At 50.3% G+C, this 70,938-nt stretch overlaps 1 protein-coding gene across 2 annotated transcripts; it reads left to right on the top strand.

Annotated features, from left to right (window-relative positions):
• Nucleotides 1-41,730: 41,730 nt before the first annotated feature.
• On the top strand, nucleotides 41,731-46,386 carry BOD1 (biorientation of chromosomes in cell division 1). Of its 2 annotated transcripts, none has more exons than XM_032197109.1 (4): nucleotides 41,731-41,964; nucleotides 42,710-42,834; nucleotides 44,646-44,846; nucleotides 46,138-46,386. In XM_032197109.1, exons 1-3 carry the CDS (start codon nucleotides 41,731-41,733, stop codon nucleotides 44,842-44,844), a joined length of 558 nt encoding a protein of 185 aa, XP_032053000.1. In that variant the 3' UTR covers nucleotides 44,845-44,846; nucleotides 46,138-46,386. The 2 variants fall into 2 exon arrangements, with proteins under 2 accessions (XP_032053000.1, XP_032052999.1); XM_032197108.1 differs by having other exon boundaries at nucleotides 46,054-46,386.
• The last annotated feature ends 24,552 nt before the right edge of the window (nucleotides 46,387-70,938 follow it).

Raw genomic sequence — 70,938 nt, 5'->3', positions numbered from 1 at the left:
CGAAACAAGAGGCTCAGCCCTCGCTCAGCACCAAATGCTGAATCCTAGCACCCAGACTGATCCAACTCAATCCAGACAGTGCTCCCTCAGCTCTTCTCTAATGACAATAGGGTGGGTGTTTTATTATTTTATTGTTGTTTTGTTTTTTAATTTTTTCTTTTGAGTTCAGTGTACAGAGCTGTGACAACAGCAGTTCTTCCCCCATCACATTCACTTTTTAAATCCATGAAAAATGAAGTGGAGAGATTATGGAGGGATACGCCGGCACAGAAACAGAGCAAATCTGTCCCTACAGTGTGGCTGGGAGGGGAGATCAGGCTACTGAGAGAGGATTAAAAAGAGATCCCAATCCTTTGGGAAGAGCCATGTGCCACCTGGCAGGGCCAGCTCTCCTCTTCACCCCCAGGCCCTGGAGATGTGCTGATGCCCCTGGCACATGCTTCCTTAGGATTTTTGCTCCAGGAAGGGCCACAGGTCAGAGATTCTGTGATTCTGTCCATGGGACGTGTAGCTCTTCCATGCAGGGACAAATATGGGGCACCCAAAAAAAGAGTCCTGGATGGGGGTGGCTGCAGCCCAGCGATGCTCTCCACAGTGCAGGAATGTCTTTACCTGCTCTGACGCCTTTTGCAGTAAATACTTTCTGCCTTAATGTGAATTCACTGCTCCAAAAATAACTGCAATTACCTAAGGAGCAGAGGAGCCTATTTACAAGATTTAAAGGGAAAGAGGAAAGAAAATCTCTCAGAAGAAGTCTTGCAACACCAGGGCCCCAAAGTACGAAACTGGACTGACAAAGGGCAATTCCCTCCTGCTTGTCTGGGGGGAAGGAGGGGAGCACCTCTTTGTTTGCACTTTGCCTATGCCAACCTACAGAAATTGCTCAAGTCAAATGGCAAAAAAAAAAATATTGCATGGAAACTGACTGCTCCTTCCTGAGCAATCTGTCTAAAGAGGGGAGGGGGCTCCGAAAATACCCACATCTGCAAAAGTTTAGAAGTCGCTGCTGAACACAAGGGTGGGGAGAAAAAAAAAAAAAAAAAAAAAAAAGGCATAAAAAGGTATGGGTGTGCAAACAAGAAAGCACCAGAAAATAATAATTTAAAATCATAAACTTGCTACAATACCAGCAAATGATTGCTGCCTATCCAAGTTGTGAATAATTCAGAAGTTTCCTGCTTCACTTAGTATCTCAGCGTATTTTCAGACCTGCCAGAATTTTCTGCTGGTAAATAATGCATCTGTGGTATTCGAACACACGTGATCCCCAATTAATACTAAAGGTTTAACACAATCTGTTTTGAAATAGGGGAAAGTCTGAGGAAGGAAAATTCCTATTGAGCTGCTGGAGCCTTCTGTCCTTCTTCACAACCACCTTCAGCTGGGTGCGAGAACTGCTGGCCTCTGGCAACAAGGGGCTGACACTGCTGGTTAACCCAGCACCAGCCTACAAAAACAATTCACAACAGGATTGCAGAAAAGGGAAAAAATGTCAACGAGCAGCATTTTGGGCTTTCAGTTGTGTGCTTGCAATTGCAAACAATTCCCAAAGCATGGCCACGGCTTCCATAGTGCAGCTCTCCAGCCAGCACTTATGAACTTTGGTCCTTTTTTTGTGTGTGTTGGTGAGCAAACAGAAGGACACGAGAGGCAAAACAGGAAACAAGTCAGCTAGAAGCAATACCAGCCACGTGTTTGCATTGAGACATTAAATCACGACGGCGTACGAGATGCGGGCCTGACAAGTAATAATAAAGATAACACACATCACGTGCAGAGGGGAAGCAAGCTGAAGGCTTGCCTTTGAATTACTGGATTTTGGTGCTTCAGAGAAAACGCCTCCTGAATCTCAAATGCCTGTGAATCCAGCCCCTGCTGTACCAAAACTCCTACCCAAAGCAGGGAGAGTTAACGTGCAGAGCTGCAGCCCACGAGTGACTTGGAGAAGCCTCTCCACACGTCCTCCTCCTGTTTCACTGACCGTTTCTATCCCTTCCCTAAATCTAGCTAAACACTGCTAGCTTTACAGCTATAAAAAGAGGAAGATAAGCTCTTCCTCTGGTTAATACGGTTTAATATGATTTCAGGAAATTTCCTCTGGAGCGGAGCCGCAGCCACCTCTCTGGAAAGCCAAGGAACAGAGAAAGGAGGCAAGAGCCCAGCCGAAGAGAGCGACCTAGAAACAAATCCATAAAGACAAAGAGAAGCCAGGTTTTTATGTAGGATCTGAATTCTTCTTGAATCCAGACCTTCCTAGGAATTTTATTGTGATAATAGAGGCTCACCACGGGGAGGGCACACAGTCCCTGCCTGCACACCCTGCAAACGCCAACAGCAGCACCCCACATTTCAGCCCACACCAGCAGAAGCAGGGGCAGTGCTCGTGTTCCTGGCATTAAACCAGCCTCAGTTAGGGATCAGGATGAGATCTCCACAGGGGAACAAGTCACCCTCTGCAGGTTCGGGTGCAGCCACTGCTGGGGACAGGCAGTGCAGGAGGGAGGATGCAGGACAGCTCTGCCCTGGCCCCGATGCTGCGGGTATCAGGTGCCTGTCCTCTCCTCGCCAGGCCTGGGGACACCAATGTCTGATTTCAGGGCACTTTGTCCAAATTTTCCAGCCTTGGACTCATTCCATATTTTGTTTATCGTGCTGCTGCGGTTTCTATTGTTCCTAAATTGTTTTTCTTATTAAATTGCAGAGGTTTCGAGTTGGAATAAACCCTCCTTTCCAAGTGCATCCACGAGCGATTGGCTGGCTGCAGGGGAAAGAGCGAGGGAGGGCGAGGGGGAGGGAAAGCAGAGGAGAATTACAAGGTTTCAGATTCCTGTAAACAGAGAAACACTTTTTCCAGTCATCAGCCCTGAGCCTAGTGGAAATAGGGCTTCAGTTTCCTCCAGCTAACGCCGGGGATCCGGTGGCGATGCCGTCGCCGCGCTCCCCCCTTTTCCCTCTGTCAGTTGCTCAGCCTGCAGCTCGGGCAGCCCTGGTGCTGGCAGGCAGCGCCGTGGTTTCCTTCCCCTCTCCTCCAAGCTGCCCTACTTGCAGCCCGGCAGCAGGTGCCTGCGCCAGGGGAGGGCCCCTCAAACACGCCTGCTTCCCTCCGCTCCTGGCTCCCGACAGCACCGAGGCCTTGGAGCAGCTCCGAAGCGGGTTTGAGGATCGCAGCTGAGCTGACTTGAATTAAGGGCAGCGTAAACTTCCCCAAAGCTTCCCCTTCTCCTCTCCCTTAACCCTGGCGTCTCCTCACTCAGCCCCAAGTTCTGTTTCCTGGCTTTGCTGTGCTGTGCACGAGGGTCTCGGTCAGGAAGCAGCCCCACTTCTGTACCAGGACGGTATATTTAATAACCACCGCAGCGCAAACACGCTAAGTCCTAGCTGGGCACCATCACCAAAGATTTACACGTCTTTTTCAATCAGTTAATGTCAATATTTTCCTAGCGTGCTCATGCAAACACTGCCCGTTTCAGAACATCCTCTAACCTGCCAGTGGTGATATCCGCAGTGGTTTCCCACCAAGCACTGAACCAACACCGTTCAGTTTTGCCTGCTAAGGTCGATCAACAGCGTGTGCACAGGAGAGAGTTTTCCAAATACATCACTGAATGCTGCACCAGGAGGGGCTGGGTAGAAAAGAAGACCAGAAATGACAAGGAGAGCAAAACCAACGTGCTGACACTCGCTTGGACGTGCAGTAATAAACCTGATTTATACCCTTTGCATAGCGCTAATGCCCGATGTTAGCGTCCATACACGCACCATTCAGAAATACTGCACATGCACAGGGCAAGGAGTTATAGCTCTGCATTCGCTGACAGTGCCAGCTGACACATTTAGCAGCACCGGGGGAGGCCGGGCTTATACTTGGCTGGGCTACAGCCCTGCTGTGTCACCTTGGTGAGATCACCTCACCCGGCTCCTTCAGCCATTCTGAGGCTCAGTCCAGACCCCTAAAGTCACCCCACTGCCATCAAAGGACCTCTGGAAGTGGCCTTGGATCTGTGCACACTAAATACACGTTCAGGTGCAGCACAAGGGGCTGGCTAGGAAGCAGTTGGTAGGACTTCAGCCTTCAAGTCACCTCTTAGGAACTTGTGTGTGTCTGGGGAGCTTTGTGCACTGCGGGACAAGATGTCCCCGCTGCCACAGAGCCCTAGATGTGCCCGGGGCAGGCAGCTCTCTCGCCGAAAGTATCCCTGATGCACCTGTCAAAGCTCACAACTAGCTTATGACTGTTTGATGGCTGATGCTAAATGAGTTTGGCTCCGGTCCAGTTTCCGTTGGGCGAGCGTCTGCAGCTCAGGAACACTGCGACATTTGGCACTTATTGTCACCTGCGCTGGCACTCCGACCCAGGGCCGTGTATGCGCCGTGGCAGAAGAAAAGGCTCGCTTTTCCATCCCAAATCTGCGTGGAGGTAGGATGGTGTGGAGGAGCCTTTTGTTGTTAATTGCATTTAGCTCCCCTCCTGGAGCCAGATGGAAGGGTTTGCTTAATGCAGCATCTCTCGCCAACGCCAAACTCCCTTCGTGCTCCGTCTGACAATCCTCGAACCAGTCTCCTCCGAACACAAGGTGTTTGTTCCCAAAGCCTGAGCTGCAAGCTCTCCCGTAACGCTTAGATTAGCACAATGCAATTCAGTAATTTCCTTTGTTGCAATCCCTCTCCCCCTGTCAGCACATTCGCTCGGCGTTGTTTTAAGCCTCGTCCTTGCGCGAGGTTACCGGCTCCGCGCCGAGCCGAACAAAACAAGCCTGACGCAGCCTTGTGCTGCTCCCCAGAGCCATGGCAACGCGGGTTTCAGATGGCCGCCTGCCTCCCAGCCTCCCCATCATGCTGGGGCTCCCTCCCAGACCAGCTTTGGGCCGACGGTGCTGCCCCGATGCCTGCAAGCCCCTGGGGATGGTGCTGCCCACGGGGCGCAGGGTGCAGGCAGGGTGCTGCGTGCTTTGTGCTGTGCCACTGCTGGGAGAGGGAGAGAGAAAAAGCGAGCATGGATGCACGTGTGTGCGGTGGTGGGGTTGCTCGGGAGGAGGAACAGGCAGGGGAAATGTATCTCTTCGGGGAAGTGAGATGTGAGGTTCCTGGCAGCACGTCTGGCCTGGCTGAGAGATGAAGCGGTGCGGAGGACGCCCGGCTCGCTGCGTGTGCGGTTTGTAGCAGGGTGTCTGCACAGCCAAGGTTTCACCCCAGAGCCTTTCCTCTCTGTAACGCTGCTGGTCCCAGCCCAGCAAGAAGGCCGTGGGTGTCCTACACCGGTCTGACAGCCCGCGTCCCACTGGGCCTCGAGTATTTACTGGAGAAGGAGGACACGAGTATCACTGCTCCATCTCGAGAGATACTCACACTAAGTGGATCAGGAGCAGCTCTGATCCAATTATTCCTGCCATACCTTGTGTGCTTCCACAGCCCTCAGTGAGGGCAGGAGGCACAGGGCTTCCTTCCTCAGCTCCAGCTGATCCAGAACTGGGGAAAACCACTCAGATCTGATATCCATGCAGGCCTGGGAGCTCAATCTTGGTTCCCATTCTTTTATATATGACCAAAACCCTGCTGCGAGGCACCTCAGTGAGCCCCCAGGGCTGCAGCAGGGCTGTGGAGAGTCCCCAGTCACCTGAAGGACGAGGATTTCACCTGTGATGCTTGTCAGAGCCCACGGGCACCCCCAGCACCCCCAGAGTAATGCCAGGCTCTCACCCTCTCAGACCCTGCCTCCTATGCAATTCCCAAATCCAAACCCTTCTGTGGGAACGTGTCAGCACCCAGCCAGCGGGAGGGAAATGCCAAATTTTTAGCAGATTGGAGTTTATTTTTAAGCAGTGTCAAAATAAAAGAAAACAAAGCAAGCCTTCCAACACGCACGCACACGGGGAGGAATGAAAGCAGCCTGTGGAAACAATGAGCCCCACACAACGGTGGGACCCGGGCACCGAAGGCTGGGCACGATCCCAGCCAGCCCAGCAACCTCCCCATCAAATTCCTCGTGGAGGAGTCCAGGGGAGAGGCCAGGGAGAGGCCTCCAGGTGCTGAGCACCCGCATTGGGAGCTTGGGAAAAGGGGAAAGACTATACCAGACTGTATTTTAAAGCAACATCCCCAATCTTTATAAAAGATAAATCTCCCTCATTGTTGAGTCCTAGCCATTATTCCCTGTATTCCCCTTTAAAGAGCAATGCATATGCACCCAGCTGTCAGAGATACATAAATTATCCAGTCCACGCCTTTAGGTTTTCTCCTCTTTGGTCACCCACTTTCCCTAGGAAACTCAGGACCTGCACAGGTGGAAAAGTGGTCACGAGCAGTGCTGCTGAAGAAGGCGAAGCTGTCCCCAAATTCTGTGGTGCTTGGCCAAACGAGGAGGATTTTTCCTCCAACAAACAACTCCGGTATTTGCCAAGGTCAACTCTGTCTGTGGACCTGCTGCAGTCAGTGCTGACTGCAGTAACACAGAGCCAGGTGTGCTGAACACCTGGAGGGATGAGGAGCTCCTGAAGCACGCTGCCCCTGTGCACAGCCAGCCCTGTGGCAAGGCTTTTCCTGCTGCTCTCATTCAAGCTTTTTGCTGGCGAGGAGGAGCTAAGCACCAACCAGGCCAAGCCCAGAGGCAAATGCCTGCAGCAGAGCAGGAGAAAGAAACGTGTCTGGAAGTGGCAAGGCAGAGGGTTCAGGCTGTGCCATGCCTGGCTGCCTCCTCATCCAGGGGGAAGCCCTCAGGGAGAGCTCAGAGCACACAGCACCGCTGGTGGTTTTGGCCCCAGCTTGGTTGTGAATCCACTGCACAGCTCAGCCCTTGTGTGAAACAGCACCCTGCACAGCACCCTGCACAGCACCCTGCACAGCACCCTTCTCCTCGGGTCACCTGGGGATAGCAGAGGGCTGAAGGACACGGGGACGTCTCCGTGGGCCCGCGGATACCTGCGGCAGCAAAGCCGGCCGAGCAGCCAGGACATGAATTACCTCCTCATTAAGCTCCTGCCTTGCGCTGCGGAGGCACATAAAGAGGCACCAACGTCACATCCCAGCCGCGTACAAAGCTGCATAAATCATGCATGGCCACATCATCTGGTTGGGATGCACAAAGCCGTAAGCACTAATTGCGCCAAGCAGCGTACCATTACCTGCGGGGTACGGCTGGGAGAGGCCGCAGTTAGCAACGCACACGCACATGGAGAGTGCTCCCAGATCTGGATATTACAGCCCTGCTTTTTGCCTCCTTGTAGTACGTGGTAGTTTGTACATCTGGAAGAGGGTGCTGGGGCTTTCCATGAAATTAAAACTGACCACTTCTGCTTTATCACTCTGGAAAGAAACCACAGCACCAAAAGAGCCTCTGCAAGAGCTCGGATGAGTAAGTCCCAGCTGTCTTGTTACACGCAGGATTTCATAGCCTGTTTCCAATTTGGAAAGTGACTTAGGAAGCTAAAATTGTACCCCATCTACTGATAATATGTGACATCTACTACCCAGGCACAGGATTGCTGCGAGATGACCAAAGCTTGCAGTTAATGGGCTCCTAAGGCATTATAAAATAAAGTTCAAGAGGCCCACGTAAGCACACAGGACAGAAGCCATGCTCTCCCTCCTGGGCAGCAGCACAAACACCAAGTGATGGGTGCAATGACAACAGTAGCAATGCGAATAGCAGTAGCTGGGGTCCAGCTTGAAGCCTACAAACCTATGTAAAAGCTGTGATACGTGGTAGCAAGGTCCCCTGCGGAGCTGTGTTCTCCCATATCTACCTGGAGGCACACACATGCTCTGCCTTTAAATAGCACAGAAAAAAAAAAAAAAAAAAAAAAAAATAATCTCAGGTTGGACTGCTTCCCCTTGCAGCAGAAATTGCTTTAGTGCTTGTCCCTGGCATCATTCACACTCTGCTGACACGGGTTTTCAGGCTGTGGGTAGTGCTTGTGCTGCGCGATGTACCGGGAGCCCTCTGCTCCCTCCTGGACTCGCATTCACCTGGAAAGTTCATTCCAAAGGCAAGCGATATAGCAGAGAGATCGCTGCCAGGTTCAAAGCCAAGAGCTCAGAGCAATCAGGAAAAAGGGAAGTTAGCTTTATACAGAAAAATCTGTCTGCTGTCCAGCTCCCCAGAGCACCTGAAGACATCTCATCTCTGCCACACCTAAAGCATGGAGCCCAACCCCGGCACCCACAGCACAGCACTTGGGCCTTGCGGGTGGCCAGGGCTGAGGTCCCAGGCTGAGACATCTCCCAGACGTTGTGCTCACATGGCACTCAGCCCCAGGGACTGCACTGATAAACACAAACCACTCAATCGCCAGCTCCCCCCCCTCGAACCTAAGAAATGACCCAGCTCCCTGCTTCTCTCCAGAGCTCTGCTGATCCTTTTCAGGTTGTTTAGCCCGGCTTTGCAGCTACCCATGGTTATTTCCTCCTCGCCCACCTACTCCAAGCACAATGCAAGAACGCAGAGGTCATCCTCCCCCAAAGCCCTAAGCAGAGCTATACGTCTCTGACGTCCATTTGTTGCTTCACGCTCATCCTCATTGCAGTGGCACATGAATTTCGGGAGAGTTAGGGGGGAAATCAGGTGCTCACTGTCTTCAGACATTTCCCAGAGTGCCCACCAAAAGGCCAGCACGTCTCTGCCACCGATATATCGCCTGGGAACTTTGAAAGCAGCATAAAAAATGAGTCTAGAGCATATTACCAGGAATAGAAGGGCAGGATGCATTTTATATGGATGTAGCTGAACAGCCTTCAGAGCTAATGGCTTGAAGTGGTTAGGGAAGCTGACAGAGTACAATAGATGTGGCTTTTTTCTTCCTGCTCTGTGGAGACAACATTGATTGACTGGGCTTGGAGCTCGCACAGAGCTGGAACTGGCACAGCAAATTGCCTGTTGTGCGGGGAGCCTGAATGCCCAACGAGCTCTGTGGTACGGATGCAATTTTAGCATGCTTAAAAATAGAAAATGAGCTCGAGAGCTGTGTGATAGGAGCAGTGACCCCTCGGAAATAAAGTGCAGGCTTCCCCATGGCCCCCGTGTGCCCAGAGGGGGAGCTCGGAGAGGTGCAACCGCAAAGCAGGGGCATTTCACCACCTCTGTGCTCTTGGAGCATCTCAGGGGGCCAGAAAAAAGGAGTGAGCTTTGAGATGTGCAAGCCCACAGCAGTTCCCTGGCTTAGCTGTGGGGAGCTGAGCACCACAAAGAGGGCTCAGGCAAGTCCCCAGGTGTGACCCCAGCTCTGTGCAAGGCCAACGCTTGCTCAGCAACATGGGGCTGGTTGGCACAATCCCCCACCTCGGCTATCCTGTACGTGAACTGGGGACACTGACAGCATTTCAGAGAAGTTCAAGAGATCAACGCAAAGCTTGTGCGAGTCATGGAGTCGTGGCACAGACCTTGCCAGCATCCTGTCTGCCCCGAACTCCACTCTTCCATCTTGTTTTGCATTTTACATCTGATGAGCATGAGTAAATGCAGCAAAATGCAAGGGAAGAAGGCAGGGTTTTGGCCGGCGCGCAGCCGTCCTTGGGCGTGCTGATTTATGAACCTCACCCTGCAGCTCCCTCTGAGGTTGGGGGCGGCGGGACGGACTCGCTTGATGACCTGCCTTCAGGGCCGAGCTAATGAGATTCATTAGGATATGCAAAAAGCCCAGAGCAAAGGAAGCCTATCTTTCTGCCTGAGCATCTGAGCTCTGCTGATCTGATAAGAGCTCATTGCTCCAACATGTCTGCAGAGGAAGATCTGAAGCTTCCTTCTTCCCATGCGTTCCCAGATCGGCATTGCCACTAGTAACAAATGGGTAGGAATAAATAACAGCCCTCTCATTTTCCCCCAGCAAGAGAGCCTGGATGGCTTAAGTCAAGCACTAGTAAGAACCAAGGCTGCTGTGACAAGATGTCCTGATGCACTGTAAAAAATATGAGGCATCTTTCCTCCAAACCTTTCACTGAAAGCTTGTCGTTACCCAGGCAGAGGAGACATCGTTAGCACAGAGACATAGCTTGAATGAAGGGACCCAAAAGGGAGTCACCAAGTTGCTGAATTGTCATATAAATTAATACGGAAGCATGTTTTGCCTAAGTTCAGCGCTCTCCTAGCAGCACAACAGGTGAGGTAAAAATACTGCACCTGGACGAGGATTGATCAGGCTGGAGGAAAGCCAGCCCATGCTCTCCTACGGTGCTGAAATCCAGCCCTGCAGCGGCACCGGGCGATGGAGAAGGAAGATTTGCGTCGGAGCGTGGGCTGATTTTCGGCTCCACGTGCCAGGCCACTTGATCTTGCGCTAGAAATGCTGTGCTCATCCCATGGAAATAGGGTGGCAAGGGCTCAGGGGGAAGAGGGAGAGTAAAACAAGCAGCAGGGAAACCTCCTGGTGTCTGCTCGCCGTGCCTAACCCAGCCCCAGCGCGAGCAGAGGCGCTGAAATACGGATCGTGGCTGCTCAGCATTTTGGGCACTGGGTTTGGCTTTTACCGGAGGCGTTCAGCAGGGAACAAAAGCTGGGACTGACCACATGTTACAAAAAGCAGCACGCTCCCTTCAACCAGGGCGGGGGAGAAAACAGGAGCTGGAACGTCTCCGGTTAGCAGCCAGCACTTGGGCTGCTCTCGTCGGGTGCTGCGCCCCAGCCCAGGGCGCAGCGCTGAAAAAAAAATTTGCTCCTCATTTGCTCCTACCCAGCAAAGGATTTTCAGTAGCAACCATCACCATGGCATCACCGTGCCGCTTCTCTTCAGCAATGTTGCCAGTCCCCGTGGGCTTGCTGAAATGCTGGTGACATTTTAGGTGTGGCGAAGGGGCAGGTGGGTGGGAGGGATGCTTCTCAAAGCGCCAGTTGCTGGATCAAGGGAGGGCAAATGCAGCTCTCCACCTTTTTCTTAAAGCAAGTGCAGAGCCCTCCCGGCTACAGGGCAAAGCTGGAAGCTCAGCAAGCCCAAAGTGCCCTGGTCTGGGAGGAGGGAGGAGGTTCTCCCTCTGGCCCCCTGATCTGGGGGGAAAGGAGAAGGGCTGAGGCACAAGGCTCAAGCCCCTGGCCCGGGCTGTAGGGAGGTGGTTTCATTTCCTGCCCCGACTGTTGCAATGTCCGGGCTGCAAACAGCAGGAGAGAGAGTAGTTTTAGCACAATTGCCATGTTGATTTATTTTTTTTTTTGCTACAAAACAGCCCGAGGCTGGCTCCCTCAACACCCACTCCTCCCGGGCCTCTTCTGTTCTTTGCATCTTCCCTGCTGCCCTGCACCCAGCGATGACAAACCGCGAAGCGTTTCCCAAGGGTGAGAAATCCTCACGAGCATCATCTGTCGTTAGCCCCGTCTGACAAAACCGTGTCAGAGCTTTGGGGACTTTCTCGCTATTTTTAATTGAGTCGATCTTTCCCTGGCATTTCCCCCTCCCGGTTCCCATATCCCTGCTCTGGCAGCAGAGCTGGGAGGGGAAGGGGTGCCCGCTGGGTGCAGGGGAGCTGCGGTTCCCACCTGAGCTGCGAGGATTTGCTGGACAAAAGATGCACGTGGGGCATCGCTGCTGCTGGGGCACAGGGCTCCCGCGCTACCGTCGCTCTTCCCATGCAATCAGCTTTTGTGATTTGGTCCCTTTCTTATCGTGGCCTTGCAGTATCGCATCTTGGCTTGGTATTTAGTCTTCCAGAGGCTTGAAAGGGTGGCTTCGCCTTGAATTTATCAGCTCCAGTGAGGGGCACCGCTTGGTGCCATGCCAGCGAGCTCCTGCAAGAGGGCTTTTATGCTTCGACCAAGTCAGCGAGCGTCTAATTAAAGAGGTGGTAACTCAAAAGGCTCCTCGTGGATGAAATCTGAGGGAGAAGAGGTGCCACCTGCCCGGCAGGGGAAGGGGGCTGGATTTGGTTTCCACCCGGAGCCCGGTGAGAGCCGGGGCTGTTGGGCAGAAGGGGAGGCAGCCGCGCTGCCAGCAGTAGCCTGGGAGCACAGAGCCACGGAGCACAAAATTAACACACTGGCTCATCAGGAAATGTTAATGCGGGCAAGACGGGGAATTGCTTCATATGGGCAAGCAATCTGTGCAGAACGGATAAGCGCGATCAAAACCTGGTGCAAAGCTGGGCGCGTTTTCTCCAGAATCTGCCCTCTACCCTCGCGCAGTTTGAGGTTCAGAGCAGAGAACACAAAGCCCTGGGCAAGGTGTTAAATGCTCGTGGCAAAGCGGCAGCACAACATTTTGCTGAAATGAAGCACAATGAAGGCATCAAGCAGGGCTTTTCTAGCCACAGCAGAGCGGCTGCCGTGCGGATCTCTGACCCAGGGGGGGAACATCGCCGTCTGGGAAAGTGGCTTTAGTTTGAACCTCCACGTTGATAGACAGCTGAAGAACTGAACTGGGCACAGACACTACCGTATTCCCCTTCATTTTTTGTTGTTAAATCCCCCAGCAACACCTCTCAGAGCGGGAGCACTCGGGTGCCTGGGCTTTCCCTGACCCTCCCTCCTTTGTCGGATTGTACCAGGCTGCTCCCTCCTCTGAAGAAAGCTGGACTCCCTCAGCCGTGCCACCGTCCCAAGGACCACAACGTGTTGGCAGAGGGACTCTGGGCTGCCTCTAACAGGGACACTGCCACAGGGCCACCAGGGCCAGGGCTGAAGCAGCAGCTCCTGCCCAAGGCGGGGCTGATGCCCTCTCTGTGTTGCAGGGGTGAAGATGACAGCTGCCCTTTTACTAAAATGATGACCACCAGGGCTGAGTACATTCCTAAAAGCCCTGGGACATTCCTCATTTTCATGAGCTGCGCATCCACCCCAAAATATTAAACATTTTTAAACAATTCAGTGCTTAAAGCAATACAGACTCATTACAAGACCTTCCTTCTCTTAGAACAGCCCTCCTAAACCCAAACACTGACTGCTAATGAACTCATTTCCACTACAAACACCTGCTCCCCTTTCCTCTGCTGCCCTCTCCCAAAATGTAACGAGGTGCTGGTTCTCCCTGACCTCTCTCCTCCTCTGTCTCTCCTCACCACCCCATACAGACCACACAGTGGAGAGCCAGGACCTGTTTCACATGGGCACCACCTCAGCACTACGCAGGGGCCGTTCCCCCTCTGCAGTGATGCTCTCGCTCCCTTTCCAAGGGACATCCCTCTGCTGCCCAGGGACCCGCTGGGGGACCGTGATGGGGTGGGATGTGAAGCCCTGAGATTCATCTGGATGTGGGGAATTGGGGTTTGGGGGGACATTGCTTCGCTCCTCAATTCAGTGTTGCTTCCAAAGCCAGCCCCAGCTCACTACAGGAGCCAGAGGAGTAAGCTCAGGGTGGTAAATTCTGGCAGTTGTACAGGAAAACAAGTGGCACCAGCAGACCTGGCCATCACCACTTCTCCTGGCCCTGCCAGCGTCTCCTAGAAATGCATCCAGGGGCTCCAGGCACAGGGCTTGGCACTCATTTACAATTCACTTAATGATAGAAGAGAGAGAGAGGAGCCAGAGAAGCCAACCCCACCCACATCACAAGCAGACCCTGGCTTTAGTCCCCTGGCACTCGCAGTCCCACCTGGGAGCAGCAGGAGCCGCAGTGCCGATGCCTTGCAGCCAGAGAGACCCCAATCCTGACACCCCAGCTGAGAAACTGCTTTAACCCTGCTCAAAGACCGCCTGGATAGGGCCACAGGCAGCATAATGCATGCAGCACTCTTCAGGAAAGAGGCCAAAAGAACATTAAAAAGAAATTGGAAGGCCTGGGGGACGAGGGGAGGAAGAGGAACGAGCTCAAAGAAACCAAGGAAAAAACCTGGGGCACGGCAGCGTGTGAGTGCACTTGTCCGAGCAGACATTAAAAAAAAAAAAAAAGAAAAAAAAAAAAAGGATTGTTTGGAAGAAAATGAGGAAACGGTCTCTGAAAGGATTCTTTGAGACGGTGGCGTTGGCAGGGGATGGTAGACGGCAGGCTACAGAGCGGGCACTTAAAGGGAGGGAGTTCAGCTGGAGGATATGTCTGCACAGCCACCACGGGGCCGCTTCCCCACTCCAGGCTGCACAAACCACCACCAGAAGAGGTTGAACTGATACATTGCCACCGCAAGAGTAGCCCTAAAAATATTAAGAGCACATCACAGTACTTGTTTTTAATAAACTAATGCTTCCTTTTCATCCAGAGAGGCTTCAGAATTACACAGCTGGTTAAAACATATCTATAGTGGAGGTAGTGATTTAGAAAGCTCTCTGGGGGAAAACAAGGTTTTAGGCTTTTTTTCTTTTTTAATGGCAACAGTCTGGATTTTAAGGTGGAGTGAGCTTATTTCTGCTGTGGCTGAGAAAGCTCCAGCACCCACAGAAAGCCCGCTGATGAGCTGGGTGAGCTGTCCCCAAACGCATCAGCCTCAAGAAAAGGTCCAAAGTGCAACCAGGGCTTGCATCTATTGCTCACCGGGCAGCCAAGGGACACAAAAACCGAGCAGGTTGGGTATAACCACAGCAGCACAACTCCAGGGGCTGCTGCCCTGCTCCAAACAGCTCTGCCAGGGGCAGGGCAGCCTCAGAGCAGCGCCGCATGGCAAGGAACCCACGCGCCCAGTGGCACTGGGTTTTGTCAGCTTGCTGGTGTGTCGTTCAGGTGAACGGGTGGTTACGTGGTCTGCCAGAGCTGATAACCCTTTGCCATGCTGTTAGAGAGGGTATAACATTTCCTGGAGATGGTGAAGGGGCTGTCGGCTGGCCATATGGTCCCTGCCGGCCCCTGCGCCGCGCCGAGGCTCGTGCTCTCATGTGACACGCCATTAGCGAGTCACACGCAGCAGACAGCGATTTTACGGCCAGATCCTGCCCCCGAGAAGCTACGAGGGCTAAACTGGCTAATCAAATCAGCAGACATTTGCAAACACCGTTTTGGCAGCTGTGGCCGTAAATACCGGCAGCGGAACGTGAATAATCCCCAGCACCCGAAGGGGTGAGTAATGGGTTCCCAATGGGCGCCGCAGCCAGCCGCCCGCTGCCTGGCAACTCGGAGGAGGGGGCGAGGGGGGGCTGGTGGTGATGAGCCTGCAGCAGCAGATGCAGTTATCACGACAAAGCAGCCAGAACACGCACACCAGGAAAAAGAAAAAGAAAGAAAATCATTTACTGAAACAAATAATCGCGGCGGATGACCCGTTCCGGCCCTGCTGCCTCGCAAGCACGGGCACGGGAGCGTGTCCCGTGTGTGCCCACCGAGGGATGTGTGAGGGCTTCAGCATTCCCAGAGTGGCTCATTTGGCATTTTGCAGGCACCCGCAGTAGCCTCCCCGCACACACGTACCGCTTTGTCAACAAGCCATAAAAATAATCAGCCGAGGCGAAATTCACCGAGAGCGCAGACACCGAGGCTAAATTTGGTTTTAATTTGTGCCAGCTTCTGCTAATGGGAGCCAGGGTGCAGGGCTCCCAGCGCTAACAAAGGAGGGTAAAAAAAGAAAGCTGCCGAAATGAACAGTCTGTGGCAGCCTCAACCTCCCCTCTGGTGAGGACTGGTCGCGCACGCGGTCCCAAAGCAGATGGAGCAGGCTGGAGTGGGCATGGCCAGAGCGCAAGGTCTACCCCAACCCCTCTGCCAGGGATCCCAGGGGAGATGAAGGCTGGAAACGCAGCCAGCTTCTCCTCTAGCAAAGCTCTTCGGGGAGGGAAGCAGCTTTTGTGGCTCAGAGAAATGGATATAGCCCCCTGCACCAGCCAGTGTGAACCTGGCTTGGCCATATATGCTTGGGAAAAAAAAATATGGGAAAAAGGACAGCTCTGATGTTTCAGCCCCAAAAGCTTTCGGAAGGCTGCTAAAAATGCTTGGCTATTATGGAAGATATCCTGGTCTGGTGACACCATGCTGTAGGACATGATCCTTTAATCAGAGCCTGGAGGACCAGAGAAACATTGCGTTGCACCTTGCACTGCATAAAGGTAACCCAGAGTGGAGGAAGGCATCAAAATCCAATGAAGAAAAAGCCTGTGTGGGTCTATCCATGTGGCAGTCACTGCAGCTGGTGCCGATAATACACCCTCACTAGTTTTTTAGACTGGTGGTTGATGAGCTGCAGTACTGCAGAAACCCAAGTGAACAAGGAGTGGGTAAATAACCTGCAGCCCTGATGGACAATGGACAGCTACAGCCTTACATTTGCTCCCCCCCACCTTGTGTAGCATGTTAAATAGCCCCCTTTATCCCAAAGGGCAGTTTCTTCCAGAGGTGTTTATCTAGTGAAGGAGTGAAGGTATCTGTTAGCCACCCACTGACCTGAAACGCTTTTGCATGACCACTACGTGCTGCTGGCATCAGGCGTGAAAAAAAAAGAAAGAAAAAAAAAAAAAAAAAACAAAAAAAAAAAAAAAAAAAAAAACAAAAAAAAAAAAAAAAAAAAAACACACAGCCCCACAGAAACTCCAGTTACTAAAGCCAGGATGGAGAATTACTGGCACAGCCCCTCCAGGCTCTGGCCCATGGCTAAAAGCCCTTTTTCAAGGCCCAGAAGATCCCAGCTCACTTCACCGCAGCCTCAGCCTGCACTGGGGCTGGGGCCAGGGCCGGGAGGTGCCAGCCTCTGCGACCGATTGTTCTTGCGCTATTCCTGGTTCAATCTGAAACCAAACGTCCTGGAAAATTTGGAAGAACATCTGGTCCCATCGAGCATCCAGCCCAAGCCTTCCAGGCCCACAAGCTCTGGATAATTCAATGAAGGAGCGAGGAAACGTCTCAATCTGTAAGGGCAGAACTTCGGGCAGGGCTTGCTGCTCTTTGCCGTGCACACACAAACCCTGTCCTCTGCGACCCTCTGCACACAATGAACTCGTTTTGGGGGCTTTCAGGGGAAGTATAAAAAAGCTGCCTTTCCCATATACATTTTTTCCTGAGAGATATTAAAATAAAGGACGTGTTCACCAATACGGAGAACACTTAAGCCTATTTTATTTTATTTTTTAACTTGGGGTGAGGAGGGATGGTTTTTACTTCTGATGTAGCAGTGCGTCCAGACCACCTTTTGGTCAGCAGCTGCTTCAGGCCCACATGACAAGATCCTACCCAGACCCCAGCCATGGGTTCAGGAGATAACGAAACCTCTCTTTGGCTCTCCATCCCTTCAGGCAGGGCACAGCTCGGAGCAAGGCCACCCCCAGCAAGCAGCAGGGCAGTGAGGACAAGCCCCGCGGCAGCACCATGCGGTAACTCCCCCTTTCCCTTGGGTTTTACCAGCAGACACCCAGGAACATCACCTGCCACATAAGCACATAACCAGGGGGATTCGTTTGGGATAAATCCCACTGCCAGAACGAGGATGGGAAGTGTCCTCGCACATCCCAATTACTGAGAAGTGCATGCAGCACAGTTATCTGTTTCGCACTCCCTATTTTTTTTTTTTCCCAGCAGCAGGAAAAAGGATTTCCTGTAGCGCATTAAATCATCGGTGTTTTCTTGCACGGCTGTTTCAAGCACAGCTTTATTAGCCCTCGTGCTAACTTCTGGAGGTACTTTTTTTTTTTTTTTTCAGAAGAGATGAAAAGAGTTTGAAGATCTGTGATTTTCTTCTGTCACCCACCCCGGATTTGTTTCATTTTATTCCTGATAGGGGAACCGGTGACATTTCAAAGCAGCACATTTGCTGTTTGCTCACTCAGAAGAAATTAAGGCCTTAGCTGTGCACTTTCCCTTAGAAAACCATCCCCGTGCTTGTGGCACTAAAAAAAAAATAACTTTAACAGAAGCACAGAAATTATTGCACAGCAAGGCCATGCCAGGTACAGCCTACCATTAAAAACGAGAGGTCAGAATCAGAAATCCCACCTCTGACTGAATTCATTCCCCAGCACGAGTTCTGTCCACCCAGGGCAAAGCCGCACACATCTCAGCCCAGGAATGAGAACTATGCAGCCAGAGGTTTCCTCCAGTCATTGTCTGGGGTTTGGGCCACAGCAAACTCTGTGTGGGAGCCCCAGCCTGGGCTCTCACCCCCCTACGACTCCTTCCCAGACCTTGTGGGACTGCTGGAGTTGTGGAGCAATCAGTGGAGATCGTGGGCATCCTCCTCCTTAGCTGCACGGCTCCACGCAAGCTGTGCCAGAGACCAGAGGTATGGGACGGCACTGTGCTCACCAATTCACTTCCCAGTGCTGCCACTGAGCAAAGAGAGATGTACTTCACTGGGGGGGAAAGGTGCCCCCATGCTCCTCAGTCCAGCTGCTGGCTCTCTCGGGGCAGACAGAAGAGGCTGAGGGATGAGTGGTTTTGTAACTGAGTTGATTCTGGTTCAAGCTGCCAGGAAAAGGGGCATTTCCACTTCGCCCCTACTCCTGTCCTTACTTTCTTCCTCCTGTTGGCACGAGCATCAGCCAAGGCCAGGAACTGATGCGTTGAGAAGCTACTTGTTTGCCTTTTCCCTTCCTGCTGGGTTAGTTTTCAGAGAGATCAGCTTCCTAACCTGGCAGATGACTGGAGAGCTGCTCTTGGCACGAGGGAGAGCACATGACCCAGCAGCACGGCCTCAGATCAGCTTAATCCACGCATAAACCTGCACACAGAGAACGCCCCCTGCTCGCCCTGTGACCATTCGTGCAAAGATCCTGTCTCTGCAGAAGGAAAGAGGATTTTTTTCTACAGTACGGTTCTGTTCTCAGAGGGAACAGGCGTGGTTTTGGGCAGCCACCTCTTGTCCCTACCTGCTCTGCTCAGTCGTGTCCGCTGGCACCGCTTTGCTGCCCCTTCTCAGCCCTGGGGCTCCCCCTCCTTCCCCTCAGATCACTATACCCCTCTTTAAACATCACCACACCACCCATCCAGGCACTTTCTGTCCTCATGGACACCCGTATAACCACCAGCAGCCACAGCCACGTGTAGGACATCCACCTGCATGCCCAGGGCAGGTGCACGCGAGCAGACCCAAAATTTCGCCGAAATATCCTGGCTCCCCCAGGCTGAAGAGATGGGCTGTATCGCCCCGAGCCGTTACTCCTAAGCACACAGTGTTTCTATGGCTACACCTTCCCCAGCTTCCTCACTCATGCGTTCAGCAACACGCCGGCTCTGCCTTGTGCTGTCTGTCTGTCTGCACCCCCCGCACGTGTGCGCGCGCACGACCGAGACACCTCCACCCCAAACACCGCCCCCGCTCTTCCTCCCGCTCACAGCCTAAAAACCCAGACCCAGCCGAAGAGGAGCCCACCAGAACTCATTTCACAGCTCAGGGACCCCACAGGCAGCCTCCCGAGCCTCCAACCCTATTTATTATTTAGGTGGACTTGGTGGTTTACAGGTCTTTCGTGTTATTTATGGTTGCATGTAAGCAAACGGCAGGCAGACCCCTTCGTCCCCCAGGATCCTCCAAGGGGCTGGAGATCAGGCGTGCCAAGTGATAATAAGGAAGCAAATATCTCCCCGGGATGCTCTAACAAGAAGCCTCATGCACAGGGGTCGGCAGCACCCTGGCCTCGAGGTGACTTGGTCGGCGGTGCCAAACGGAGGGAGCAGGCGGGGGAAACGCTGAGGGCCGGGAGCAGCTCGTGTCAGGCTGAACAAATCCCCCGCTCCCCGTTCTGCAGCACAATGGCACACGAATGACTAAGCAATCCTGATAACAATTCAATAGACAAATGTCAGCTTGCTTTGATTAAACATTACTTCCGGAGCTGGTTCGGGGCAGCTGAAACACAGCAGCTTGTCTCGCTTACTGCCGTCCTCCTGGCAACCCAGCCGGGGCAGAGAGACATTTATTTCACAACTGCTTTATTTTTTTCTTTTTTTCAAGGCAATTGGAACTCCTGTGATGTCTGAACTACGTCTAGATTTATGCAAGCACAGCTGGGGGGGAAAGAAAAAAAAAAAAGCAAAATAGACCCTGTCTATTTTAAGCCCTCGGTTCCACTGTCACTTCTCCCTTGCGACTGCAGAGATACCCTTTGCACAGCAATAACAGGCCAATTTAGAGACAGAGGTGGAACCGAGCCATCTCATTGCCACATTTCCACCTATTTTCTCATATGTTTGCAGCGCTGAAGTAACACTCCCCTAGCGCAGGGGTAGCCCAGACAAACAGCTCGATTTAGGACTGCAAAAAGCATCCAGCCAGTCTTTCATACAACGCAGAGCAAACCCACCCCTTAATTATGCCCGAATCCATGCTGCAGGTTGGTCCTTTGCAGATGGTAACAGGTGTTTTTAGCTTTGCAGAGAGCGTTTAAGCGAGCAGCTTGCCTTGCCAACCCCCAGCTCCGTTTTGGATGCTGCGAGGAACACCCTCACACACACACACACACCCCTGTGCTTATGCCCTTGCCTTCAGCCAGTTGTGAAATCGGCTGCTCCGCGCTGCATCCGTAATGGGCACTGCAGTGCAGATGGCAAAAGCACAGGCACAAACTCGCGCTGTGTCTCCGCCAGCAGAGGTGTACAATGCAGGCAGAGCAGCTCAAGGAAGCGTAACACACCGGCAGCAAGGAGGGATAGAGAGGCTGCTACTCCTGGAAGATTTTCACCTGTCTCTTTCTATCCACAGCGAAGGCTGGCTGGGGGAGCAGTTACACGGAGCAATGTCCGGAGGATCCTGAGCGAGCTGCTGTCTGCACTGCAGTGGGTGGGAATGAGGATTTCAGCCCAGGATCACTTTGAGGCTGTGTTTGAGTGATTCTCATTGCTTTGTAGCTGAGAATGCAGAGGGAAAAGAAAGCAAGAATCCTACACCTCCACCCTGCTAATCTGTTAGTCACCAGGATGGAAAAAATCATCCCTTGCACATGTCCACAGGCACCACCAGTCCCTGGGGCCTCACTGCTGCATTCAACCATGGTCTAGAACGACGAGTGATGCGTTATTTCCCTAATTCCACTCCCAAGAAAGCCCCTCGGCTGCTTTCCCCTTTCTCCTGGGCAGGTCGAGGGAGCATCAGCAGTGAAAATGGGCAGATGGGAACAGTCTGCTGCTGTGTGCACACAGCCCACCTGTACAGCCCAGGTCCCTGCTACCTGGGCTGTCGTGAGCTGAGGCTGTTCTTTAGATGCAGCGACTGGCAGATGCAGAGGTCTTCGAAGAGATGTCTACACTGAATACACACCAAAAATCCTTGGGGATGATGAAGCACGTTTGTGTTTATGTGCACGTATGTACACAAACACGCACAGCTATGAGACAGAGCGGTCCTGCTCGCCCCTAGCTGCAAACTGGAGCTCTCGGCTGCTCCCATCTGATCGCACAAAGCCGCTTTGCAAAATCACCAGGTCAGCCCTTACAGCTTTGTTGTTTTCAATATTCTTTGAGAGTTTCCTCTGATGCCTGATTTGCTTTATTAGAGAAACCCACTCAAAGGGATTTGTGTGCATGCTCAGCTTGATTTGTGAACTCCAACAGGAGGGGCAGCCAGTAAAATTAATGAGGTTCTGGGCAAATGATTGCACATGCAGACCCACAGACATAAAGCATTAGCTGACTGCCTAATTAACAAAGGCCACGTGCCCGATTAAGCATGCAAACGCTGCTGCTTATACACGCACACTGACAGACATTAGTGTCTCGGTGAAGATACATTTGCAAGTGTGGAACTATGATGAAGCACACAGCCTGTGTCCACAAACAATTTGCAGCATGCAGAAAATCTATACGTGAAATAATCTCCTGCCCGTTCCCATAACAAGCAACAATTCTTTGTGGAAGGAAAGCAGCACAGCACTTCCCCCAGCTCCTGCAAGCACTCCTTCAAATCCGCCACCTAGAACGGTGCCAGCGAAGGACAAAGAGGCCTTGGAAGCAAAGTTTTAGCTTGCTTTCAGTCTTCTCGTCATTGCAAGTCGAGTGCTGCTTTCATGTCACCACATTGTTGTACGAGGTGAGAAGAGGTCAGGGGCATGCGGCCCTGTTCCTAACTCAGCTCTGTTCTTGTCACACAGCACTCACCCTCTGGGTCTCCAGCTCTGTCCTAGTTTGAGGATGCTGCCTGCTGATTAAAGCTCAAGATGAGTTTTCTTTTTTTTTCTTTTTTTTTCTTTTCCTTTTTTTTTTTTTTAATTCACTGCCATAAAATTAAAAAAAAAAAAAAAGGAGAAGAAGAAGAAGAAAAAATATATATATGTAACACCCAACAAACAAGAGCTAGAAACAGCAGCGTCTCTCCCTGCCGAGGTGCTTGCAGCACAGGATACCTGCTCTCTGTCAGCTCCGTTAACCCAATTAGCCGTGCTGCCAGACCACGTCATTTTGGGACATAGCTACGATCGCTCAGCTGGGGCGGCCAGGAAGGCAAAATCCTGGAAAGCTGGGAGCAATCCCAGGCTGCCAGAGAGGAAATTTGGGGCAGCAGCCGCAGCCCCATGCCCGCAGCTCAGAAGGGTCAGCACGGTGCAGGCTGGCAGCTGGCTGCAGCCAGGACTCCCAGGGGTGCTGCAGTGGTCTGGGGCTACAGAAGAGCCATGAAGGACCCTGGTCTGCACGAAACAGCGAGGCAGTTTGGGCTTCTCATCACCTCCGAACCCTGAATGCCCAAATCCTGCCCTCTGCTACTCCCTGTGCACCCATTTGCAGCTGGACTTGCACAGCAGTCACCGGAGCCCTCGCTGTGCCTTCGCGCGTGGCTGCTGGGGGCAGAGGGCTGAAGCTCAGGACTTCCCTCCAGCCCCCACCTCACTCCTACCGCCCCCAAATGCTCACACTCCATGTCTCCGAGCAGCCAGGGAGGCCAATTGGGGGTGTTAGAAAAACCAGCTATGCCTACGGTGTACTGCTCTGCTGCTGGAAGGTCTCCAAAGACATCTCAGGTGCTGGCGAGACCTTCCAGCACATCCATTTCAGGGCTGCAGTTTCCTTTCCTTCCTGCATTATTTACCATAAAATACCGAGCTGCTTAAAGGCCGGCTACGAGCTATTTTCCAAGCCAGCCTTCCCTCTCGGTGCTCTGTTTCATGTAATAATCTCTATTTTGGGAGCGGTGTTTTGCAGCAGCCGGCTCTTTTGTTTGTTTTCTCCAGCTGTTCAGTTGCAGGCGCAGAAGGTTGGTTTGTTAACGGGCAAGTTGCTGACGAGGAGGAGCTGAGGGATGCTGCGTCCTCCCTGCTCCCCTGCCCTCTCTGGGGCACGGACACAGCGGCTCAGAGCGACAAGTGCAAGGCTGGCCACGTTAATTTGTCGCTGCAGAGCTGCTCCTGGTTATCGGAGCTGCAGGCACGGGTTCGTTTTCCGAGTTGCTTGGGAATGGCAGCCCGTATTGATTTCTCAGAGCAAGGACCCCGATAAAGGTTTGGGTTCCCAAATTATTCGTGTACTATGCAGAGCATCTCGGCAGTCTGACTAATAAAGGAAAAAGGGCACGGACTCTGGAAGCAGCTGAGTTAGAGAATGGAACAAAAAATAAAAATAAAGCACGGGGTGTATTTTGAGCTGACCAAATCCGAAAATGCTATTTTTAGAAACACCCAGAAACCCTGAATCTTCATACCCCGGGCCTTACCCTGGAACCAAAGAAACATTTTGCATCAGAGAGACTACACTTAGTCTGCTGCCTGAAGTCGAGGTTTCCAACCACCCAACACTTGTATTAGCTTCTTGTTTCCAACGTAGCTGCCCGGCTCCTACCCTGAGAGCATCTGACAGGGAAGAGGCTGCACTTCCACACCACGCGTTCAAAGCCGGCTGCTCGCTGGCTGCAGTGGTTTTTGGCAAGGCTCGGCGCAGCTCCCAGCTTTGAAGGATAATTGCCTGACTGCAGCAGTGGCTCCGGTCTCCAAAGGCCAAAAGGAGAAAGAGAAAGGAGGGCGGTGGGAGGACAGCCGAGGATAGCACGTCTCAGATGTGGGATGCAATTATTTCTTTTTTTTTTTTGAGGCCTATTTCTGGTTACTACCGGAGAACTGGATGGCTAAAACAAGAAAACAAATCTGAAATGAAAGAAGACTTTAGAAAGCACACCCACCCAGGCACCATGGCAGGCAAGAGCTGGGGGACCCGTGTAATCAAAGCTGTAATGATTCCACAATTTCGCATTGAAATATAATTAGTCAGGCTAAGTTCTTTGACAGCTAGAGATTTGCAAAATTAGGGTCAAGCGAGTTCATTTTTTTTAATTGCTCTCATATCCCCCCTCTGAGTTGCTTCTTGTTGCTTTATAGCCTCCTCCCTGGGCAAAACTCATCCCTGGGGTAGCCTCTTCTGAAAACAAACAAAAAAAAACAAACAACAACACACAGATTGGATCCCTTGTATGTCAGAAGCTAGGAGACATGGCAGGAAAAAGGTCTCTGCCTGCAAGACCAGCCCGTGATGTGCAGCCAAAGGTCCCTGAGCTCAGCTTGCCAGACCTGAGAACCCAACTGCCTGGAAAATCAAACCGAGGGTGCTCCCTGCTTCTTCCACTGCTGTGTCCACTGCAAAACCAGCCCCGTTCCACCCAGATTTCTGGCTGCACTTCCAGGTGCCAGCAGAAAGTGCAGGGGCGATGCAACGTGCAGCCGGATCTCCTTAACCAGGGTGATTCCACCCGGCTGAAGAAGCCAGGAGGAAAAACCCAAAGTGTTCAGAGATCCCATAGAGCAGGCTGGGACTGGGGCAGCTCCATAAACCACCCAGGAGGGCGCTTGCAGCTTTTCATGAGAAGAGCAGAGGAGAGCAAAGCAGGCAGCCCCCGGTGCACCCTGCACTGCAAACACAACGGGAAATGGGGGTCAGCATAAATGGTGTGCACAAGTATGAATTTTCTGTGCCTTCACCGTGATACAAGCCTGGCATTAACTTCATAAACAGGAGACAAGCAAAAGCAGCAAGCAATAGAAACATCGCATAAACGCATCCAAATGCAGCAAACATTTCTGTTGGTATCGCATTGACAAATTTTGTGAGTTTGGGGAGTTTTTTGGTTAAGGAAAAACAGATGGCAGGAGGTGTGATTTTTCCCCATAGATGCTTTCTGTCTTTTTTCACACTCAGAATCCGCGTACTGATTGATTGGGACGTCTGAGGCCACGGTAATGCCCCAGGTAGGTTGTGATGAAGTGCACCTGTGTGATGGAGGCAGCAGAGATTGTATTTGGGCAGCACACAGTACTTTGGTATAAATTATATGGATATTTACATAATCTATAAATATGCTAATCTCATACATGAATCTTGTGTCCTCCAAACCAGCAGAGTCCTTTCGGAGCACAGAAGAGCACAGCAATGTACAGGGAGAGGCTACAGCAAGCCAGACAACATGGCAAAGGGAAATTTGTGGCAAGGTCACCGGGACAAGTTTTACTCTTCAGAAACGATGTAAATCTGCAATGTCAACGCTGATCGGCATTGGGTATCACCCTTCATAAACCACCCTTTATTTGAAAAGCTACATGAAAGGAGGATCAGTGGCAATGAACTCACAGAAATGTCAACGCCGCTGTTAGACGCCTTGAGTTTAAAGCTCCCCCACCAAGTACAGGGACCTCCCACGACGGATGGCTCTTAGGGGGACTGAGGAAAAGGCGTTAAGCTACGTGCAAACCATGCAAACTGTCCTTTCTCCAACCTGAAACCTCTCAGCATCCCCTGGGAGTGCCAGCACCACACATTCCCAGGGGCCTGGGACAGCAAACTCAGGACTCCAGAGCACAGCCACACTTGGGTGCACACAAAACCCACGGCATCTGGGTGAAGCTTTGCCCTTCCACTGCCAAGAGGACATTTCTTCAAGTCATTGCATTAAACAGAGCAGCTCCTCCAAGCCAGAAGGACTGGGGATGCCCCAAACGTGTTGCTGTTAATCAAAACCTCAAAAAACCTTCAAAACCTCGTGGTGCAGCCACTTTTATCCAGTCATCCCACCCTGTACTGCACACCGCAGCCACTCCATGTGCTTTGGGCATCCAGTACAGCTTTTGAGGACTGATACACCACATAATGGTATGGGTTTGTATCAGGATCAAAGTATGGGTGTTTCCTCAATCCAAACCAACAGCATCAGCTTTTAGATGTTGAGTCCCATCTGCCACCCTAGGAACCCACAGCCACCACTGTCGGGACAATTTGTAGGCTGGAAGGGAGCTCAGGGTCTGCTCCATTAACAAAGTGAGAAGCCATCCACTGACACCTCATTTTAGAGGGCGACAAGACAAACTCCATTCAAGTACAATCTAGGATGCCAGGGAAGAAGCTGAAAAAGCCATTATATAGCCTGGCAGCAAAGGAAACAGAGTTAAAAATAAATAAAATAAATAAAAAAAGCCATGTTAAAGCATATGCAGCCACGATGCAGACACCTGAAGTTTGCCCATATGGCTGCTCCGTCGGGAGGAGCCTGCCTGCTGCGGGCGTGCAAATCCAAGCGCTTGCATCTCATTAGCGAGGCTGGGAGACATCCGTCAGGGCTGGGACAGGGGGCTGGGACAGATCCCCCTGCACTGTAACAGGGTGACAGTTCAGCAGCCTCAGCAGTCGGGCTGGCCTTTATCCTCCACAGATGTTGCCGTGCTAAGGACGGGAAGGTTTATTTTGCAGGATGGCGGTGCCTCGGCCTATGGCACCCGGCCAAACATCCCAAGGTCAGCTCTTCATTTATTGTATGGTTTCTTTGGCATTCTTCCCAAGCAGCTATAGCATTCTTGGGTGCAGCACTCGTAAGGTGGGGAGCATCCCTGTGAGGGGAAACCCCCAGGTCAGTGGTACCCAGGCTCTGTAGTGCCCGAGGCTCTCTGGAGCTGCATGTGCCCAGATGCCTGCTGTGCTTCAGGTGCTTTAGGTGCAATAAAAGAGATAATGCCGTGTTAATACCCTCACTGCTCTTCTTGTCCTACTGCCATTCATCTCCAATGGTCCCAGTCCAGGTGTCACTAGGCTGGGGTGTGTACGCTGAAGTCCACATGAGGAAACCTTGGAAATGAACATTTGCAAATCACTAAAGAAATTCTTCTCTCCGTATGCACTATAAAGCCATAACAAAGCTTCCTTAATAAGGGCCAAATCTTGCCTGACTCGTAGCTGTGTCAATAAGGAGCAGTCGCTGTGAAGTTGAGCTGCTAACAGTATTGATTTTCATGACAACTGTCAGCTCACTACTTGAAAACTTTCTACATATTTCGAATTATCAGCTCTCATAATTTCCAGTGGTCCAAATGAAATCAGAATCCAGCTTGATTTTAGTACAGAGAATGGAGGAAGATCAAAAAGATCTGCTTGCTCATGCCGAACACTGCATTACGCAGCGCTCCCCGGAGCTGTTACTTCCCATTTTGCACTAACCCTCAATAACATCAGCTCCTGGTCTCGTGCATGCTCTCAGACTCCAATTTCTCTCTCAGTGTGCGATGACCTGATAGACTGACCACTCAGACTTGTCAGACATGCCGGATTCATTGGGTTTTAGCAACAAAAACTATAAATACTGCAGCGAGTTGTAAAGCAAACAGCACCTTATTGCTCCAGAGAGAAGCATTAAGGAAAAATAGTTTAAAATGTAATGCAATGTACCTTTAAACCGGAATATCCTCACTTCCAAATCCCCCCACTGTCAGGCTTTACTGGGATTGACAGCTGTGGGTGCCAAGACAGATCGAGCGCTGTCCTGAATCCCACCTTACAGCCACGCTGCTTTGCACCACAGAGCAAGCAGAGGAGCAAAATAAGAGGCAACCAGGCTGCAGAGCTGCAGCGCGAGGAACAGATTTGTGCTTGGGATCTCTCCCCGTAGGAAAGAGTGATCATAAAAGGCAGAGGCGAGGAAGAAGGGAAAGGCTGGAAGAGCTGGAGAGGAACAGGAAGGGAAGGTTTCACGCGCTGGCTCGGGCTGTAGGAGCCAAAAGCATTCAAGGCAGAGGCTCGGGGCAGGGGGAGGGCACTCAAGGACACTGCAGCAGAACTTGCAGGCGCTCGGAGCTCGCGCTGAACTTTGTGTTCCCGGCTGCCTGTTTTGGAGCGTGCTCCGGGGATGCCTCCCCTTGGGAGCTCGCCTGCTGGAAGGAGGACACGCCGCCGCAGCTCCGTGGGGCTGGTGGCGTGGTGACAGCGGCGCATAGGCATGCTGTGATGCAGCAGCTTTATAGGGCGCCAGAAAATCACGCTGGGGTAAAGGGATGGCACCCACAGGTTTTACAGCTCCGGGGACCCTTCGTGGCCCACAACGGTAGCCACTCGGCACGTGTGGAATTCAGCTGGTTCCTTTCAGGGAGGGTTGGAGCAGCTTCCTCAGGTCGGTTCCATGTGTTGCTCAATCCTCCCCCCCCTCTTCAAGCCCCCTTCAGCTGGGATTTGAATCTGCTCCGCACACAACAAAGCTCAGCCAGAAAGGAAGCCTCGCATGGTTTGCCCAAAACTGTTAAGGGAGCCCAGAGGTCATTACAAAACTTAGTAAATATTAACAGACCGTCTTGTTAAGACAGCTTGTACAGCTTGTCAGGCCTGGAAAGTTTCGTATTCTCCAAGACACGAGACGAAGGGCCGTGTTTGGTAAGCCAACCCTGGGATGCGGCCGGGGCTCCTGGTAAGCTGGAGCTGCATCGTGCACCCATCAGCGCAGCCTGCAGGGAGCAGCCCAGATTACCCTGTACTCCTGCAGACCTCCCAGAGCCACTGAATCGGGGCAACAATTTGGGACAGCCTCAGAAATTCACGCTGGAGGTCTGTAAGATCCAGCCGTGCACCATGATTCAGCCAAACGCCGTGTGAAGGTAAATCCAGCCTCAGCACTTCGCTGCAACTCCTTTCCTCTGTGCCAGGGGCCAGCCCTCCCCGCAGGAGTCCCTTGCTGTAGTACTCACTGTTCTCCCGTCCCAGGAAGGAGCCAAAAGCTGACAGGTCATTGCTTGGGAAAGGGCACGGGGCACCTGCTGCAGCACACAGGAGGAGCCAGCAGCGAGGATGGCGAGGAGCAGGGTGACACTTCTGCACTGCTCGCCACTCTGTTCGAGGCAAACTGGCGGCACCTTCACCCACGTGGAGGACAGACACGGATATTAGGTCTCAAAGCACGAGGGCTCTTTGCAGAGTGTGTGTGTATCCTCCATCCCACAGGATACAAGTGCCAGTTTGCCTCGAGTAAGGAGGCAAGCATATTTTGGTGCAATCCCGCACCAAATCTTGCTCCTTTCATCTCACAAAACTGAGCTAAAATGACCAATCTGCCTTTAATAAATGCCATTGAGAAGCTGCAGCCTGAGGAGGATTTTGAGAGCACTGCACTCAGATAAGCAACCTGTACTGAACCCTAACCACAGCACCTCACGGGCACGCTCATGGCAATAATTATATAAGAAGTAGTTTAATGTGAGATGAAGTTCCTGTATCGTTTGTGCTCCACTGACAAAATACAAGGCAAAGAAACAGAGGAGCTTCATAATTGTCTCCCGTACACACACACTGCTGCTGCTGCTCACTTCTTAAATAACACAACCCAAGCCTCCCATCTGTGTTCCCTGTTCCCAATCCCTCCGTTAACTCCTCTACACAAGGAATGTGGGGCTGGACACCAGCACGCAGGGACAAGCCAGCACTCCTTCCCCTGCTCCCTGCTCGCTGGAACCCCTTGGAAGGCTCCTACTGAAATCTGCTCCTGCAACGAGCCCAATACTGTGGCTCAGGAAGGCGAAGCTGCACAGACTGCTTTGTTTTTGTAGGGTTGCTAGGAAGCACTGGTTCGCATTACCGATTTTTTTTAAGGTCTCTAAACTACACATCAAAACAAGTTATTCTGCATGTACCAGAAGCAACGAAGCCTGGCTTCCACCAGCTTTGGGTCCTGTGTCTGTAAACATATATATTTTTATTTTTTTTCCCCAGAGCAATGTCCCCTCCATCTCCCAAAAGCCAGGATCTCTGCTTGGCAGCACAAGAGGGAGCAGAGGCTGTAGCTGGGACACAACTAGGAACTGGTTTATTGGCTGGCCGGGAGCTACAAACAGTGGCTGATTGCTAAATTCTGCCTGTCTTGCTCTCGCTGGGGGACTAATTTTGGACTTTCTCTGCTATCTAGTCATCAGTTTTCATAAAATTTGTAGAAACTTCGTGATTTGATGAGCCTAGCTGAAATCTGGCCGAGAGTTTTTGGAGGGTAGAAGGGAGCAGTGGATAGGCAGACAGGCAGGCTGCGCAGGGTGGAAATCGGGCTGGAAGTGCACTCAGCAAGGAACTACCTCAAGTTTGTAATAATAATAATAATAATAATAATAAAAAGGAAAAAAAAAAAAAAAAAAGCACTTCTCGTTAAGTCCCAGATACTTGGTCAACCTTTGTAGCTGTGCCTGATAATGGTTCTTCTGACACATTTAACAAACACACCTAGGACCTGGCAAGCATGACTGGCAGAGCACTGCTGCCATGAATATTCACATCAGGGTGTTGCAATTTAAATGACACAGATGCCATTAAAATGCCAAGGTCCAGAGTGCGAAAGCAAACAGAGCAGCTCTGGGAAACCCAAGCCGTGCAGCCGGCCGCTCGCTAGTGGCAGCGTTGCACCTCCTCCACACGGCAGCAGAGCGAGTGCCTTCCCTTTCTCGAGTTTTCCCTTTAAAAGGACCTTTTGGGGAGATTTTCTCCTGGTTGCTAACGGGCGTTCAGCAGCACTAGCAACACGGGGAGCGTGGGTGTGGAGCACCTGGAGAGGCGCCGGGAGGTACGCGAGTGCTCGCAGCACGTGCGTGCTGAGTGGCTGTGGGCAAGGGGCGGTGCACGTGGATGCACAGCCATGGGCACGGGCATCGAGCCCAGGGCACCTGATCTTCTCCCCCAGTCACCTTGGCTTAAGAGCATGGGGCTGAAGGTGAAACCAGGCATCCTGAAGGAAGAAGGTCTGTATGAACACACATCACGGCCACAGGATGGCTGAGACTGGAGGGAACCCCTGGAGGCCACCCGGTGCAGCTGCCCAGGACCATATCCAGCTTGCTCTTGAACATCTCCAAGGATGGTGACTCCAAAACCTCTCTGGACAGCCTGTGCCAGCGCTCCATCACCCTCACAGCAAAAAAAAAAAAAGTGTTTTCTTATGTTCAGACCTCCCCCATTTTGTTTGTGCCCATCATCTCCTGCCCTGTCACTGGGCACCACCGAGAAGAGCTGGGCTCCATCCTCCCTGCAGACTCACTTCAGGAATTTGTACACATGGATGAGATTCGCCCGAGCCTTCTCTCCAGGCTGAACAGTCCCAGCTCTCAGCCTCTCCTCACCTGAGAGATGCTCCAGTCCCTTAAACATGTCAGTGGCCCTTCACTGGTCTCTGCAGCACCTCCACCTCTCTCTCTTGCCCTGGGGAGCCCAGAAGTGGACGCAGCGCTGCAGATGTGCCCACAGGCACAAATCCAGCTTATCTAAGGCACTGACAAGGGTATTTGGTTGTGTGGATACCTCCTTCCTAAACACGGAGACCTCCTTCTCATCACCTTCCTGCTCTGATGTGACTCTAGGATGAACAATGTCTAAGAATGAGGCATTTGGAGATGGGAAAAAGGGTACAAGGACATGTAACAGCAGGACCAGACCATGCACTGCCCTACAGAGCGTGACCATGCACCATCCCCAGGCTCTCAAGACAGGGCTGAAGCAAGCAAGGACACAGCAGCAGCTATAGATCAATACCTCAAAGATGTCCTTAAACGTTATTTATCACCAACAGCTAGAAGGGTTTCATCTCGTGTGAACTGCTCACTCCCCAAAGTCCCACCACATTCAGCAAGACTCTACTTATATTGAAAAAGGCTTTTTATGAGACTTTTCTCTCAAATAATTGATAAGTTCTTGCTGCCTCCCCTCTTTGATCGGCCTCAGCCCCGGTTGTGCCCAAGGTCTGGTCTCGTTCCAGCCCATCTCATTATCTGAAGCACCAGAAGCAGGTGGTGTTTACAGGACTCGTAGAAGAAACTGGATTTCTGTGCAAAGAATACAAATCTGAAGGCCATGGTGGGAAGCAAAATTCATCCAGAACAAACACTGCTCAGCCCTATTTGTTTATGGATCTCTTTGTTTTCTTAGTCCTACTCCACAGCTTTTTCCTTCTTCTTTCCCATCCCTTCTTCCTGATCTTTTCCTCCCCAAAGGACAGTGTCAGCATCCATCAACGTCAGAGAGGAGACTCCCACAGACTTCAGTGGTTTCTGAAGCCTTTCAGACCCTCTGACCTCTCTCCCCTAGAGAGAGGGGACACAAATCATCTGTTCGGTGTGTCCGAGTACAGGGAGAGCAGTAAATGGGTGAACAAAATGAAGGCCAGGAGAGAGATGTTATCTAGGCCCTTCTCTCTGATCCATTTCAGACTTTTTTTCCCAGGGCTATAAAGGTGAGGACTGTGCTATACCAGGATGGATTTGGGGACGTTTCAGGATACCACAGAAGAAATGTGTCAGAAGGCTGAGCCTATTCCTTTTAATCCATTTGATGGAGAAGAGGGACTACTCTGGCTGCAATTTCTGTTGTAACATCAACTTCAAAAAACAGGACACATCCAGGTGTGTGTGTTGCGGTCCCACATCCCCACAACAGCACTCGCCTCGCTTGCTGTGAGCCTGCTGGGCCAGCACAGGGCCCTTGGTCCTCAGCAGCCCCTTTAGAGGAAGGTCCCAGCTTCAGCAGCTCCCCCAGCTCCTAAATGCTCCCTGGAGGAGACCAGCACACCCCCATCCTCACCAAGCATGGCAAAGACACACACCCTGAACCCAGTTGTGCTCTGCAGCCGCTGCTAGGGATTGCCAATCTTTCAGCTCCACCACGCTCAGCCCGAATGAGGCTCCACGCTAGGCACTGGGGGAAGCTGCAGTGGAACAAAATGGACTACAAGGCTGTTGGACTTATTTTTCTCCCCTTACATTAACTGATTAGCTTTCTTCCTCATTAAAGTCCCTTCAAGCATATCAATTACCCGGCTCTGATGGCAGGGCTGGTACAATAGCCCTCAGTGCAACCAGATGAGTTGGAATTCGGCACAGCCGACCAACAGGGCGGGGATTGGGTTACCCGAGTGTCAGCTAAAGGGCACTTTTCTCCTGACCTCCCTTTTCCAACTGGAGCTGAATGGTGGTTAGGAGAGGGGAGAGGAAATGCCAGGGAAATAGCACGAGCATCTTCCTGGGAGCTGCAAGGGGAAACCAACACTGTGACAAAAGGCGAGAGGAATATGGAAATGTCAATCTAAAATTAGGGCAGCACAAAACTTGGCCTCCCTCTTCTTTTGTTCCTATCTAATGGGAGTGGCATTGCAATTTCTGCATTGGTTAAAAGAGCTTTCACTTCTCTCTAGGACAGAGGAGAGGATGATGGAGATGGGGATCCAGCCCAAAGACCCTCTCCTCTGTTTCAGAAGCAGGGTTCAGCTTGCCCTTGTGGCCCAGCGCTCAGCCCAGCAGCTCGCTGTATTTGAATAGGGGCCAGCCCCATTTTTTTCCAAGCTGCTTTGCCCATCATTTGTTACAGCAATATCATACCGAGGATTGCTGCTATTGCCTCTACTAACCCGTCTGTCTGCATTGTCTCATACCTGAGCTGCACAGTGCCCATCTGCCAGGGCTGTTACAGCGACGCTCACCTCCGATGCAAATTATTCCTTGAGCACTAACAAAAAAAAAAGGTAACGGCACTGACATTGAATCTGTTAATCTTAAACCACTGCATTCAGTCGGTTACGTGGATGAAGGTGCATTGCTCGGTGCAGCTGAATACTTAAAAGCACAGAGACAATAAGGATGCATTAAACTTTTATCTCCAGTGCTACAGCTACAATAAGCAATCAAAGAAATTGCCGCTCTCCCAGGGCTCTGCATTGCCTAAAGGAAACTAACTTTTGTCTCTGTGTGTGTGTGTATGGAGAAGGATGGATAAAAGGATCTCAAATACCAGCTGTGGTGTGTTTGGCTACTCCATGTTAGACAAATGATGGGCACTGAGCACTGCACAAAGCTCAGAAGAAGGCAAGTTTTAATGCAGTTATACATAGGGAGGAAGATATGAGATCTTTTTCTCTCCAAGGGTTTCATGATCTTGCCTAGCTTTTTTCTCCTTCCAAATATAAAATGTGTAGAAGACAATTACCAACTTGATTTTCCTTTCGTGGCCATGTTATGAAAATAAACCTTAATAAAATAAACCTTTACAAAAGTTTTTCTTTCCCTTGGTACACCCTTTGGGCCATACATCACTGCAGGACAGGTGTAACTCACCTTTCCGTGAGTGGCAGCTCCAGCAGAACTATCAAACCATGTTGTCATTTCTAAAACTAAAACAAGATTAGAAGTTCTCAAAAACCTCATACATTTTCCTTCTCAATTTATTCTCTGGCCATTTAATGATGTAGAAATTTCATTTCTCATGAAATACCCACAAACTGGCCATTTTCCTCATGAAATATATATGTTTCATGAAATTCCTTATGCTCTTGAGAAAATAAACCACTTTATTCTGGAATGTTCACTTTTATAATGTCAGAAAGCTTTATTTTCCTTTTTTTTGACTCAGAACCAGGGTGGTTTCTGCAAAGGAGGTGCTTGGCATGTCCCAGCCTTTTAATGTGAAGGGAAACAGTGTTGAGAAAAAATAAAATAAAATAAAAAAAAGCTGATAGAGATAATTCCAAAACAAACCTTTGCTTTTCAAATGTTGACTTCTTGTTGATTTTCCCACATTCCCTCAATAGGCAAAATTATGTGGTAAGAAATCAAAGTATTTAAATAACTTTCTGTTTTCGTTCCACTTTGTTTCTTGGGCTCACGTTCCCCAGTGTATGTTTTCTCCATCCTGCAGATAAAACTGTGTGAGTTTCGGCGAGGTGCTTGCTACAAAGCCTACAGCACCATTTTCTCGATTTGATTAATATAGCTCTATGAAAAAAAACACCTCCCCATCACACCATGTGCACAATTGTCTCACTTACAATAGCGCCTTTCATCAAAGAGTCTGAAAGAGCTTTACTGAGTAGTGTTATGTGTACTTTACAGTGAATTAAAAATAACCTCCTTAAGTAACCTTCCTTTAGAGGCCCTTGATGTGAAACAACTTTGTTTTTTAAAAAATAGCCAGCGTGAAGTTGTTTTATTAATTATTTTTTTATTATTTTTTATTTCAGGCTTCAAAAGCGTGGAGTTACTGCAAGCACTGACACGGAGCTTGGGGGCTTTGGCAAACATTAAAATTAGCCCCGAGGCATGCCACCTGGGCAGCCAGCTACTGGTGGGCCTCAAAAGCAAACGTGCTGGAAAGCGTGTCACCTGGCCGTGCTCTCCAGACACCATGTTCAGGGCATCGTAACCCACCAGCCTGCACGTCAGCAGTTTCTCGTACAAGGAATGAGTGTTTGGGAGGCCAGATGCCCCATGGAGCAGAAAGTTTTTAGCTCAGAGCATTAAGCATCCCTAATCCTGCTGGTATCTGCCTCACTTTGGGATTTCTGTAGCAACCTGGGCTTTTCTGCACACCTTTTTTTTTTTTTTTCCTTGCATTCTTCCATTGTTTCCCATTTAGGGGAGGATATCAAACTAACGTCCTCTCACCCCATCCCCAAATGTCGAGGGGATGTTTGAAAATCAGAGGCAGAAAGACATTTCCCTCTGCAAATGAACCAGGCGTGTGAAAAAGGAGTGCCTCTCCTTCTCAGAGCGCGGAGGGCTGAGGAGGACAGGACACACAAGCCTACAGTGAAAGCCTCAGGAAGGAGATTTCGGGAATAAATGTGGTTTTGTTCCCTGAGAATAAGCAGCATCTTCCTGAGACCCATCATTTTGATTCACTGTTTCACGTGTAAATAATTTACTAGGCTAAAAGGTCAAGAGCTGCAGGTCCTTGGAGAAGGGAAGAAAACTGCAAGCTGTAAATAAGGGGCAAGGAACTTACTTGGAGCATAAAACATGTGTTAGTAGTCCATGCAAAGAAATACACATGCACATATCCACCCAGAAATAGGCTAAAGCAAAGCATACAGAGGTAGCGATAACCTCTACTCCATGTTTGCTCCCCCTTGAACTTGACTTGAGAGCAAAAAGTACAGCAAACACGATCATTTGGGATAGAAATTACACTTTTAAATTAGATTCGCAGTGCCCAGATGTACCGCTGATGGATGCATGAAACAGAGGGGCAAAAGAAATTAATTTTCAGCCTACTTGTTTGCATCCTTTCATCCTCTAACGTCAGGGTAATTGCTGCTCGACTCCTGGATGTGACAGCCCAGTCTTTACCTCCCTCCAGAAGGTAAGGGAACAGCTGGCTCCCTTTCTGACACCAGCGTATTTCCAATCAGCTGTCAGGCAGCATTAGGTCCCTAAATGCTACAGCATGTCACGCTTTCCTCCCACTGAGCAGCTCTAAATATGGGGTTTCATTCCCCAGGCTGAGGTAGGGTAGGGCAAGGAGAAGGAAAGGGTCAAACCCTGTTCGGGTTCAAAGCTACAGAGAGTTGCAGGGAAGAGTTTCTGGAAAGGTGATGCAGTAAAAATAAGCAATGGACAACTGGCTATCCTGGCATGTTATCCTGACACAGATATTAAAAGGGAAAGATCAGAAATAGGCAGCAATTCATGCCATGCACGCTGCTTCTCACGGTGTTTTTTATAGCAGTACTGCCCTCACTAGTAAAATTGGTGGTATGGGAAGTGAGACGCTGCTCAGGCGAGCCTATGGGCTCCGGGAAAGGTGAATATTGAGCTTTGAGAAACGCGATTGTGTCCGGCAGTGTGCACAGGGAGCCGAGGTTTCTCAGAGTTATTCCCATCCCTGTCTCTGCATTCCAGAGCAATCACAAGCAAATTGTTTTTGCCACCAAAGAGCCTCTGTTTCCCTGCATAGCGGGGCAGTTACTGAATTCATCAACCTAATCGCTATTTTTCTATAAACACTCACGAAACATGTGAAAACCTCAAACGAAAGCCGATTACTCCACTGTGTTCTGTTACACAGATGCACTCCAAGGTTTCGGTTGACAATCGGGTGTGGAAAATTACCCACTTCTGCATATATGGCAATAATATTTATATTATTTTTCCCACATGCTTTTAGTCTTTCATAATAATGGAAACAATGATTTAAGAATGAACAACAGTGACATTCCTGCTTGAGGACACAGCATGCACAACTCTGAAAAGTTCTGAGGCAGCTCAGCCTTACAAATGGGTTTGGCCTTAGGTACTAAAAGACACAGTGCTCTGGAGTTCCTAAGGGTTTGGGTCACAGTGGGAAAAAAGGAGAAAAGAGGGAGAAAGGGGGCAAGGGATCAAGGGAGAATGGGAGAAAGGGAGCAAGAACCACCATTCTGGATGGAAATGGGCATATCATACACAAACTCTGTCTGCCTGAAGTCCCTACCTGCTGTTCTAACACCCCGATACCTCTGCAGGTACTTTACACATACATACACACACACATATATTTATTTACATATAAAAATAAACCCATATAGGAATTGCAATGTCGTCCATCACACCAGCAATATTTATAAGGCAACAGCACCCAATCTTGCAAGCAACACCTTAACATTAAACCTCAGGAGTAAATACATTATTCTTGGAATCACTGCCACGAGCAAAGCTGGCTATGAGCTCAGGCCATACCCACATTTGTGGGGCTGGGGGCTTAGTCTGAATCATGGCTGATGCAGAAAGTGTGTCACACACAGAGCATATGCTCTGTGGATAGTATGTTGCCCAACATGAATGGCAAACGTGCAGGGAACACACATTTTCTTCCGGGGCTTTGGCTGGCAAGCTGAGCGCATGGTGTGCATTCTTCAGGAGAGAATCATGGGCTGGTGAACATTCCTTTGACTTCTCAACTCCTTCAATAATTTGCCACCTGTGCAGCCAAGCTGTTCGTTCTGTAAATCCGCAGGATCTAAAAACTCCGGCGCTTCCTCCGGCTGCCAAAGCAAGCTCGCTGCAGCACTGACCCCAGCCCAGCCACCACGCGGCGAGCGCCGCGTTAACCGCTTCAAGGCCTGAGGCAAAGAGCAAACAGCCCACCTGGAGCTTGGGACACCAAAAGGACCTCACTGCTACACATGCATTTTCCCTACCTCAGGGCTTTCTGCACCGCTGTCGTTAACACCACGGTGCAGAGGACTGGGGCTGAGCACAGCTCCCTCCTCCCAGCTGCAAGGAGCCAGATCTGCACGATGCAAAACTTGCACACCCTTCAGCACAGGCAAACCAGGCAGGCATTGCTTGTGTTCTGCTAAAAGGGAAGAGTAAATTCCATCTCATTGACACTGCTGCCAGAATCACCTTTGTTCCTAGCCAGCTTGCACTAAAACGTACTGTAAAGTTCTGGTGCGCAGCCAGATCAGGGCAATATCTAGGTTGCAAACACACCAGGGAAAACGCTCACCTGCTCAGAACAGCAAAGCAGATTTGGGTCTGTACTGCTGGAGGTCCCAGAGCAGGGAGGGAGGGAGGCAGCTTCCACAGCTCCTGCTCGGGAGCAGCTGGATTTTGCATTGCACAAGGTGTGGCTCTCAGTACCAGCTCTGCCTCCAGCAGCACTTTGCAGAGACACACTGATACTGGCACAGGCACGAGCCCCATTCACAGTCTCCTCTTCCTCCTGAGACCCCGTGTCCAACCCAGAAAGCCCTTCCTGCAGAGGAAACTGAAGGTGGTGGTGGTGATGAAACCTTGCACTGATGCTGCTTTCCATGGCTGGAAATGCACATCCGTCAAGTGCCCATTTTGTGAGCTAGGCTGGGACAACAAAATTCAATGTGCAACTTCAGCCTGAAGTGCTTTTTGACAGCATGGCAAGATTCCTAAGAGGCTATTCCTACACGGAAATTAGAAGGGAAATATTTATTTATTTATTTATAAAGTGATTGGATTTACAGGGGCAGAATTCCATGCAGAGCAGGGACTGCCTGCATAGCTGCTCGGCTCTGTCTGATCTCCCTTGGGGTTAACACAGACTTTCTTTTGCTCTATCATTATGCTATTCCCAAACCCAAAACACACAGGCATTGGACAAATCATGGTCCCAGTTCAATGCTCCAGTTTTTCAAGAGAACCAGAACTGATGCTAAAACACTAGAAGTTTTCAGCTGAAGCAGACAGAGTTCAGTAATTTTGTCACTAGCAGCCCAAACGTGCGTACGAAGCTTCAACCCCCACCCCTGCAGTGGGGCTCTGCAGCTCCACCTTTCTCTGATCATTGGTATGGCCAAAGCTGCTAGAAGCTAGACTCAATAACTGGCTTCTACTTTTGTGGCTGGAAATTGTCAGAAGGAAGAGAAAGCTTCCTACTGTGTCTCCTCCGTCCAGTCTGCATCATTTAACACTGACACAGGAGCTGGAAAACCTCAGAGAGGAAAGTGAGCCTTCCCCTTTGCCAGCCACACTGATTGCCCCCACCCCAAATCCTCATGGGCAGGGGCTTGTGCTTCAAATCATGCCGTAGGAAAAAGCTACACACATCATCTAAGGAAGAAATGATGTCAATCATGCAAAACCAATGGTGCAGTATAAAACAGGATTTACAATGTTTACCACAAATGTGCATGTCCATGACTTTTTGTAGGCAGCTGGAGCTGAGGGGAACTTTTTCCCCGTGATATCAGAAATTCCAAGAAAACAGGAGCTGGTTTGCTGCTCCTGTGACAGCAACAGGGGGTGGGTGGAGAGTGGGGGCTGTGAACGGAGGAAACCTGAAGGGAGGCGGTGGTGGCACCCACTGACAAAAAGAGCTGAGCTTCTGTGATAGAAAGCGTGACTCTGGACGGGTGGGACTTTACCAATTTAAACTATGATCAAGCATTTTTATCTCCCTTGGTCAAGCAAAGGAATGGGCTTCGGGAGGCTTGTAACATAGGAAAATAGACTAAATGTCATTGCTTTGATTTTCATCAAATAGCTTTCTAAACATTTTTTTTTTCTGTTTATTTCTCCTGAAATAATTTTTTTCCCTCAGGCTTTCAGCTTTGCCTTGAACACCCTACACACGTATTATGGCCCAAGAACTGGGTCTTCAAAACCAGCAGAAAGCAGGTAAGATTTCACCCTTCCAAGTTTCCTACTGACCTGAACAGTGCACACCGCCTGGATCTTTCCTTGAGGGCAGGGATACAGGAGAGGAAAAGTTCACAGACCTGACAAATTTTGCGCTAGGTTTGACGCACGGCCAGGTCCAGAATTCTCCCCCCTGGGGGCTGGCCTGCTTTATCTCACACACTGGGATTTAACAGGCTATGATGATGAGCAAAAATACCCTACAGATGAGGTGAAATGCTGGGCTTTTCTTTGCTACAGATCCCCAAACACTGCTTAAGCGAGGTCACACAGCCAGCCAACCTGTAAAAAACACGACGAATCCTCACTTGCACTGCTACCTACCAGGTTTCCCCTTTCTGCACACCTCAAGCCCCCCCTGCCCGTGCTGTGCTGAAGAAGGAAGCGCTGCCGGGCAAGTGCCACGGCTGGGGCGGGTGACAGGTGACAGTGTCTTTGGGTCATTTGTTAATTGGGAGGGTCATCGGCTTGCGGGAGCCACCAGGGCATGAATCCCGGGCTGGATGTCTCCCGGCGATGGGTGCGGGCAGGGAGAGGCAGCCTCGGGCTGCTGCTGCTGCCTGGCCCCGGCTGGGTGCGGAGGGGACAGGAGGGGACAGAGAAGGGGACGGGACGGGGCAGGGCACGGGACGGGGCTGAGTAAAGGACGGGACGGGGCAGAGGAGGGGACGGGGTGCCCTCTGCCGGGGCAGGCGCCTCCAGCCGCGCCCGAGAAGCAACGTGTGGGACTGGGCAGGCTGACAGCAGATCCTGGTCTCAAAATTAATTAATAAATAAATTATATTATAAAAAAAAAGCGGAGTGCTGGTGGAAGAAGCCTCTGGAGTGTTACACGGAGACCCCGAGCCCTCCATTTGCTCCTTGCCTGGGCAGGGTGAAACTAAAGAGAAATGCAGGACAGCGCCCGTGCCTCTTCATGGGACGCAGCATTTGCACAGGATGCTTTTGTCAGAGCAAAGCTCGGGCTCTGTAAAACACCACCAGTTTTTTTCCTCTCTTCTCTCCTCAGAGGTGCCAGATGGAAGGGGACAGCTTATGCTGCTTGTCAGGGCTGCTGAATTTTAATCAGGCTGAGGAGGACAGTGCACAGAGTGCTGCCTTCATACTCGTTCAGCAGGGTACAGAGGGCACCCATGCGGGGTGTGTTTGCATTACTGCTCTCATGCAGGGTCTCCCTGTGGCTGGCACGTCCTGCTGCGTTAAATCCTTCCCTGCACCGTGACTGGGAAAGGAACAAAACTGACGCATGGGGTTTGTACCCAGAGCTCACAGTCAGAGCAGTGTCTAAGAGCGTGTCTGAGGCCACGCAAGAGGAAAAGTGGCTGTAACATGGGTTGGTTGGCCCTAAGAGGACTGGTTTGGGGGGTGCCCTTCCTTTTGTTCGTGATTTAATGAACACAATCCCAGGAAAATAATTTTTTCTGGGTTCACACCAGTGCTGTCCGCACAACCCCACTGAAAAACACTCCCAAATCATGAAGGACAGGACACCGCCGGGGGTCCCAGGGCATGGACAGGACGGGACGGCTACTCCCCACGACTGTATTTCGGGGGGGGGGGGAGGTACAGCACCGCCCCGGGGCTACCACAGCCCCCCGAGGGCCTGACAGGGCCCACCTCAGCACCCCCCCCGCCAGCGAACTACAACTCCCAAGCTGCACCGCGACAGCCCCGCTCCCCTCCCCTCCGCCGTCCCGCCGCGATGCACCCTGGGAGTCGTAGTTCTCCCGAACTCATAGGCCTCGCCGCCTATAAGGGCGCCTCGAGGGGGAAGGACTCGCCTCCCCGAGATGCAACGCGGCGGGGCGACGCAAAACGCCGCGCGCCGCCGGCGCCGGCCTGAGGCGAGCGGGTGGCGGCCGCCAGCCATGTCGGAGAGCGGCGGCGGCGGCGGGGCCGCGCCGGGCGGGGCGGGCGGAGGGGCGGCGGGCGGGGGGGGGGCAGCGGGAGGCTCGGCCTCCGCCTCAGGGCCCGGGGCCGCCGACCCGGCCTCGCTGCCGCCCGGGGACGCGCAGCTCATCGCCATCATCGTGGAGCAGCTGAAGAGCCGCGGCCTCTTCGATGGCTTCCGCAGGGACTGCCTGGCCGACGTGGACACCAAGGTGCGAGGGGGCCTCTCCCCGGGGCCTTTGTCTCGGTCTCGAGTCCCTCAGGGGCCGGTTTCGGCGCCAGGCCCGTGCTGCAGCCCGCAGCCGGCTCCTGAAGCTGCCCCTGGGGGGGCTGCCCAGGCGGAGGGACCCGGCCCTCGGTGTGGCTGCCCCTCTGTTACCGACCCTTTCGTGCATCGCCCCGCATTCACACCACATTTGATGTTTAGGTGCTGCCACACTCTCCTTGCACAGCACCGTAACCTCAGTGGCCATATGTTCTTGTCCATTTTTTTATTTCCAGTAAACGGGAATTAACCTAAGTTTCCACCTACAAAACCCTTCCAATTTTTAGCTTTGATGTTGGTGTCACAGAAGCAAATCACTTTGGTGATAGCAACGCTTACTAATTACTGGGTTTCCTAGGAATTCCATGATAGACAGTTTCCAGACAAGAACAATCCTGTATGAACAACTCCTGTCTACGCAGATGGTTTGTATTTCACTAAGTAAAATGAGGAGCAGACAACAATTTTTAAGCAAATCAGTTATTTCTGTTATTGTAACAGCATGCTGACAGGCTGCTCGTTGCAGTTACCAGTTGTATTGTTAAGTAAAACAAGCTTACCTTTGTTCAGAAAGTCTGAATACAGACAACGAAACAAGAATGTACACAACAAAAGAAGTACTATGCAGGGTTCTGGCAGCAGGTTGGGGATCTTTTGGCACTTTAACTGGATTTTCTTTTGTTGTTGTTTAGCCAGCCTATCAAAACTTGAGGCAGAAGGTGGACAACTTTGTATCGACCCACCTGGACAAACAGGAATGGAATCCAACAATGAACAAAAACCAGTTACGAAATGGGCTCAGACAGAGTGTGATTCAGTAAGTAAGCACCGGTCTGCAAACCAGTGGTAACGTGATTTGATAAGTAATGTATAACCATCTTGATACCTCAGTCAAATAAGAATTTGCAGCATTAAGTTTCTCACAGCACCTTCTGTTGCGGTCTCTTGAGTTTTATTGTAACAGTGGATGCAGTCTTAACTCTCACGGAAAGGCTTATGTTGCTGCTTTACCTGCAATTTGTAGTTTTCAAGAGTTGGGGAGCATGGTGAGGTTCTCAGCCAAGTTATTGCTGCAAAAACCCAGTACTGCCCACTTAGCAAAACTGTACCTGATATGCTGAGTTGAATAACCTTGATCTTCCTTTTCTGAAAGGAGGAGAGCCCGTGTCACTTAAAGACAAACCTAATGATTCCAAAGCTTGTTTAAGTAGGCTCCAACCACTAGCAGGCAGTAATGAAACGCGGCTAGCCCAGTTTCATGCAGCAGAGTGTAGCTTTTTAACAGCTATTTAAGATGTACTTCCAGCACAGCAGGAAAGCCAGATTAACTTCACTGCTTAGAGATCTAAGTTTAGCACCTCCTGCTGCTAACTCATCATAGCCTGAAGTAGGAGCCTTAACTGGTTTGACTAAAAGTCATTGATACAAGCAGTGTTGTGGGGAGGGGGCAGTAGTGAACTTGAGAATGGCATTTATGCTTCCAAGAAGAGTTACTAAAATGTCTTGCACGCAGAAGCTGCATTTCCCTTGATGGAAACTGCAGATCATTGGTACCTAATGCTAGTTTCAGTTTTTAATCTGTAATTACAGAAGAGGGTATCCAGTGAAAGTACAGAACTTTCTACCTTTACTTAAAGTCCTTGAGACATGCCTATCACTTCACACATCCTCTTATTTCATGATAATCAGCCACAAGAGTGAAATGGCAATAGCAGAATGTTCCATCAAAGAGCCTGTAGTTAGCAGAACGTACAGTGCTCACTTTAGATAGGCTACTAGTATAAAAAAAGAAAAGGGGAGTTTGGAGAGTCCCTGTCACTTCTGTGGGTGCAGGACCAAGCACAGAAGGCTGTCAAGGCATGTCTGGGTAGCTGTCCTTTGCTGGATGCAGACACACACGTGCTGTTAGTGAGTGGTGATGTGATGTGTGGTGACCCCGCACCCAGTCACCCACCAGCATCCGCAGCCTCGTTAAGTCTTGTGGCTGCTTTTCCAAGCAGCGGGCACTGTCGGGGTTTCCTGTCCCTCACAGACATGACTTAAGCCCAGACTGCCTGTGCCCCACAATCCAAGAGTCTGACGCGGCCCTCGAAGCAATAAGTCACTTCAGTTACTGGTGCTTGGTTCCAGAAACTTTGCCGTGTGCTACGTGTTCTTGTTTCCTTAATTAATACACAGCTGTCTAGACTAACAGTTACAAGAAGTGAGTGACAGTAATGTTATTGGGGGAAGGCCTCTTCTCCCTCCAGTCAGCCAAAAAAAAGACTGCTCTCACCTGCCTTCCTCAGAATAGCTTGTTTCCCTTGTTTGTGCCAAAATGTGTTTGTTTGCTTTCATGTTGACCTCATTTCCACATGAGCCCTATTAAAGTGGCTCCTGTCCAAGGTGTCATTTAAGTACCTGTGAGACCAGATGTCAGTTGTTAATTCTGTGGGGAGAAGTGAGAAGGGGTGAGGGGGGGGAAATAGGTGGTTGAAACAACTCCCTGTTAAGGATCTACTGAGTGGGCTGCAGTTCTCACCATGTTAATGCTAATTGCAGTTGACAGGAGGGCTCTGGAGAATTACTGGAGGAGAGTGGGGAGAAGTTTTTCAGAGGAACTGAATGACTCCTTTGTCTTTGTTCAAGGTCAGGAATGCTGGAAGCTGGAGTGGACAGAATTATTTCTCAGGTGGTGGATCCAAAACTAAACCACATCTTCAGGCCCCAGATAGAGAGGGCGATTCATGAATTTTTGGCTGCACAAAAGAAAGAGGAAAGCGTGCCAGCTCCTCCTCCGGAGCCCGAGAATAAGGATCCTCCTGCTCCATCTCAGGATGCCTCCTAAAGGTCTTGTATTTCTGCACTTACTACTTAGAGCTTTCACGTAGCTCATCTCTGCAGTTTGTATAACCTAAGATAGAGAAAGCACTGTATTCTTCCTGGCTGAACAGGGAGGACACTTTGATCATGAGCACGTTGTCTGTGTCAGGCAGTCATCTGAGCTGCTTCCACTTAAGCGTCTGCTAAAAATATATTAGGACTGAAGACATAGGTATGATGTAAAACAGCTATCAAGGAACACTGTGGACTCGGCCAGTGCTGGTTTTGGATCGGGCCAAAAGGCCTTTTATTTCTGTAAAAGCATATCGAGCAGCGATCAACATGGAATTGGCTGGACAGCTTTCAGAACACTTCCAAATGGATTAAAAATATATCTTTTACTGAAATACATCTGGAAGTGGAGTGGTGACAAGTTATTGTGCCTCAGCACTGAAATTTTTAGATAGCTCTTCTTTAGAACTTACCCTGGAGTGTTGATTTGCTAGTGACTGAAATATTCAGTGAGGTTAAGGGATCTGGGAGTGAATAACTCCATTTCCAATTGAGTTGTGTAAATAGAGCAACCTGTATCTTTCCAGCTGAAAGGACTGAGGGTGCCTTTGTTGCAAACAAGTTCATTCTGGCTTTTGTGATTAAAATAACTAAAGGGGCCTCAGGGGGCTATAATTGCTGCTCTGTCTTAACACAAATGACTGTGCATCTCTGCTAAGGCCCTGTATCATAGCGTCGGTTTGAATATCGAGGCCTGTGTGCACATTACTGAGGAACCACTATCCCGATGGGAAACTTCAATCTGCAGCTTTGCTGGTGAACCAACTTCTTTCATGCAGTATGGTTTTTAGTTGTGAATTGTTCTAATTACCAGTGCTTTCTGGAAGAAGATAAATCAACTGTAGATTGGGGAAAAAGTTAAGACAGCAGTAAGTAACCCACAGTGGCTGCTGTTCTGCTTGGAATGATTACAGCAACGAGCATGGATTTTTAACTTTCTGTTAGAAATGAAAGTGCCTGTAATATCATCCCGAGTTACTGAGTTATCTGTGACTTGCAGCCATAGTGCCTTGAAACATCTCTGTATTTGTCTGGTTCAAGTAGTTAAAAGTCCACTATGACCTGCAGCTCAGTGCTACTGTTAATTAGTTTTATACATTCTCTCTTCAAATGCATTTACTCTTGAAGGTACCATCCCCTAAACTCTTTTTCTTTCTTGCAGTGAGTTCCTGATATTAAGCAGCTGCACTTGCAAAATACACATCCTGCTAGACTGGCAATGGATTGCTTGTTGCATTTGTTACAGGATCTGCCAGAGATGATCCACCTTTATCAGACCTGTCAGAAGGCGTTGAAATTCAGATGGACCTGGAGTTCTGCGTGTGGAGGGACAGCCGAATCGCGAAGATAATTTTGCTGTTGACAGCAATACAGGGAGCAGCATGTATTCTTATTAGTCATGCCTTCAGGCAGGGGGGCAGGATGAAAAAGGAAATTAGATCTTATTTGGAAGGAATAGGGAAGGGGGTTGAGATATTAGACTTGGGAGCAGAGGGAAAAAAAAAAATGTTTGGGGGATCGGGGTCGCCTCTTGGAGGCCACATAGGAGTTGTTAGATTTTTTTGTTATAGGCCCAATGTGAAGAAGCATCATACACCTCTGCTGTGTAATACAGTAGCAAGCAGTAGGTGCTAGGTCAGGTGTAACTCATTGCACTGTTTGCTCTAGAAAGACACATTTCCTGTTTAGAACTGGAAAAAACACTTCAGGATCAATTATCCCGATAATTTCTGTTTCATTGCAGTAGAATGTTTACAGTTAGCTATGACTATAGCTGATTTAATTCTTATTTCCCAGGTAACTCTGGGAAACAAAGGGCACCAGAGCAGGTGGTCAGTTTGAAACTTGTCTCTTTCAACTTGAAAGACTTTTCTTTCCCGTGAAATTTCTCAGGTGCCTAGTGGAAACTGCCCTGTGCTTTCAGCTTGAATGCATGCAGTGTCCTCTGGATGACAGTCAAATAGATAATGTGATCAAGTATTCTGCCAGCAAATGTCTATACCTTTTGCAATAAAAAACTTCAAAAAGAATCCCAGCTTTCGAGATCTTTTTCTTAAGGAAAAAGTGGATGAAATCCACAAGTCCTGATTGCTGGAACCCTAAGGAAGTGCAGCCCTACACGGTTCATAGATGAACCCAGCTCTGACAACACCGTGTTGATAGTGGATGTCATCATGAAGTAAAATGCACATTAGGATTCTTCTCCTTATGAAAAGTCAAGTATCCAGTAACTGAATTGACCTTACGTGGAGGCCCTATTAGTTACAAGGTGTAAGTCCTGAGTAAGTTCAGTCTGATAGTAGTGATGGTGTAGGCATGCTCAGCCTTGGGGAAAAAAAGGCACTTCTGGCAATGGTCTAGACCTGTTTTTTTGTGTCTTTTTTTTTTTTTTTTTCCTTTCAGCCAGTAGTCCTCTAAGAAGCTAGTGGCTGCCTCTGTCACTGAGGAACACAATGTCTGAATCCCTGTGTTACGTAGGAAGGTGGTTGAGGTACATAGCTTAATAAGTCCTAGAGCAGGGAGGGAATTGGATGCTGTACTTCAGGCTCAATATACGAAAAAAAAAAAAAAAAAAAGTACACACTTCAGTAAGCTGTGATAAACTACAAGTTTTAAGGGTTATGTGTTAGAGCTGACATATCACAGAATCACCTTGAAATCCCCATCTCACAGGCCAGACTAAGGGTTTTAATTATGCCATTTAGTGTCTAATTATGACTTCAGAATTAGAAGCAGACAGAATGTACTATGAATCAGTGAACCCAGGTATGAAAGCCCTATAAAGGGGGGGAGGAAACCACAAACCTGTCTAGAAGGATTGCATGACTGTACAGTTATCACCCCCATGCTTATCAGGGGCAGCCAAGTAGCTTATAAGGCTGTGTCTGAAATTCTAGTTGCTTGGCTGTTAAAGGATTTACCATACATCCCATACAATTTAAATACAGCAAAGTTAAAAAAAAAAAAAAAATCCTGATCTTAAAATGGGTGGGAGCAGTAGAAGAAGGGAAAGCATGTTTTAGTCAAGACAAAACATAACTACAGTTCAGCACTTGTAATTAGGTGATGAATAATGCATTTGTAGCACATTCTCGAAGTAAAACTGATTCTTGCTCTAAGTGATTAATAGGTATGTTATGATTTTTTGCAACCTCTCATGCAAATGTTCTAGAAATAATGGGTGCTCCTTAAGATGCTCACTGTGTAGCTGTTCTGTGACAACTATTTCACGAGTAAGAGTGAACTAAAAAGCAGCAATTACGAATACCTTCTTTCTACACAGCCAAAATATTCCTGTACACAGTCATCTTTCCACAGTGTTTCAGAAAGTTGTCTGTATCATATGAGGAATGTTGAAACACACTTTTTGTAACCCTTTCTTTTAAGCTAGGTAAGATATCAACCAACCTTTCAAAATTTAAGCCTTCTGGATGCACCAGACTCTGTTCCTTCCTGCCAGGAAGATCAGCACTTTGGCTGATGGTTCCTGAGACTTTGCCCATGGACTTGCTCTCATTTGCAGCAGTAGAAGGGTGAGCAGTGAAAGGGCATTTGCTTTTCAATTGTAGGAGGGGGAAGCGATCAACCTTGGGCTTTTCCACAGGAAAATAGCTCAGGTTTTTAATCTTTCAGAAGACTACAATGGCATCAGGCCACCCTGTACAGCAGTACAGCTGGTAGGAGGAGGTCTCAGTAGCAACAGATGACCATAGCAGCATACAGAGAAGGTGAGCCTTGCTCCAGACACACTGCACTTGAGTGGAGTGGGAAGGCTAAGGGTTAATTTGGCCCTGTGCCCCTTCTCTCCTAAAAGAAAGGAGGGTTATAAATTGCTAACTTGTCATTTACAGTAACCTAGGAAAGGGGGGGGTGTCTGAATCCCAGCTGGTCACATACTGGCATCTGAGCAGTTGCCTTCAGGCAGCAGCAGAGACAACGCCATGTCAGTAAGTGGTGCGGTCTCACATGCCAGGAATGGGGGGATGATCACTGGTTCAAGGGGAAGCTTTCCTTTGGACATTCGTCTTCCTTCACAAAACAGAAACCATAAACATCATATTTGTTAATTAACACTTCATCAAACAGCTCTGTTGCAATAAAAGGTGCATAATCTAAGCTATCCTCACATCAGTCCAGTTGTTCCCTAGAGCACAGGCAGTCTCCATGCAACTTTTTTCTACAGCCCTCCCCATCGTTCTGCTCAGGCAGTGTGCAGACACGCCTCTGCTCAAACCAGACCTCGCTACTGACAGCAACACTGCAGCTCCTTAGGGTGTGCATTTCAATAGCTGAGCTCAGCAGCTGATCCAAACAATAGTTTAAGAACTGATTTTAAAGTGCCAGCACCAAGCCTCATAGAAGCTTCTTTCAATTTAACCTGAAGCAATCATCAACATAGCAAGCTGCAGCTCCTGACCACCTCATCAGGACCACAATGCCACCTGAGCCCAATTTTTTGGGGCACATGCACTTCTAGTCCTTTAGCAAGTGCAAAGTGGGCTCTTGAGCATCTGAAGCACTGCTACAAGATGTGAGGGGCCTGCACAGTATCAGTCAACACATCTGAAGGGACAAGCGGCAACTTCAGAAATCTTGATAGCACGGCTGCTCCTGATCTCCTGCCCTCAGCCTTCAATTCAAGCAGGCTCATTTGGTTCAGGCCCTGGACTACAACATTAATTTAACATGAGCAGTTAAAGACACATCCCACACCATCAGTTAGTGATGCTGGTGATGTGATGTGATGCTCCTTGCCAAAGTACTCTGGACCCACACTGATCTCAATATAGCTCAGGTGTCTCGAACCCAAACCACACCTGGCTCTACTTCTCTGCGTTTAGGGCAAGCATCACTGCTTTTAACAGGACACAGCCAGCACACCTGGAAGAGAGATTTTCAATATACTATTTTGATCTCAGCTGAAAGAAGGGGTGCCAGAAGGGCAAGAAATCACATTGGGAACATTTAACAGAGTATTTTATTCTCTTTTCACCATGTTAATAGGAAACACAAGAGCAGCACTCACTGTGACCATCCTGCTTCTGTGCCACCATGTGCCATGACCGCAGGGCTCAGTGAGTACCAGCCCAGTTCTCTAACAGTACATGGGGAACAGTCACAGCCAAAGAGGATCCCATTCCTCAGCTTGTTGCTAAACTAGATATCAGTTTCCCCAATTGCAGATTTAAACCCACAAGAAACCGGAGCAGTTTGGCTGCTTCACAGTTCAACTTCTTTTTTATATTGTATTGAAAAGCATAATTTATGAGCTTCCTTAGGGAGAGATCAGCTTAATCCTTGTGAACCCCACACCTCAACCACCAAAGTTTACGGGTTTCAGAGACTCCCTGCTCCTTACCAAAAAGCTGCGTGCAGTGCAGCCATTCTGAGTCTGGCCATAAGAGGGAGATAAACCATTGCTTCATTTTTCAGTTTTGCTGTCTCCTTGCAAACTCTGAGCAGATGCAGGACTCAAAGCCTTCGCTGACTCGTGAGTGAATCAATTCAGCAAGGTGCGGAGGAAGTTCTCACAAAGCTGTTCCCCGAGCTCTGACTATACTTGTCTAATGCAAATCACACAGCAAATACTTCAGTTTCTCAAGAGGTTTAACAGAGGGAACCACACGTCAATCAGGATTATGGAGAGCGTGGGGAGGAAAGTGAAGAGCCTAAATACTCAGGGACAAAAAGGCAGATTTAGGTTGTGAAACCCTAAATTCTGACCTTCCCCAGTCACCGATCTGGTCTGGCACGAACACGGCGAGGTTGAAGCAGTTGTGCTAGTGCCCGCGGCCCCAGATGTTAGAGCCATGAGATTATATCGGAATCAAAACTTCGGTTCTTGCATTTTTGGAATTCTAGTGCCTAGCCCACGTCGGTGCCAAGTCAGCCTCCGAAACATGACTGGGCAGTACCCGTAGCGCTATCTGCCCTCGTCTAGACGCTGTCAGGAGGCGAGGAGAAGCACAACGGGCTGGGAGCCGGCCCCACAGAAAATTGCCTCCAGCATCAGGTAGAGCCCAGCAAGGCAGAACACAACACAGCCACCCCACCTGTGCTGGGTAACGGGAGAACCTCCTATCACCCCCTGCACCTGGCTGACCCCCACACAGGGAAATCAGCGCCTTTTGTTTCTGATTGCTTGGAAAAAGAGTAAAATAAAAGGAATCCCCAAACCAGCTCAGGTCCTGGTCCTACAGTGAATTCATATGGGGGTATAGGGCTGCAGTTTGCTTTGCAGAGTTGGGGCCTTTAGGAATTCCGAACAACTTCACACAATAAATGCATCAAATTTGGAAGGGATTTGTAACAGAAGCAGAAAGCCATGACGTGCACAAGTTTCATGTTTCATTGCAACTCTGCAGAAGAGGGATAAAATAATCCTGCTTCAGAGAACAAGCTGAAGATCTCACATTTTCTACAAGGGGGCAGCACTTCTATAGGGAAAAAAAAAAAAAAAAAAAAAAAAAAAAAAAAAAAAAAAAGAAAGAAAACCAGCTTTAAAACTTCTCCACAGCACTCCCTGTAGGGAGTACTTCAGTCACCCCTTCCAGATCCTCACGTACCAATATCCACAATATTCACCTCCACCAGCTCCTCCTGTTGTGACTTACTCCTCCAACCAAGTTATCTCCAACTTCTACCACCAAAACGCAGCAAACCAAGGCTTGCCCTGACCATGACAGCCTTCCCCAGAAACCATCCTTTCTCCTCCAGCACTGGTCTGAACTCCCTGCCTTTCATTTTTTGGCCTCCTCAACCAACAGAAACCACACCACAAACACAAAACCATGCAAGGAAATCCTGAAAAAGCCTTGTTCAACCTTACCTTGCTCTGCAGGGACAGCCACTCCGCTCACCCCAAGCTCTGGCACGCACACACTGTGCTCCCCACCCAGCTCAGCCTCAGCTGCAGGGGCTCAGCCGTGCAAAGTGAGCTCACCTGCACCCAGCGCACACCTGAGCTGCTGCCCCTCTTCCCCCCCCCCAGGGTCAAGCTGTGCAATTTCACCCCCAGAAGGTGAGAGCTGCTTCAAAGGCTGCTGCTTCTCTCCGGGGAGACTGCCCCAGCCATGATTTGATGTAAAAAATCCCCTCTTTCTGAAACAGCATGGAGAATGGGGATTGGGCAGCTGCTGACCCCAGGAGCAATACCTGAGGGTTCCTGGCTCCCCAAAATACCCCACGGCCTTCCCCCAGCGATGCATGAAGGTGCCAAGGGGGTCTGGCTGCAGCTTTTATAGGGACACATTTCTTCATTTCTTTCCCCTTTTTTAAACAGGACTATAACATCATTTCTTTGGGGAGTATCAGGATGGTATCGGGACATCCACGATACCGCTCTATCTCGGACAGATTTCCATCAGCCTCCCCAAAACCTACACTACAGCAGGGGCTCCCCGCTGCCCATCACTTTCAGTCTCAGAGAGCCCCAGGGGTCCGGCAGCCCCCGCGCTCCGGCTGTTGGGGAGGGGGTTGCTGAGGCAACAGCACGCCTTGCTTCGCTGTGATTTAACCCAGCTCTCACCCTCCCCCCCGGCCGCCACTGCCGACGTGCGCCAGCGAGGGTACAGCTTTTGGGGGGGGGGCTGCAGCCACCGGGGTCCCGGTCCCTGCACGTCCTCGGCAGCAGCGACGAGACGGCGATGGCAAAGCCCAGCTCCCCTCTGCAAAGGTGACAGCAAGCACGTGAAGAAGTGATTTATAACAAGGGTGACCCCAAGGCATCATTTGTGACATGAGATTTTTCTTTTCTTTTTAATTTTCTTGCCGTAAAAACACTTTTTCAGACTGACAGCGACCTCTGTCCCCAAGGGTATTTTGCCGTTTGGCACCGCTGTCACCGCGGGTCTGCCGAGGACATCACGGGGCTCTCCAGCAAAGGGCTGAAATGGGGTCAGTCGTGCCACAGCACAGCTCTCCCGAGAGCCAGTGGTCATTTGGGGCAAAAAATTCCCCATTTACTTGGTCAGGGGTCTCACTCACTCTCAAATCGTGTTCATGCACCATCAGCTGTTTGCGAAGCCGGGCTCCTCGGCAGAAAACAGAAGGAAAAGCGGAGGTTTGGTGGGTAAACCTCAGGTTTTGCATCACCCAGGATTTTGAATCACCCAAGGTTTTGCTGTCAGGGTATCACAGGTGGCCCTGGTGCTGGGACCAGAGCAGGACAGTCCCACCAGCTGACCAAAGCCTCACTGGCCTGCAGAGCTGCCTGAAGCGAGAGTGGGCGTTGTGTGTCAGCTCAAAAGAGGAAAAGGGCTGAAATTCTGCCTTGAGTGGAAGAACTGCTTTCAGACTGATCCTCAGGCATAAAAGCCAGCAAGAGAGCACAGAGGAGAGCACGTGGAAGCCTACAAGAAGCCCCTGAAAGCCCCCACAGAAAGGAGAGCTCCTGGCCGGTGCTGCAGACACAAGAAACTCAGGGAGGTGTGAATTGGGTGTCCCCTGAAGGTCCCTCTGCAGTTTGTCAAACCCCATTTGAGGGAAATGTTCATTATCCCACAGCCAGGGAAATTCTCCAAGCTCAGAATAAAGAAGCATGGCCCTGCTGCACTTCCTGGAGAGCAGGATTCCAAGTCTCAAGATAAGCTTGGGTTTTCCTTTGATTATTTATCATCTCACCACTAGATGCATTTGAAAGATGAAAAAAAAAAAAAAAGATGAAAAAGGCATTTCTGCCTTGAACTCTGGTCCTGCCAGGGCAGATACATGCCCCTGGTCTGTGCCTTTCCAGCTCAGCACCTTCTGTCATGCCCAAATGAAAAACTTGTCACATCCAGAACAGCAGGCTTCGAGTGTTGGAGGAGAGCAGCTCTGAGCAGCAGCAGCAGCAAGGAGGATAGAATGTGCCCGTTCCTTTATGGGTCTGAATCTTTTTGTTAGGAATAATTTGTAATTTTTGTAGACATACGGACGTCACCCTTTAACCTCTGCGATTGTGCTCTACTTGATTGCAGAAAGAAATGAAGGGGATGCTAACACAACTGGGCTGAAGCGAGGGCAGAGCTCAGCCCCAGCCCGCAGGACACCGAGTCACTGGGAGTTACTGGAAGGGGATCAATGGGGAGCGCTCCCAGCCACGCCAGCAGCTCCGACTTCTGCAAGCATTAACCCAGAGCAGTTGCAATGTGAGATCCCATCCAAGAGAAATAAAGGCATGGAAATAATGTTCTTGGGGATTGGGAAAGGCTTCCAAAAGAAACAAGTTTACAAGATACTGGCGCATAATAGTAATTAAATCACTCTCACTGCAAGGCAGCTTGGTGACACATAGACAGGAATTGGTCAAAGCCCCGAGACTTCCAGCAGGAATAACTGCAGAGCTTTTCAGCAGTTTCAGCGGAGGGAAAAGAACCGAATGGACACAGACACCGCTGAACAGGGCGCTTCAGAAAGAAATCTGAGGAGTAGGAGAAGGAGACTGAAAAGAAGAACATGGAAACTGCCCGTGCCACAGCAGCACGTCACTGCGGGCCGTCTGTTCACGTCCAGCACTTTCCACCACCACCCATCTCTGCAAAATAACACACATCGATACAGCCGACACCTACCATATCATCCCGAAGATCTGAATTTTATTTGTTAAAAAAAAAAAAGAAAAAAAAAAGAAAAAATCAGAGGCAATCCTAAGAGGCAATAAAGTTTCAGAACGTCTTCAGAGTTCTAGGAATTCTGAGCATTTTATTAGGTGAACTCGCGATTCTGCAGTAAAAATAGCTTTGGGTTTCACTGTTCTATCTTACTTTTCCACGTTGCTTCGAGCTTTCGAGATGTTAAAGAGTTCAGCCTGCAACGTGCTTTGGGCTGCGGGCCGGGAATAAGTTTGTAAAACATTGTGTGCCACTTCTGCAGAACGCGGGAGGCCTTGCCATCAGCCACGCTCCTGCGCTGCTGGCAGGGGATGGCAACAACCGCAACAAAAGAACAAAACCTCACCGCTGGGACTTGAAACATTCAGAAAGCAAATTACGACAGCTCAGGGCTTGGCAACAACTTCACCTTTCCCAGATGTTAGAGGGGAAGATGTTTTTACTTTAAAAAAGTGATGGAAACTAGGGCTTGCTTTGATATCTGCAGCCGAAGTTGAATTAAAGTGATTTGAGCTTTGAAAACGGAGGCAATTCACTGTTTTTTTTTCTGGAAGAGGGGACAGGCCACTTCACATGCTCAGTGCAGGATCAGTCTCTGCACTGAAAATCCCATCAGCCACATTTGACTATGTACAATAGTTAATTTTTCCCTCCCTGGTCCTAGACATTTAAGAGGCTCTAACTTCAGACTTTGGCATCGGACAAGAGGAAAGTACCGCTTGCTCTTTTGGGGAACCTCAAGGCTCCCGGTTTTTCAAGCTCCGTGTAGGGCAGAGCAAACTGTCCCCCAAAGCACAGCAGTATTTCCCTGCTCCCCTTCCAGCCCAGCCCAGCCACAGTTCTGCCTGAAGCCTCGGCCCTCCCAGAGCATCTGCTGAGCCCGCCACCTCCGCGAGCGCAGCGGCACGTTAGCTCCATGTGGCAGGAGCACTCGATCCATTGTAATATTGAGTTTCACCACGTGGCCTTCAGCTATGTGACCCGGAATATTTGACCTGATGTCAGAGGGGGCCTAGGCCTACTGAGATATTTCCCGGGGCAGCCTGCCCTTTTTCTACCGAAGGAATCTGATCCAGCGACAGGAAAGAGTGAGAATTTTCAGCTGTCCTTATCCCTGTGAAACTATCTGTGCTCCATGTGCTGAATGTAAGGTGTCCGTTATCCACTTGCCTTCTCCTCTTTTCCTCTGTAGGTATGAATTCTGCACTAATTCCTGCTAACAGTCACATCAGTTACTGCGATCATTAAATCTCTGCAAATACAAAATATTGTGTTTTATTTTTTTTCACGGCATCTTTTATATCCAACACCCCACACGGGCTCCAGACCTGCGAAGTGCTAAACAGCTGATAACCCCGTTCTCCACCAAAATCAAGGTCAGCCAGTGTTTTGCCAGTTTTGTGCAGTATTTTGCAGAATCAGACTGCTTTGTGGAATTTGCTTCATCCTTCGTGACAATGCAGACACCTCCAGGAGCAGAGAAAGGCAGACATTTAACAGAAATAAACCACGAAATTTTAGGAGAGGGTGAACAAAACCAACAGCAGCAGGAATTACCATATATATATGTTAAATATAAGTAATAACCCCAAACATGCCAAGTATGCTGTGGGATCTTCATTGTGCGAGCAGCCTGGTACCTCAGTCGTCCATCCCATGAGAAACACAGCTAACAACAGCCAGTGACAGCTCACAGGCACCCCTAACCAGCTCCAGGGCTTTCCAACTTCACCATCTGACTGCTGATGTCCTCTCCAAGTCCCTCAGCCACCAGGAGAGCCACCACTCACGATACCCATCGCTTCCTGCGTGACTCCTGCGTGAGCATTGCAATGTCTGTGCCCTCTTAACATCCACTTGGGTTCCCACCAAGACCTACGTGTGAAAGAGGGAGGTTATTTCCAGTACCAAAACTCATGGCAGATGGGAGTTGATCTCCCCACGCCCGTATCTGTTACCTTTGTGTTTCCTAACTACAAAGCACAAAGCCCAGAACTGAGCCTGAACGCTGAGGGTTGACCCAGGATCTCCTCTGTTCTGATTCCAGTTCCAGCTGGGATGCCATGCTTGATTTGGGGTAAAACCTTTCGCCTCTCCGCTTCCATTCCCCCAACTTATAAAAGGCAAAAGCGGCAACAACCTTCACCCCGGTCCAGCTTTGTGAGAATGAAGGTTTGAAGAGTGTGCTGAAGATTAAAACCAGCCCCAACACACACCCAAAAAAGTCACAGTTGCTTAAAACTGAATGGAATAACGGAGATAAGTGCAGGCACAGAGTCATTTGGAAAGTCCAGATAATAAGCCCATCAATCAAGGCTGCTTCCTAAGGCAGCCATCTAAATAAATGCTAATGAAGTCATTTACAACCCCCCCAACCAACGGAGGGGCAGTACTTCGACGCAGTAACAGCAGCTAGAACAGACTGTCCGTTAAACAACAAAACAGAGCGCTGAAAAGCCAAAAGAGAAAGCAACAGTTTGTGCATTTCAGAGCTCTGAGAAACACCGTACCTTCGAGCCAGGCTTTTGTTCACATGAAGGCTTTTCCCTTTCAGCCCCCCCCCCCCTTTTACTTTCCCTGCCCGCTTTATCATTCACGCCTTTCGCTTGCCACGTACCCAGATGCCACAAGAAAGGGCAGGCTGCGGGCCCAGCTGACGGCTGCTGACATCAAAAGGCTCCCGTTGACTTCAACGGGCACCGGAGCTAACCCTCCATAAATCACTGGGGTCAGCGATTAAACAGCCACCCCCCCCCGAACAGGGGAGAGGCCGAAATAACGCCCCCAAGCTGGGTTCCTGTCTGAGCTCCAGCCCCACGTGCCTGCTTCATCTCACCAGCGCCGTGCCGAGAGCGTTTCAGAGAGAAATGGTCGCTCTCCAAGCCTGGGAAAAGCTTTGGCAATGGTGCTAATATTTGGGGAGTTAGGTCGGCTGTGCTGGATTTGCCTTTCGCTGGCCGAGAGCCCTGCAGGGGGGAGCAGGGCCCATTTCGGCAGCAGAGCCAGCGGTGGCATCCTCACCCGGCCCCTGGTGCGGACCTCGTTCTGCACCAAGGTTCCTGGAAGCCCGAGGATGGCTTCAAGGAACCCGGGGCTGGGGTTCACGTGAGGTCTGTAACATGCCCTCTGCCTCCTCAACCTCCCTCGTTAACACAAATAACTAATTGACCAGCTGGCTCCTGGCAGTCATCGCAGCTCACAGAGCCCAGTACACCTCTCGCCTGCGTGCCCCTGCAAGTGGAACGGATCGACAAGCAGCACTGAGGCACACCTCAGCTCTCTGGGGATGAGATGTGATCAATTTTGTACCTCGTGCACATGTTGTGGGTATGTTTGACCGTACCACAGAAGTCCCTGCCCTCCTGCAGCCCCCCTGAGCCCGCAGGGACGGCCACCTCTCACCTATCTGTTACCAGCTCCCAGCCAGGCACTGCTTCTTCTTCCTCCTGCCCTGGGCTGACAGCTCTGATGACCTACAGACGATGCTCAGCCTGGACTCGTAAGCCAGAGAGCTTCAGGAAATGTTATACCACTAGAAGGGCAAAATGCTCAGCTCGCTAACAGGACACACAACTACTCCCAACCCATTCCAGAGTCACCTACTCTGTGTGCTTGCAGGTAAAGCAAGCTTTGTTTTTTTAAAACAAAGCGAAAGTCCTGGGGGCACTGAGAAATATACATGTACAATACCTGAAAGATCTTTTGGGAAGGAAAAAAAATCCCCTAAATGATGAAAAAAGTAAGGCAAAAGATCTACTGACTCATGCTAGAGTGGCTCCAAGACCCTCTCGTGAATGGAAAGCTCAGACTTTTTGTCCCTGCTCCATCCTGCTGCACCCTTTCTCATTGTAAGGAACACTTCTTGCAAGCTCTGCAACACATTGTACCGGAAGAATCCAGTCTGATTGGACTTGTCAGCATTAATTTGGTCCTTAAGATGGATGAGGATTTTGCTCTCCTCTCCCCGGTTACATCTGGTTTGCAAAAAGCAAAGGGGGAAACTCAGTTTTGGCACCAGGGCCAGGCGGAGATGAATCAGTGAAGTCCCTGTCAAGGAAGGAAAGTCAAAGCCTGCCCGAAACTAGGTGAGGGCTTGGACTCACCATCCAGAGCAAGATTTAAGCTCCTGAAAGCATTTCTGCCAGCTATTAAATTTTGCAAATGCCCCACGTACGGTGTTCTGCCTTTCTCCAAGACCTGAAATTGTGCCCTTAGCTCAAGGTGCCCTTTGAAATGTATTATTAGCACAGCCAGAGCCTCCTGTGAGGTCTAACAGACACTTGGCGCTTGCCTAAGCAAAAGACACATCTGCAAAGCAGCACCAGCTCTGCCCAGTAACCACCTCCACACCTTGCTCAGGCCAGGTCTTGTCCTCATAACTCTCAAGAGCCTCAGCCAGCAAAACCTGGCACGGTTTGGTCTTTGCTGTGCCGATGCTTCTGCTGCTTTTCACCACCAGCAGCGGCTGCTCCTGTGCCGCCAGCGGGTGCCCTGCTCAGCCAAGTCCCCCGGTGCTCCCGAGGTCCCTCCTGCCCTGCCCTACAGACGAGCAGCCCCAAAAGCTCCCCTTTCCCCGGCACGGCCATGCCCCTAGGTGTCTGCCCAGCACGGCAGCGAGAGCCAGCCCAGACAGTGTGACGGGAATGCAGGAGATTATGCCTGTATTAGATTTCGGCCTTCCAGACACCCATATGAAGCGGCTTCTTCCGCTTCAGCTAATTTCCTTTCAACTTTTTCAGCCAAGGGCTGTGTCCAGACTGTGACCAATACACCACTGCACGTATTTAATGCACTGGCTTAGAAAGAAGCCACATTCAGAGCTGACGTTCACGGGCAGAGCGGCACAGCCACGTCGTTCGTGTCCTCCAGAAGCCGAGCCCACGGCTACATTTTTGTCCCCGCTCCCTGCCCGTGCCTTCAGCCCAAACGCTGCAGAGCACCTCCACGCCATCCCTCCTGGTCCTCTCCAAGCTAAGTTGTCCTCACTACCAGAGCCAAGAGTTTTGAAGTTTGGCTCATTCTTTCTCTACTTTTATTTTTAATCCATCTCCTGCTCACGCAGTTTGATTTAGCTGACTCTTATCCTGCTCCTTCTGTCTCCTCACCACCTTTCATGTTTCCCCCAGTTCAGTACTGGCTGCAAGCTGAATTACTGTGGTGCTTGCCCATCTCTGCGCATCACTGAGAAAGAGGGCAAACAAAATTAGGTCTAACGTTTTAGGGTAAAAGCAAGGAGAAATCTCACCTCCTGACTCAAATCACTTGATTTGCCATGTGTTCTGAGGCTCTTAAAACCAAAAACCCACAGAACAACTTTGTTATTCTCCATGAAAAGTTCCAGAAGGTCCAGCTTTCCTGCTGCATTTGTACCTGCCATTAGAGCTGAAGAGCTTCTATAAAAAGGAACAACATTTGGGGTGAGGGATTGATGAAAAAAAAATATTTTAAAATTGCCCTTTTAAAGTCAAAAAGGTATTTTCCTTTTAAAAAAAGGACATAAGCAGATTCATATCTGAAGTGAGGAGAGATGAAAGGAGGTCTACCTCGCCCGTGCTACCCAGTCCAACCCCTACAAACCAAAAATCCCCACAGCAGCTCCTATTCCCAGCCCAGCACATCCCAGTGCTGCTGGCCACCAGCAACAGCAGAGCTCAGCGGGTTTTCACCGAGGAAGAGGGGCAACAAAACCCAGACCTCTGCAGGCACCCTGCTGGTGGAGCATCCCTTCGCCCCCTTAAACTGCTGGGCTGCAGGGTGTCCCCCTCCGAGAACAGCGAGGCTCAACAGCACCAGGAGCTGCAGAGACTTCCAGTTCCACCAGCCTGAAAACCTTTCAGGTCGAGCCTCCCATCTTTCCTTCCCTCGGGTAGGGAGAGATGGCTGGAGACCACACAGCATGGCAGCAGGGCAGAGGACAAGCTACTGCCATCGATTTAATACTCTTTTTTTTTTTTTTTCTGGCATCCTTTGTGTGCTGCAGCGAGAAAGCCACCCCGCCAGAAAAGATTTTATCACAAGGACAAATTCCTCCCCCAGCTGTACACAAGCAGCTTAACACCTAAGGATTCAGGGGACAAAAATAGAAGGGAGAATTTGTTTCAGGTGTGACAGCCTCTGAATCTTTCCCTCCCTTGTCCAACCAATGCTATTTGTTCTGCTACCAGGGCAAACTATACGCCAGCATGCAGCAGTGAGCTCTCTCCAGAGGGCATCTTTAAAAGCTCAGCTATTTTAATAGCTTATGTCTAGGGTTTGGGAACAGCAAATCTCCTGACCACCGTCTGCACCAGCCCCTGTGCTCCGTGCAGACCCGGCTGGTGCTCCTGCCTGGTGTTTGGTGACTCCTGCCGAGTGCAGCTGCCTTCACTGCCCTCCTTCCAAGCCCGTAGAGGTCAGGAAACACCAAGCAGGGACTCCTCCTGCAACTTTTCCTGGTATTTTTCACAGTAGGTAAAAAACACACAGTTTCTCTCAAGCCCATGGGAGCCCAGCTCTGGATAACGCAGTCGGGACCCACGAAAGCACAGCAGGTCCCTCAGCTCAGGAGCGCTGCAGAGCATCACATGAAGAACACACGCTGTTCTTTCCCAGCGCCAAGGGAAAACAGTTACATCCTGGTTATCTGATGATTAAGGAGAAAAAAATACTTGGAAAAGCCCTGGGAAGAGCCTCTCCGTCGGAGCAGAAGCCTCCCAGCCCTGCCACGCCACCAGCTGCTTCGACCAAACGTGGCTCAAGCGCGGGGCGGCACAAGGTGCCATGCGACCGGCCCTGCTGTTTCTGTACCTTTGGCAACTTTGAAATTGGGAGCAGCTGCTAGCGAGCTAGCCGGGATGTTTTATAGCTTGCTGACAATGCCAGATCCTGCAGATATTACAGTCCGTACTCAGTGGCATCTCAGCAGTATTCTGTTTTTACAAGCGTTTCCCAACACACCCCGAGGAACGCACCAGCCCTGTTCCCATTTCCACCGCCGGAGAGTGGGGATGGATCTTCCCCTTCTCCTGCCCCCTTCCCGTGTCCCCATCTCCTGTCCCCTGTCCCCCCGGAGCAGTCCCCGAGCTGCACCCAGTCCTTGGGGTCCACACCAGGGGGTTAGGAGGCCACGCAGCGGTAGCTGGTGGTACGGGGTGCCATCAGAGCTGGTTTTCCCACACTTGAGCAGCTCTTTGTCTCCCCAAAGGACACTTTGCTCCTTTGGAGATTACAGCATTAATCTCCCAGGAGAGACGGGAGGCCGCATCACTCGTTACTTAAGCAACTGAAGGCTTTTACTTGGATAAGGCCAAATAAGTGTAAAATTATAGCGGCGATTAAGACAGATTAAGGGGTGCCTGTTAGTCAGAAGGGACTCCTGGTGGGCTGGGAATTTTTCCAAGAGGCTGAACATAACCTGACTTGCAACACCACGGAGCAAGTGTCTCGTGCTACCTCATCACACCCCGCAATCTGCCACCCAGGTCTGCATCTGATGTCAGCTTCAGCGACCGCGCTCCGCCGGCTCTGGAAGCGAGACCTCGGCGGTCCTTGCACCTGGCTCGAGGGCTCCACGCGGAGCGAGCAGGGATGTGCCTCCAGCCCTGCTCGCTAGAGCTGAATAATAATATTTTTTAAACATCAGCATTTCTTTTTGCTTCAATTTGCTCAAAAATTGCATGTCTGGAAGCTATTTAAGGCCAGAGAACATATATGTTGCTGTTTCAAAGTGCAAGACAGCTCTGAATAACCTCTGGATTGGACATTAAAAGAGAGACGTTGCTCATTTTTTGCATCAATAGGGAAAAATATTATGCTCTAGAATATTTCGGCGGTCCTGGGACTACTGGTTGTCTAACAACCAAGCCTTCTCTTGAGTCATTACACTCTGCTTGTTCCCATTTGCTTTCACACACATGACATTAGCTTCCTGCACCAGCAGAAGGGGAGATCCTATCTGCTTTATAATCCCCCGTAACGCTGCTGTTCCTTGCCTCAAATATTTTCTCCCCTCTGTCGCTTGACGCTGCACAGTCACCGTCCTTGGCAGGGCATATTGTAGGCCGGCCTTCAAGACATGATCAGTTGTGCCTTTTTGAGCCTCAACACTTAAAACGTAATCTTTGTCTCCTTACTGCGACAGCCACGTTTCTGGCTAGTGTGAGGGAACCAGACAAGGAGAGATGGGATGGGCATGAGGATGGGGCAGCTTATTCTCCTCATCATGCTTTCTCCTGGTCTCAGGAGAACTCTTCTCCCCAGGCTGTGTCTCACAACCACACAAAAAAAAGTTTGAAAGGGCTGGGAGCTGGGCACTGCCCTGTGGATCTCCTTCCTGAGCCCTATGGCACTGCACACCTACTGGGGGCAAAGCCAAACACTTCCTTTGGAGGCACGAGCTCAGCTTGCAAGTGGCACTCAGCCACTTTGGGAGCCCCATTTCGTGTCCCAAGGCCCTGCCCGGTGCCAGTGCAGGTCATGATAGTGGTTTGTCTGTGACAACCGAGAACCTGTGCCAACAGAAATCAGAAAGGAGAGGTCCCGGTGGTGCTCCCTGATGTGCCCTCTTGCTCTCAGTGCTGCAGCCCTGGCCATCCCCACCCAGAAAGGTTCCTGCTTTCCAGATCATGGAACAGCACCAGCCCCTTGCTCTCTTGCAACTCCACAGCTGAGTTTCAGCTCCCTCAGGACCATCCTGCACTCACCAGAAGAGAACAAGAGGTTAAGTCAGAGCTCATAGCCCAAATGTGTATTCTTTTACACAGAGGAACGGGTACAGTAAGAATTGTTGTACGGGTCAATACCCATCAAGAAACTGGATAGCAAGGTCATGTTCCTCATTAAATCACCCACAGTACGAGCACCAATGTATTTTATTAGCTTGGTGGTGCTAGAAGATGCTCCTCACCCCTTTTCTTACCCTGGAAATAGCCTGTGATTGCAAATTGAAGGAGAGGGGTTAGAAGTGATGATGTTGACACAGACGCCGATAAACTGGTACGAAAATTGATGGGAAAATAAAAGAAGACCTTAAAACTAGCCCTGTAGCTCTCCCACGACTGGAAGTTTGCATACCTGCAAGATTAAGCGTTTGAGGTCAGAAGCAGCCATCTGATGACTCTCACTTGATCCTTTTTCTGACCTGTTTGGATGGTTTCCCAGAACGTATCTGTCTCATATACACTTCTTGTTTCCTCTGATAATCCTCTCAGGCTTGTCCAGATGTGTCTGTTTAGCTGTCCCTGGAAATCAGCAGGAATTGACTGACCCTCACCCCGTACGCACCCGGGGCTCACACACAAACACACTTTGACGGCGTTAACCCTTTTCGCCAAAGCCCAGCGCTCCTGCCAGGACGCACGAGTGCCTTTGCAGACGTTTGCTGTGCCACTGGCTGTGTTAAAACGTGCATCGTTTCAGCTTCCCAGGCTAGCGGGACTATTCCACCAGCAGCCCTGACCTCACGGCTGCCAATCCCTCTGCACCTTCTGGACTCACCGGGCTGCTGCTTCCTCTCTGCCTTGGCGAGCCAGGCCAGCACATCCCACTGCCTGCTGGCCCCAGGGACACATCCCCCCTGCACCCAGCACGTCCCAGCTCCATTCCCCAGCTGCCTCAACCACTGCGTGCCTGCTCTGGAAGCTAAAACAGAGGAAAGCCATGCGAAAAAACTAATTAATGCCACCCAGTAAGAGCTAATTAACAATTTCCCCAAGGAGACAGCTCACAGGGGACCCGGGATGGTACAGATAATAGGGAGGAACAAATGGCAAACCCTAGTTCAGCCCGCAGCATTCATGCCAAGACAGCCTGAGCCTTTACACTGGCTCCCATCAAGCCCCTTTGGCTCTTGGCACTAAACAAGCAGTAGCCCCGGGCCCTTCTGAATTTCGGGCTAGATCACCACGTACCGAGGGAGCTGTGCCACCCAGCTAATCCCACCGAAAGGACCCTACAAGGAAGGACCCCCGCTAAGGACTGGGAACTTTATACTAAGCAGGAGGCTCTCCAACGGGGCTGTTATGCCTTGGTGGGAAGCAGGAGAGCGCACATGGGACTGCTGCGGGCTTCGTGCTGCCTGCTCGGTACTTGGAGTCCCACGTTCATGTTTTTGTAATTACCAGACAATGCATAACGCCATGCGAGCGAGCAGACATCAGCTCTGTGCAGAGCCAAGGAGAGGGAGGGCAGGCACCACATGCTCTCTTTTGTGTTTTTTTTTTTTTTCCACAGCTATGGTAAGAATGTATTGCTGGACCGAGCAGCCAGACACCTGCCCGTCTTCCCTGCCCCACTTTCCTCCCCGCTCTCCACTGCGGTGTCCTTTGGGGGCTCCAGCCTCCCTCTCCTGAGGGCCTCTCCCTTCTCACCCCTCTGGACCCCTGCTCCTCCCTCCAGGATCTTCTGGCCTGCAGACCCCAGAAGGTCTTGGGGTCTCCACGGTGTGCTGAGGGACAAGGGGGGAACCAGGCTTGGGTGGAGGCCAGGAGCACCCCTCAACCCACCCCGCTCTTACAGAAGACGCTGGTTGTCAGTCATTCCTCCCTATGGCACCTGGACATCACTTGAAAAGCCCCAAGAAAATTCCCAGAAATGAGAAATAAGCTTTTCCTATCCTTATGGGACCTTGCTCAAGCTGTTCACAGAGTGAGGGCAGGATCCCAGCCCAGCCCCACAACCAGAGCTCCAACGGGAGGCTGGCTCCAGGCTCACCGCAGGGGACAGCGGCTCCGTCCCCACACAGCGTCTGTGCTCTGCTCCCCCCGCTCGGCGAGGCTCCAGCTCTGGCTCCAGCATCCTAACCCTGGCACGGTCACATCACCAGGTCCCTTCACAAAGTGGTCACAGCTACATTTTCCCATGTTAAAAGGGCACAGATCCATGTTTCAACCTCATACTTGCTCCCAACAAGTCAACCTTTGGTCTGCTATCAGAGCTGGCTGCCTGGAGGTCACTCTGGGAAAGCAAAGCCTGCAGCACTACGGGATCAAGTTTAGCCATGGCTGGCAAAAGGCAGTAACACTGAGAGATTTTGTGGCAGAAAATCTTGAGAAGGACAGAAGATATCCTGAAGAGAGAGCTTTTTCCACAACTGCATGGAAATATCTTTGGTTTTTAGAATCAAAAAACACGGAGTTTGTTTTTGTTTGTTTGTTTGTTTGTTTTAATGCTGTGGGACAGGGATGAACAAGAGGAGGAAATAAAGCATATTTTTTTTCCCTGCTATAGGAAAATGTTATACAAGTAACCAGCTGCACTGGCAGGGGGGCTCCTCCAGAAGCACCGCCATGCTCTGCTGTTACCAGACTAAATAGTTGGTTGGGCTTCTCCATCCTTAAAAAAAAAAAAAAAAAAAAAAAAGGCAGTACAAAGTAAATATATTCCTCCTAAAGCCAAAACCCTTCTAAGTGCCAGCTTTCAGCTCGGAGCAGATGTCCACGCTCGGGCTGCAAAGCCCAGGGGCTTTGCTCTGACCAGGTGTCCCCGTCTGTGGCGCGCACCCTGCGGCAGCGCGGGCTGCAGGCAGCTGCTGGTGTCAGACAGCAGCACGCCGCCCGACTGGGCAGCACCGGGGGGAAATTCCTCGCTGGGGAGACGGGAATCCAGCCACCACGCCGTCAGGGGCGTTTCAGGCACTTAGCGTGAAGCCAGCGAGTTGCTGCGTAACCGTGGGTAAGCGGCTCGTGGTTTTGAGGCAGGATGGAGCAGGGCAAAGGTTGAGGCCGAGTTAGGATCTCCTCCTCCCTCGCCACGTGGGAATCGATGGAGGCTGGTGTAGGAAATTTGTTTCTCCCTGTTTCTGAGCTCCTCCAATGCAGCTCGCCAAGCGCTCTGCGCTACCCAGGGCTGCAGCACAAACGCCAAAGCAGCGGTCTCTAACTTCGGGGAACCCAAGTTTTTACATGATCCTGAGCTGTCAGGAAACCCATCCCGATGCAGATGGAACAAGAGGCCAGTTCACTCGCAGGACATGCACAAAGTGAGAAAGCCAGCAGTCTGCACACCCATCTCCTTTCCGCTGCTTTTCCAAAACTTGCAGCGTCAGGCAAAATCGGGGCATTAACCCACCGGCAATGAAATTGCCTTTCCCAAAGAGCTCTGCCTGCATCTGAACTCTGCCTGCATCTGGCGACTGAGAACCCTGCCAAGGCTTTAACCCTCTGATATTAACAGAAAGAGATATTGATGAGTGTCCCTCCGGCGAAGGAAACCAAATGGTGTTTTTAACTTCAGCGGATTCTTTACAGATTTCCAATTCTTTAGCGAGGCTGTTGCTCCAGACTGGGGTGTAATTGAGATGCATTAGCCACTCACTCAGAAACTTTCCCAGGAACACATGTGCACACACACAGACTATGCATTCAGATATAAATACATACCGTACCTGCACATGCATTAAGCTGCTGTTCATGGGCTGTCTGGACATTTCCGCTGCCAGCTTGGCTGCTCGGTCAATTGCGGCACTCAGCGCTGCCAGCTCGACATAACAAATAAAGTAAACACAGCAAAACAGCTCATCGTCGCTGGGTATCTGACCACAAAGAGCAAAAGAGGGTCTTTTAAGGACCAGTCCTCATGAGAGACAAGGACACTGGGTGCTTTCACCCCAAAAACGATGGTGAACCTCTTAAACGCAGGCCACGCTCTCATACCAGCGAGCGCAGCGCCTTGCCGATGAGCCACCCCACCTCTTCTTCCCGTCCCGTCTCCTCCCGGGAACAAGCCCCCATCTGTGCCCAGCACAGTGGAAAATCTCCCTCCGGAATCTTCCAGCCTCCTTTATTATATAAATCTTGACAAAAGGCCAAATTCCCTAAGTGTAGAGTGGTCCTATTCATAGCGTTGCGTCTGGGGGGGGGGGGGGTGAAGGACGCGTAGCCTTGGAGGGGTTGGGTTGCAGAAGACCTGAAGCCGTCCTGTTGATCTGAGCACACCTGAGCTCTGAAAGGCTGGCGCCTCTCCAGGAGCAGCTTTTCCACCTCTGATTAATTGTGGGTTGCAAGGCATGGACCTCGCTCTAAAAACGGCCGCTCCATGCAAGCAGGGGTTTCTCACAGACTGGAGGACATGACGCTCAGCTCTCCTGGAGACTTTTTAACGTAGCATTCAAGGCCAGCTCCAGCCTTTCTTCTAGCCTAGGTAGCGTAAATGGATTGCACTACAGGTCTATAGTGAGAGGCACGGGGCCTGTAAACTGATCTCTGTCAGGGTAAGACAAAGTATATCCTCCTCTGATGAAAGAGAGAACATAACCCAAGGTGTGCCAAGGATTACGTCTGCCTTGGAAAGAAGCATCCATCAATGAATCCTATCGCACCCGATGAGAGCTGGGCACCTACACCATGCAGTACCCACCTCTGTCCAGCTACAGGGGAGAACCGACTCACAGAAATGGAAACTGAGGCACAAAAGCTTATGGTTAGTGTCTGCAAACATAATTCTGTAGCTAAACTGGTATAGCAATCTAATTGCTTGTGTGCAAAGAAGGTGTCTTCAGCAGAAGAAGTGGCACCCTTTCCTGGAGAAAAGGGCAAAGACTCCTTAAGGGAATCAGAAACTTCAGGGCATGCAAATAAACAATTTACAACTTAGCATTGACAAAAACTGACGAATCTAAATGGAGAAGCTGGTGAAAAGACTGTGGAAACAGTACAAATGATAAAATAGGGAAATCTATCAGCTTTGCACAACAGTGGCCAAAATGTTAGTCCAGACTTTTAAATGTTTATCTGAAACATCCTTAGAGGTCCTCAGGATTCTTCTGCCTGTCAGTTTGAGGACCATCCTTTCATTTTGTCTACATTACACACATGCACACGTCCTTTTTAGTGAATTGATAGTGTTGTTTTTCACTTTGGCACAAGAAGATGAAGTCTTACATGGCCAAATGTCTCTAGAAGTCTACACCCAGCTTCATCTGAAGGTGATTTATCTGGACGTTCAGCCACCAAATTAGCTGGTCTTCAAAGAGGAGAAAAACTGGAGGTTGAACTTTCCAGGAGAGGAAATAGCTCATTCTGGAGCAGCCAGTGAAGTGACAACTTTGATTACCTTGATGCAAAATAGCAGGATAAGGCCCAAGATTTATTCTTCCAACAAGCATTTCAACAATCCAAGGAGAGGAGGAGTTGTATCAACCTGGGATAACTACCAGCTCATCAGGCATCTTTCTCTTGCAGGGCTCTGAAATACCATAGGCTTGGAAGAGCCCTGTGCAGGCAGGGCAGCTGCCTGCACCCTGCCTGATTTGCACGTGCTGTGCTAGCCTCAGGCACCGTACAAGGGAGAGAAGAAACTCGTCTTTCATAGGAAATACCAGGGGAACCAAGAACGAGGTTGAAAAACCGCAAAAGTCATCTTCTCTCAGTTTTCAGGGGTTTTACTTTAGCCACTAGCTGCTGTCTCTCCACACAGAGCACCTGCTCCCTGTGTGTCTTCGAGTCAGAGATGGAGGATTTCCCAACAAAAAGGAAAACTGCCATGTGTTGTCTCCCCCAGGAGCCAGTATAGCCCCAGAGAGGTCACCAGTTGGTTTTCCTCCCCGCATTCCCCCAGGATCTCCGCTCCTACCTGGGACCAGACACCACAGCTACTCTGAACATCCCAGTGCTGCTCACCAAGAGCTCGGCCCTGCCTGCTCCCCAAAGCCACCCCTGCCCCTCTGTGGCACAGCTGAGCCCCCTCGCCTCCAGCACAACAGAGCCTGAGCACTTCAGCCCACATCCCACAGGGGACAGCGATACTTCTACCCACTGCTTAGGTGCGTTTGTTACTGGAGGCGATGGTAAAGCGGCTAAATCTGATGAAATCAGAAAAGAAGGAAAACCTCAGAAGTCAAGAGTCATTTGTGCGATCCTGCCTTTTGCAGTCAGAGCACTGCAGACGCGGTGCGTGCAGCAAAACGCCCCCTCCCCTCCAGAAGCTGAATCAGCATCACAGCAGGGAAGGGAGTAGGAGTGTGGACAGTCTGACTTCCACTAAGCTTGGGAAACCTGAGAAGATCTCCGGGGATTAGTCACTGGGTAACACAAAACCCCAAAGCCACAATTACCAGCCAGCAGCAGGCACTCCGTCCAAATTGCTCTCAGCCATCCCAGCCATTGTGTTTGTGGGAACAGCGAGCGGGGAGCACCTGATCCCTCCTGCGACCCCAGGCACAGCTCCTGGCTCTGCCCAGGGTGGGGAACCCGAGGGCTTTCAGCACCGACATCTCTTGAAATACGTGTCCAAAGCCCTCGGGGTGGGCAGTGGAGAAAGGTGGGAGAGCGACTGACATATAGAGTGAAAAAGCTTTACTGAAGGGAAGGGAAACCAGCCCACGTTTGTGTCTATTCCTGGATATTAAAGAGCCTTTTAGGCATCGGAGATATTAGGCATCACACTTGCTTGATGCACAAGAGATGCTTTGAAACAGCTACAGCCTTTTTATTCACTTAAACTCCCTCTGAGTTGCCTTTTCTTCTCGCTGGGCAGAAGTTTGCACCAAGGTTTTATTTGGCTTCAGGGCAAACACGATGCTTTGCAGGAAAGCACTGTCAAGCAGACCCCTCTCCCAGACAAGTAATTAGGAGAACAAACAGCTCCTTCTTAACCCGCAGGGGAGCCTGCCAACCCCTCTCTGCTATTCTCGGCTTCCTGGGGTGTAAAGGGTTACGTGCAACCTAAATGACTGGCTTGTCCTTCCCTGGCTGCCTGCAACGCTCGACACATTTCAGCTGGCAGCAGCGCTGGAGCCGCTGGGGATGCTCGCTGCAGGTTACCCGGCGGTGGTAACAGGAGACATCCTACGCCTGAACCCTAAGGCAAGTGGACTGCAGCACTGCAGAGCAGGTTGAGATGTGTCAGGTGCTCTGCAGAAAAATAAATAAATAAATAAATAAATAAAAACAAATAACAAAAAAACAAAAAAAAAAAAAAAACAAGCAGGAAAAAGAGGGGAAAAAAAAAAAAAAAAGGAAAGAAAAAAAAAAAGAAAAAGAGGCAGTTCTTGCCCTGAAGATCCTACAGACTGAATGTAAGGTGATGCTACAGGCAGAGATAAAAGTGCAGACGTTTTTACATACAGGAATAAAAACCTAAAAAGCTAGAGCTTACAGCAATGCCAGAGCTGGGTGCAGTGGTCTGAGTGTGGGGAAGCAGTGGGAGCAGAGAAAGCCACTTCAGTGAAATGAGCAGGACAGGGAGAACGGGTCCTTCCTCACACCATCTTCATTCAGTGCTGTGTGAGAGGCCTTCCACTGGGTACAAATTTGGGGTGTTACATTGCTGTACAGACAGGCAGCTCCCTGACTCCACAATCCCTGACTGCACCCAGCATTAGTTCTGAGCAGTGGCAGTGAGATAAAGGATGGTTCTTATGAAATACAGGAAACCTGATGTCAGGACATCTATCAAAGCCTGTCTCTTTGCCTTTATGGGCTGTCAAGAGAGAAAAGGACGTGCTGATGTTCAAAGAGGGCATCCTGGATTCAGTGCAGAAG

Source organism: Aythya fuligula, chromosome 14 (assembly GCF_009819795.1).
Source record: "Aythya fuligula isolate bAytFul2 chromosome 14, bAytFul2.pri, whole genome shotgun sequence".
Classification (NCBI taxonomy): domain Eukaryota; kingdom Metazoa; phylum Chordata; class Aves; order Anseriformes; family Anatidae; genus Aythya; species Aythya fuligula.
This window is presented reverse-complemented; position numbering and strand designations above follow the sequence as displayed.

Excerpts from the sequence above, each read along its gene's own strand:
- BOD1 (XM_032197109.1), top strand. The coding sequence starts at position 41,731 with ATGTCGGAGAGCGGCGGCGGCGGCGGGGCCGCGCCGGGCGGGGCGGGC. Across the intron at positions 41,965-42,709 it reads TGGCCGACGTGGACACCAAG|CCAGCCTATCAAAACTTGAG; the intron begins GTGCGAGGGGGC and ends GTTGTTGTTTAG. Across the intron at positions 42,835-44,645 it reads CTCAGACAGAGTGTGATTCA|GTCAGGAATGCTGGAAGCTG; the intron begins GTAAGTAAGCAC and ends TCTTTGTTCAAG.